The following is a 72,089-nucleotide window of genomic DNA, read 5'->3' on the forward strand; positions in this document are numbered from 1 at the left end:
TACGAGACCAATGTCCTGGAGTGCCGCATCTGAAACAAGAACTTTCAAATCTTTTCGAGTGATTTTCATTAACACTCATGTTCTCATGATGCCTTTTATGTGGGTGGTTCGTGACGTCCTTTTGAGATGAGTTATAAAAATAACTATCTCTATTGTTTTCAAACCACGGCCTCGACCACGACCACGACCAATTCCACGTCCACGTCCACGTCCACGACCTCGACCTCGACCTCGACCAAAACCTTGTCTTTGAATTTGATTTTGGTTTCCAGGTTTAAATTCATTTTTACTTACATCATTTACTTCTGGAAATGCTGTTGATCCAGTGGGTCGGACTGATGATTTCTCATTAGCAGCTCGTTGTTCTTTTCCGCCACAAGAAGACAGGCGATGAGTTCAGAATATCTCGCAAATCCACGCACTCTATATTGTTGCTGTAAAGTTATATTTGATGCGTGAAACGTGGAAAATATTTTTTCAAGCATTTCCGATTCTGTAACCTCATGTCCACAAAAATTTTAGCTGCGAGATTATTCGATACATCGCTGAATTATAATCACTGACTATCTTAAAATCTTGGAATCTTAACATATTCCATTCATCACGGCGGTCGGAAGTATAAATTCCCTTATATTTTCAAATCTTTCTTTCAATCCTTTCCACAGAGCCATGAGATCTTTTTCGATGAGATATCACATTTAAACCTTCATCGAGATGTCGACGCAAAAATATTATAGCTTTTGCTTTTTCTTGTGATGAAGATATACCATTTTCTTTAATGGTCTCGCTTAGACCCAATGACTCAATGCATTTCTACATCGAGAGTCCATGGCATATAATTTTTTCCCGTGATGTCGAGCGCAACAAATTCGAGCTTTGTCAAATTTGACATGGTGGTACTAAAAAAATTACGATGCATTTTATTAGTTAATGAATATTGCAATACAAAGTAATGGATAAACAACAGGTACAAGCATTTTTAAAAATAAAGAAAACACACGAGGAGGATATTCTCCGATAAATAAAAGACTCGTGAGTATGATAACCAAAATAATTAAAAATACCTTGAGAAAGTCATCTTCTTTTTTCTTCGAAAAATTTGATGAAGAATAATTTTTAGAGAATATGAGAAAGTTGGAGTGATTGAAAGAGTTTGTGAGATCATATTTATAGGGCAAAAACTAGTCGTTTTGTTACCGTTTATGACCGTTGGTGTACAAAAAAATAATGTATGTAGTATAATTTTATGGTAATAATATGGTGTATATAATAGTCATGTTTAAATAATTATTTATATCATATCACATTATATAATGATATGTCATAAGTTATTTTGTTTAAAAATCTTATAGGCTTTTATACTTGTCGTATCCCTTACCGGGAGTGTGGGATGTCGTCTTAACATCCTCCCAGGATTTATAACAAGTTTTTGAAAAATTTATTTTTATTATTTCTAATAATACATTATATTATATATTAATATACACAATAAATAATAACAGTAAAATAATATTATTACTTTTGTTACTTTTTTCTTCTGTTTGGAGCTTGGAAAAGTACGGAGAACTTTTAGAACTTCGTGCTGATAACGTGTTGTGAAAGTAAAAATTTATGATAAAAAGTAAAAATCTCAAACTCTCAAAATTTACCAAACTACACACTTTATAATTTTTTCTCTCTACTCAATTGTGAATTTCTTACAAATGGTGAGGCTATTTATAGAATTTCTTTACAAATAATCCAAAAATAAAATACATCATTACCTACATCATCACACACTAATTTTCAATATTTACAACTCTTATTTTCAACATTCAAATTCAACGTTCAAATATTCAATACACACATTTTAATATTATTTTTCAATATTTAAATATATTTTCAACAAAATATAAAATAAAATTTTGTAGACCTAATTTATAATATGATTATTACCTATCAATTACATAGTTTTCAACCTAATTTAAATACTCCCGTTTTATCGTTCCTCGGACTCCAAAGCTTGCTCGGCGAGTGTGAGAGAGCTACGGTTTACGTAAGTGTGTGTGCGCGTGTGTGTGAGAGATATATAGAGGGAGAAGCGGCTGCAGTTTGGTTTTCCGATAACCGGAGTAAGTGTTCTTTTGCTTTGATTTCTCCGCTTTTTCGTTCTGGTATGGGGATTTTTTTAGCTGATTTTGCTTGGAAATGACTGTGATGTGATTTTACGTGTGATTTGTGTGTTTACTCCTGTTTGAATGGAGATTTTGCGTATTTTTGTATCTGTCGTGATTTTTTCTCGTAGATCTGACTCCAGTAGTTTTTTTACCCTTTCTGTTTATTATTGATGTCTCTTTTTTGGGGAGTGGATATATTTAATTGATTTGTGTGTTTTTTTTTTTGTTCGATTTGGATAAGGTCTTCATATATTTATGTATTTTACCACGTTTAAAAGTGAGATATTTATACTTATAAATAAATAAATTTCTAGATAGTACAAGTTTGGCACTTTTTTACTTTTTCTTTGAAAAAATGTGGTAGTGCGAACCTTCATTCTTACAGATCCACAAAATTTGGGAAAATATGCAATATTTTTCTTTACGATGAGTAAAAAATATTGAAGAAATGGAAATTGAGGTCTGAGTGCAGAGTATTTATGTAGTTGATGGAGGAAGAGGGGACAAATTCACTCGGCTTTACTTATTCGTGTTTTAAATTTGTGTTTTAGAGTTTTTTTTTTTTTTTTTTTTTTTTTTTTTTTGTCTTCTGCAGCTTGTTAGCTTGTTGTATCTTCATTTTCAGATTAGTTGTATCTTCATTTTCAGATTAGTTGTATCTTCATTTTCAGAAAAAAGAGACTCGTGGAACTTAAGCTTAGATGTTCCCGAGTTTCCAAGATTTCAATGGGCCGGAGAATAGCGAATATTATAGGTATTTATGAGTGGATAAATTATGAATAACCAATAACATGTTTAATTTAATTTATTAGTTTGTTATTGAAATTATGATTAAATGATGAATTACAAATTTACTTTCTAAAAATAATAAATGAAATAGATTAAACAGGACCAGTAATCTATTTATATCTTGAAATCCTTCGAATATATATTTAATTTATTTATTTATTTTTATTTTGAACTTTAAATCTTTAATTCCCAGAAAAAATTATTCTGAATAAATATAAATATTATATATTTTGAGCTTTTTATTTAATGAAATAGATTAAACTTGACCAATAAATTATGGGCTTGAGGGCTTCATTATTGGAATTTCATTGGCCTTATTATATACCTAACTATTGAGCATAGTGTGGATTAAAAATTCACATATTGAATTTCAAACCCATTTTTTTCCTCGTATAAGCTTTAGCAGTATCAAAGGTTTAAAGGGTTCTTCCGCGTACATGTCTGCATCTCAATCCACCTTGTTAGTTCTCGGATGAATATGAACTAATATGATCACGACCTTAACCTTTGAAAGATTTAATGAAGGTTCTACGTGAGAGCAGAGTGCAATTGAAATTGATCGAAGAGTTATGACTATGTATTGGTTTATTTTTGCTTTTTTTTTTTTTTTTTTTTGAATAGGCCTAGAATTTGTTTTATTTCATTGTATGTGCAGTGTGCTGATTTTTGGATTATTGCAAGGTGTGCCAAGAAAAGAGGTGTTATGAGCTTGTTTTGGGCTCATATGGTGTAGGTAAACTAACAAGTGCTAGCTATATTTTGTATGTATCTCTCGATTTTCTCAAATTGATGAGGGCTGATCTTATGAGAACAATACAATAATGATGAACACGAAAATACATACATTTAGGTTGTGCTTACTTGCTATGATAAAGATAAAATTATTCCAATAATCATATCAATAACATGTTTACTTCTTGTTTATGTTAATGGTTTGTACTAACTCATACAAACTTACCTAAACTAAACTTTAAAACTCGATGATTTATCATAATTGAAAGATGCGATAAATAATCATTTTTTAACTAAAACTTTTTCCAATGAAAAAAATTGTATTAATATCATTTATTCTCCAAAATAACATATGAAAAACACATTTAAAAAAAATTATGAAACATGAATAAAAAATCAAATAATTTAAGATATTATTTAATACATTTCATTTGATGAATCATACATCAAATTATCCTTACTCATAGAAAAAATATTTTAACTCAATTTATTAATATATTTTTTTTGAAAAATAAATAATATTGATACCCAAAAGTTTTGGTGAATGAAAATAACTTGTATGTGAATTAATAATAATTTACATTATTCAATAAAAATAACAATCTCAATTTTACAAATTCAAACTAAAAATAAGATCGTTTATCATTTTCAGAGGGTAAATTTGTAATTTGTCAATTAATCGTAATTTCAATCACAAAACTAATAAATTAAATAAACATGTTATTGCTTATTCATATTTGATTCCACTTCCTAAACAAATTATTTTAACAGTTCAAAGATGATTTACTCACATATAATTTCAGACAAGATTCTAAAATTCGTTAGGCTCCAGTCGGGCATCGGACCATCGTCTAGGCCGCCTAAGCGATGACTAAGCGTCCGTCTAGGTGCTGCTAGGGATAACAAAAAATAGGAGTAATTTTTGAAATTTAAGTTATTAGGCAGATCGTTTTAATCAAGAGGCTCATTTTAGTCAAGAGACTTTTTTTAAGGATTATGCCCATTTTTTTTACCAGTTTTAAGTCAATGGGCTTGTCGCTATTTTCCAGCCCGTTGAAATCTTGGAAACTCCTCAATACCGTAGAAATAAGAAATAGAAAAGAAGAACCCGATCCCCAACCCTTTTCCAGTCGCCTCTCGATTCCAGCCATATCCTTCATTTTTTCTCGTCGTGGCCGCAGGTTTTGTCGGAAAGTGGGCGCCGACCGTAGCCCAATGTGCTTGGCCGACACTCGCTTGTGTGTATTTGAGTTATTTTTATATAAATTGTTGTCTGAGTTTTTAGGTATATTTTAAATCTTTTTACGTTGCTTTTGATAATAAATTTTTAATTGCATGTTAATTAAATGTGATTGGAGTAAGTGGCCTCACAAAGAGGAATCTAAATCTACGAGGGTTCTTATTGAGTTGTATCTTAAGTTTGACACTTATGCTTTTGCGCGAAGGTGGATCGTCATGGTGGGGTTTAAGAATAGATACATGTTGATGGAGGTGCTTCTTGATCCTAATAAAGATCTTATGTTGGATGAACCCATTATAATCACTCAATTCAATCTATCAAAAGCAATCAAAAATAGCATTCAAGCGAACTTTGGCGAATGTGGTCTAGCATTGTCTCAGAATTCTTTTCAAGGTGTCTGCTCTTTTGTTTTTTTTAGTTCTTGAATGAACAGTAGTTGTGATTATTATATCTTTAGTTTACGTGCTTGTGACTTGCCATCTTCAAGCCTGATATGTTTTTGTTATTCTGCAGTGAAGTATGTGAATCCAATTACAAAAGTCTGCATTTTTAGAACTTCCAGAGAGGAGTACCAGAAGGTTTGGGCTGCGACGACGATGGTTAAGAGTATAGGAAACTGTCCGGTGGTTTTCAACTTGCTTGATTTAAGTGGTAAGTTGTGAATCCATGTCTTTTGAATCTAACGGTGTCCTATAATGTCTGGTGGTATTCAAAATATGTTAATTTTGTGATTAGAAGAGTACGGTCGATCTGAATGCACCATATCGTACTCGCATAAACCTTAATTCAATTTTCGTCTCCATTAGGAAGCATCAGGGCCTGCAAAAACATTGCTTTAAAGTGCGATGAATTGAAGTTTGAACAATATAAATTATCTGCCGGTGATCGCTTGACTGCTGATGTCCACCAACATATGCGAAACTGCCTGGAGAAAATCAGAGTTTTGGAGCACTGACACTGAGTGTTGGCAACTGAAGATTCTCTTTATTTTGTTTCTTCCGTGGAGGTTCTTCCATAGCCTTTGATTTTAATGCAAGGCAAGTTATGATGTTTATTTAGCCCTTATTTGGTGAATTTAGGGACTGGCATCAATTTTGAATTTTGTAATCACCTGGAAAGAGCTAAACTTCATTGATTGTTTAATGCTGCAGAGATCACAAACTAAATCGAGTCGAATTGATTATGCCAAACATTCTCCCAAAAATTACGTTCACAACGCTATGCCAGGGAATTCAAGCTTATTCACACTTGAACCGATGAACATGTAGGTGCATTTTTCCAGTATATAAGTGGATTGCAGTATTAAGAAAACAATATCAAAATGGCCCCCTTCACAAATACAGGAGTCTAGACATATTAATAATCAGTCTGCCATTTACACCACCTTTTTTCTTCTCATTCAAATTTCAAGCTCAAAATTACATTTGAATCATCATTTACAAAGAGAATACATTCAAAGGACCTTTGTACTCATATCAAACTAGAACGTAAAACAATCAATACAACTAACAAATTAGAAATTACACATACACCACATCGGAGTTGCACAAAGCAGTCTCCGACATTAATTCACTGAAGAACACTGCATCGGAAAATTCCAACACCGTGTATTGGTAACATGGCTGCAATTAGAAAATGATGTTACTCTCGAGGGCGAGCAAGCCAAGAGAGCTAAGAGCTCCAAGCCGAGAGAAATAGTCGCTAATAGCAAGGAGGGCACGAGCTGACTGGCGAGTTGTCAGTATAGGATGCATTTGTTGGAGAGCCTGTTGCCACAATTTGTCATCCTGAAACCAACAATCACGTTGCTTAAACGCTAAGTTGTTGAAGACTATCACCCTACAAGAATATTTGCACAAAGACTACAGCTAAATAACTAACTTATTTTGCTGGTCATTTAAATAATTTCGTGCTCATTCTCCATGCATTAAGTGCGATAAACTTTATGTTTGGTAAACAGATAGATAAATAGATCCAAAGATAGGTTTTATAAAACTATACTGTATTTTTGTCCTACACATTCCCCTATTTACCTAAATAAGATTGCAAAAGCAATTGCCATGCATGCAGCATGATAAAGGTTTAATGTTCTCAGTAGAAGTATATAACAAGTCAAACCTGACGAATGGAAGCCCTCGAGAGTTCCCAACTTTCCCATGGACATGGCCATTTGACCCATGTAGTTGGCATCATTTCCGGATGAACTCGATGGGCAGAGAGAAGCGGCTAACGTCTCTGCCAAGGACTGTTGCAATGCCTCCATTCCCTGTGACAATGCATCTTCTGCCTGCTGAGAAGACTGTTGCAAATTGTTCATGGCCAATAACTGCTGCTCAGTTAATGGTTCCAAATGATTTATAAGAAGCTGCAACCAGGAATACACATTATCACGCGGTGATAGAATACACATTATCACGCGGTTCACATACAAGAAAAAAACAGCATATAAAAAATAAAGGTAACATATATTCAAGAAAATTATAACCTCCTGATTTGAGTCAATTGTGCTACATTGATTTAGAAAAATTTAGAATCTTATGGAGGAAAACGAGTTCTGTGTTCTGACTTAATTTGTCTCATTTCTATTCAGACATACTTTATCTTCTTATTAGTTGACACTCTTCTTCTCATGTTCTTAAACTTGTGCTTTGAAGTAAATTTATATTCGTCTTTTTTTAATTTTAATCATTTTTTTCGATGTGACGCTGATTTGACACCAATGCCATGCTCACTTGTACAATTCCACATCAATACTCCTAATGAAAAAGAAAAATATAGGATTAAGACTGAAATTTGACAACTTAGATGACCAAAACCACAAATAACAAACATAGGTGATTAAAATTTCATTTTTCCTGATAAAGCACGATAATCTACATAGTTATGATATAGAACCAATGCTTGTCACTTTAATTAAAGATACAGCAGATGTCTACACAGTTATGGTATAGAACCAAATATTTGTCATTTTAATCGAAGTAGCAGATGGTAGCTTGCAAACTAAATCTTCTAAACCAGACAGTGGTCCAGCGACTCTTCTTAATTGATGTTCCACATAGTCAATATGATAGGAGAAGAGGGCAATTTTTTCTCCCTGAACAGATATCCTACCAACCAGGTATTATGCAAATACTGAATGGAGATGTATTTATATATTTTTCGGAAAACACACCAAAATGAATTAAAGCTCCAGGCATTTACAAGGAGGGATTCAGTACAAATGAAATTCATCTTAATGATGAAACTAGGGGGATACGCAAAAAACTAAAATAAACCAATGTGACACCTTAAGAAGTTCAGATGAACGGAAACCACCAAGCCAAAGGAAACACCTTTCAGCAGGTGTCTTCCATATGCCTGACAAAATATGAAAGACGTCGGTTGTTGCAGCATCCCCTTTTAACCTAAAAATGTCATCATATTATGTAGTGATTCCCTCCACTATTACGCGAAGTTCACCATCGCCAACATGTGAATTGACAGCACCTCTAAGCTCACTATCCGCCAGTTGTGGTCCTCCAGCCACCGTGCATATTCAACATCAAAGGTCAAACGCACCTAGAAACATGACTTTAATATTTTCACGAAACTAAAAGTTGCTCAAAGAATGAGACAGAAAAAACATAGAACAAAGATTCAATCTAATATGTTCCGAATCCAGCCTCTGAGCAAGCAATCACATTTTTTTCACACCATCTATATGTTAAAGCAAAAGGTGGTAGAATTCCATATTTTGGTTGCTTTGGTTAAATTGCTTTTCTTTTGGTATTTATAATCTCAAACCTTTTGACCATTCTCCTATGTCGATACTCATTTTCCACATTTTTAGTGATGATATACCCACTTCCCCTTTCAAAAAAATGATGCAGCCCTCTTGAGTTATTTCCTTTTTCTTCTTCAGCAACATGAAAACATTTAGCAGAAAACACTTCGATAGATTTGAATGAAACACCTCCCTAAGCATCAGAGATCAATATGAGATGATCACACCATTTCCTCCAATTGATTGAGCTTGATCTCCTGAACTTGAAATATATACCCCCTTCAACAAACGAAAACTCATTCACTAAGTAAAAAAAAGGGCGTCTTAGAAAAAACTGAGAACGTTTATAAAATGAACAAAAGAAGACAGGAAAAACCTGCTGCGTAGCTCGCTGGAGCTCTTGCTCAAGTTGCGTCAAATTCTTTTGCTGCTCTCTAGTTGTTGAACAAAGGCCTATATGCCAATAGAAAGAAAAAAGAGACATACAGATGTAAGATAATGTTAAAGTCGACATGTGAAACATATCGATCATATTACATCAGCAGAGGATGGCATTCATATGCTAATACGAAGAACAAATCTTTAACTTTTTAATACTTCAACTGCTGTATCAAAATGCAACAAAAGGATGCTAAACAGACAAAATATTGGTTCATTAATATGTACAAACTGACCACCAAATCTGGAAATTACATACCAAAATGCCACGGGAATCCAACTAATTACATCCGACCACGCTACAGGGGGAGGAGTCGTTTACCACTTGTAATTTAAAATTTTATAAGAAGACAACCCAGTTATGCAGCTTATGACAATTTTAGAGATAAGGAGATAATTGAAGGAGATATTTTGTTGTATATTTCTTATCAAAATAACTTCAAAAATTAAGCCAACAAAAAGTAACATCTAACAGTTTCTAAAAAAACTGGTCACCATTTCCCTTAAGATATCTGTTGTTGCAAAAACAAACATAATTGATGCATAGTTTATTTATGAACATCAAGAATTGTGAGTCGAGTAATGGCACATCTGTTGTTGACATTATATTATATGGTACCATTATTTGATAATAAAATACGCATAAAACCGTCATCAATATTATGTATAATAATAGTTAATTCACACATATTTCAGTTGTTAGCATATATTCCAAAAAGGGCTAAATGAAGCAAAGTATTTGTGAGCCATAAGTCCGACGAAAATCATTTTTGGAACAAGAAAAACATCCTCCAACCGTAATAACTACCTTCTAAAACAAGGACTCCCACTTTCCAAACAATATACCAGCCGAAAAGATCGTCCAAAAACTGGCTCCCATGTACCAACATCTTCACACTTATATAAACTCCACCCTCTCCTTTTTCAAGATTCAGCCTCAATATCGAAAAACAAGGAAAAAGAAGTGCATTAAAGTAAGCAAAAGCTTTTTGTGCACCACCCTCTTTGCTCGTTTAGCTCAATCGTCCCACCAAACCCGATAATAATAATGGGAGGCTGCGCGAGCAAACCCAAGGACTTGGATACCAAGGAGGCACCCGCCCCTGTTGAAGCACCTGCCTCTGCTGAGGCCCCAGCTATTGCTGAGACCCCGGCTGTCCCAGAAAAGGCTGAGGCCGAGGCTGTTCCAGAGGTAAACATTCTTAATCTACATGGATCATGTCACTTACTTTTAAGAGTATCTCATGGCTAGTTTCTTATTTTGCTTTGCGTTACCGAGCAGAGATTTGCTTTTGGAGGGAAGCTAGAATTCTATATCAGGCTCGAAACACATTTGTACATTGTGTATCATAAAATCATTCAAATGCCAAAGAAAATATATGGAGGGTGCTACCACCTCCACCTCTGTTGATCACAGACATAAGAGATATTCTGTACCTTCCTCTTTATCATTAAATTACTGACTCTTAGTCCTCCTGTTTTTTCGCGTTGATTTACGTGGGAAAACAAAGATGGAGATGAGAAAAAGTAAGAAACTTTGGTAGATCTGTCTGAACCAGCTCCAGAAGCCACCAAGGAGGAGACAGCAGCAACCGAGGCTGTCGCCGTGGAGGAAAAGAAAGAGGAAGCAACCATTGAGGAAGCAACCATTGAGGAAGCTGCCCCAGAATCTGAGAACTAAAGTGATGAAAAACCAGTTGTTAAAGCTTAAATATATCGATTAAATAATAAATAATAATAATGAGGGTTAGGAATGATTCTGTATTGCGTTATTTATCATTAGGTGAAATACATTCATAGAGGCTCAAGGAATAAAGCTGTACCGGCAGAAGAATTATGGTAGTTATCTGAATTCATTTGAGAGTTTTTTTTTGGGTCTTCTACAGCTTGTTAGCTTAGTTGTATCTTCGTTGAAACGTCTCACTCATTTTTTTATTTCTACAGGACATTTTTTTTTAAATAAAAACTCGCATTTTCGAAATAACATTAAAGCTCACATTTTTCAAATATCATTTAAAATAATCATCTTTATTTTACAATAAAAATATCACAGTTTAAAATGACCAACATCAAACGTAAACGTAAAAGAGTAAAATCGTAATAGAAAAATATAACATTTAAAAAAATGATCTTAAATATTTGTCAGTAAAAATAGCGCAGTTTAAAATAACTCAACTCGTCTAAAATCATACGTAAACATAAACGTATAAAATTCTTAAAATCATCAACGTATGAAAATATCCATCTCCTCTCAATCTCATAAATCGTAATGCGGAAAACGTGCGGTCCTCGGGTCGTGTCACCTTACCAGGTCTGTCTACTCAGAGTTCGACACCTCCAGTCTCCTCATCACTAAGCTCACCTGCATCACACACGCCTAGTGAGTCTAAAGACTCAACACACCTGCACCCTTAATAACAAGTACATATACCTAGCACACAGCAGTGAAAAATATCATACTCAACATATCTTTCATGAAATTAAAAGCATAATGTAAACGTGTTGTGTAAAATCATGATGTCATGTCAAATCATGTCATCTCATATCATCATATACGTAAACATATCTTTCATGAACTTTAAAAGCATGAACATCAATGTCTCGTGTAAAATCATGTCGTGACAAAGCATGTCATCTCATATCATCGTATAAGTAAACATTTTCTTTTTTATTGAATTCAGTTCATTAGCTGAGACTTTCGTATCATCATGTCATCATGCAAGTCGATGGATCCATCTACGTGTAACCACAGTACTGGGCGGCGGGGACACCAGCGACACTCTCACCCGTCAACTGGGCCTTGGCCTATCATATCATCATATCATGTCAATGAAAATACGATCGTCGGGCTCCCTCTGGGGCCTTCTCCTGTAAACGGGCTCCCTCTTGGCCTTTTCCTCACGATATCTCCAATCATATCATCATGTCATCGTGTCATCGTATTGGTCACAACTAAATCACTTCCTTCAAAACGTGTCATCATATTCATCACTTAATAAAATCATGCATATACGTAAAATGACCATTTTGCCCCTGGAAACCAAAAAATTACCATTTTGCCCCTAGACGTAAAATTTCACGTTTTTGACATTTTCATAATTCCATTGACTCTAACATGTCCCAAATAATTATTTAAGCCTAAAAAAATTTTCCCATATTTTTATTTGGCTTAAATCGATGACTTTTAAATTAATCTTTAAATATAACATATTAATGCGCTTTAATCCCGAATTAAACCACACCTCAGCATAAAATTTCCAAATTAAAAACGTAGACTTCTAATAATTATTTGAGCTTAAATATAATTTTTCATAATTTTATTAAGCTTAAATCAAGGCGTTTCAATTAATTCTTTAATTAACCTTTCGTGAGGCGACTAAATCCTGGATAAATCTAAAGCTTATTATTTTGATCCGAAACTTACCAAACTCCTTAAAATATCCCAAAATATTTTTAAAAGCATCTCTAGACGTAAAATCGAGTCCATTTCATAACTTAATCGAATTGTTTTAAAACTTAAATCGGGGTCCCGATTTTAACCCGAATCAATCCGAAACTCAACCAAATTTTTCCCAAATTTTTACCACCCACTATAAACACTAAAAAGGTCCTAAAACCATCAAGACTCAGCCCTTAAACATCTCTGAAAGTACATAAAAGTTGCTGGTCTGTTTCAGCTATCCTCTTATCAAGTCCTCAAAGCACCAACCGAACTCCACCAGCCCCATGCTCGCACCAGCTCGCACCAGCCTTGAACTAGCCTACAATGGACCTAGACTAGACCCTAAAGAACCTACCTGACCCACGGACCCGCCTCCATGCAAGCTGGAAATCGCGATCGATCGCTCATCCTCAAGAAGCACAAAGAGCGACTCTTTCTCCTAAGCTCGCTCGATTGGTTTCATGGGTGGCTCCAGCAGTGTTCGAGCCATCCTCAGCCATGACTCATACCCCACATGGCCTGGTTTAAGCCTTGGATCGCCCCTTGTACCGCCGGCTCTAACCATTCACGCGATATCCTCAAAATTTAAGACAACCTAAAGCCAAACTCCTATCGGCTCTCTCTAAGACCAGCACTCCAAGTATTCCAACCTGTTGACAGTATGCTCAACGAAACTAACCCACCAGCAACAACACATCACAGCCATCCCTTTGCACAAAACGTGGAAATGTGAGTGGTAGAAACAAGAAATGCATATACTTGTAGCAAAACCGAAAAATCTCCTTGTAACTCGTTGGATCGAGACTTTCAGACCAAATAAAAACATAACAGCATGTATATGACGTAAATGATGCAGAAATAAAAGTACGGGGCGTGCCTTTGATGATTCCTACGGAAAAATGATGAAGAAAAGAGCAACGAGGAGGCGCCGGAAACTTTCTTTTGCAAGAACAACCATGGCCGAAGCTTTCTCTGATATAACCATGAAAATGGCTGCTGGAACCCATGAAATAATGAAGGGGAGAGGGGTTGTCGGTAGGTGAAAGCAGTTGTTATGGTTGTAGGGTCAATTATATAATAATTAAGTAGTTAACAATTAAGTTAATTATCTTTTATTTTAAATCAAAAGAGTCTAACTCCAATAAACTTCAAAGTAGCCCATTAAATCCAAACACACTACCGAAAAATATTTCGTGTTGAAAAGTTTTTGAAAACATTAGCTGAACCCTCAAAAAGTCCTCTGATTCGATAAAAAATACGTATCATTAAAAATTAAAATCTTGCTTCTTGAAAAATAAATTTAAAACATCTTATATTAATTAATAAAAATTAATCGTGTAATAAAATAATTTTTTCTGATAATTCCCCGACCTCTGTTTCTCGTTCGAGCGCGAAATTCAAGTTAAAAATTTATAATGCATAAACCTTTAAAATTTCATAAAATAAATTCTATCATGCATGAATTATGCATAAAATGCATAAAAATATTTAAACACAAATTAATGAAATAAAAATGCATTTAAGGCTTTAAAACAATTTAATAAAATACCAAAGAAATTTAATAATTTGCATGCATGTGGTTCACGTGGACTTTTCGATTTTTGGGACGTTACAATCTCCCACCCTTAAATTGAATTTCGTCCCCGAAATTCGCTTATCCTTGATAATCACAAAATTTAGTCTTAGTTCTAGTATCCCAATGGTCCACCCTTCCGCGGCGATATTCTGATAAAATAATAAATTTTAAGATCTCCTTATGTCTCTTTGATCCTAGTTATTTTGCCTGTAAAAATCCTCGTCCGTGAATCACAACTTAAGACGATTTATAGTGACTTAGTTTTATTCTACTATGTCCTCGAATTTTGATTTTGATTTTTTTTTCTCGCAATTCCCAATATTAGAAATGACAGTCCAAACTTATCGCATCTTACTTTCCTTATAATATACCAAAGATGTTTATTGACCTATTATATTCCAATATTGAAATCTTAACATCATCCTTTCTTAAATTTATTGAACTCAAGATATGTTAAAGCTTCAAATCCAAGCATTGGCATCCATGCAGTTTAACTTAGGAGATCTTAACACCAAAATTTTCTAATCGACTTCTATCATGGGTAAAACACTTAAAAGTTAAACTTTATCTCAACCCCATAATAATATTAGACTAAGATCCTTGAATCGAATATTTATCTTACTGCACCAAACCTACATAACCTAACTATTTAAAAATACATCCCAATACAACGCTGTTACAAATCTTAAGTTCGAGTAGTGTTAATCCATAAAACCCAAAATATACGATACCGATCTTCTACCTAAATAATAAAATCCTTCTAGCCTCAATTACATGCTTAAACTAATTTTTTTTCCAATTACAATATAGTTGAGGCCTAAGGCCTTTGGACTTTCCTCATTGAAACGAATGTCGCATTCTTACGTATCCTCAATGCTTAATACATACTAGCGTATAAAACTTATTAAGTCATCCCATGGTAGCCTTAGAATAATTTTAATAAATCAACTTCACTTATAACCCGTAGAGTTCTAGAATCCCCATATCAAGGTTTTAGATTCCTTACTCGATAAAAATCTTAGCATTCGTCCATTGATAACTTATGTTGAACACAACTAATTCCCTTTTGTTTTTATTTCACCCAAAATTTTCGTATGAACACATATCCCCTAAATTTGAAATTCAAACTTACGCAACCCAAATAGTGTTGGATAACATTATTCCAACACACATATTCACTTATTCCCAAGTTTCTTCATGACTTACAAAAATTCCTCAAGACAAGGTATCTACCTCAATTCTTACATGCGTCTATCAAATAACCTAACCATCAATCATATCCAACTTTCTAGAAAAAATTTAAATTCCCTCAAGGTATAATCTTAACTGATAAGATCATGAGTAAAACTTATGATACATCAAACTTTAAGCTCCCAAAAATAAGTTAACTTACTGTCTAATCTTTTAACTTAACTAATTGATCAACTTTACCTTAAATCGTCATCACTTTAAATTCTTAATTTGCCACAACATTAATTCACCAACGCTTAAATTTTCAAGCCCAAGATTGATTCATCCTACAATGTCCTTGATTAACATTCCATATAACATTATAACTCAGATATCTAAAAGTTCTAAATTCACTTCAAGCCTAAATCACCGAAAATTCCTATCATTTAAACCATTCAATTCTCACTTACGGCTAACTAAGTCCCAAAATTTCTCAAAAATGGTAAAATTAATTCTTACTTTCCTCGAATATTATACAATTTGTCTTTAATATCGAAAATTCAACAATTATCCATAAGTCCTTGGTGTTTCTAATTTCATTTTATAGGTTTTCCGTATCATAAAGCTCGAAAATTTTAAACTTATTCAACCCAAAATCAACTCCCGTATCTTCGAAAAATTACTGATTTGACCCAGGAGTTCTTCAAAAGTTCGAATTTAATCCTCAAAAACTCAGAATTTGCAATTTGGCCCTTAAAGTACTCGAAAATTACATTTTTGGCCCTATGATATGACTCTTCGATTTTCATTTTTGTCGCCATAAAAATTTTCAATTTCAGTCTCATTAAACCTTAAAATTACCGAAACTCAGAATTTAATCCCAAAATTTGGTTAATTCAAAAATAGCCCCTTAGAATTTTATTTTTGTACTTAAGTCCTCAATTATTGATTATTACAATTAGGTCCTTAAATATCTCAATTCATGCAATTCAATCCTTAAATCTCACTATATAGAGCATGCATCCTAAATAAATTCATGTTTTAATACTTCCAAAAATCGTCATAGTCTTCGATTCTTTATTCCTTACATGAAATCCTAAAAATTAATTCAACTAGTAACCATGAACCATCAATATTTTTCTTAGAAAACATACATGCCCCAAAAGCATCCATAATCTTCGAGATTAACTTATGATCCAAAAAGTAGAACATCAGTACTAGTAACCAAAAATCAATATAGACAATCTATTTCTAACCTTTCCTAATGCCTAAAAGCAAAAATTCTTATTCATGTCCAATTCCACCAAAAAGCCAGCATGCATGAAAATTATATAATTTCTCATTTCATGTCGGAACATGCATAAAAATTTTAAAGTATCTAATCTCAAAACATAACGACAAATAAACATATACTGTAAAGCATATATCATGTAAACTGCAAGTGATAGCATTAAAACATTTAAATCATAAAAGCTTACGGACTTGAGGCTTGAAGACTGAGCGGCAGAAGCTGGCGGTGGCACAACCCTATACAGGACCCTTGCTCTGATACCAACTGAAACGTCTCACTCATTTTTAAATTTCTACTGGACTTTTTTTTTAAATAAAAGCTCGCATTTTCGAAATAACATTAAAGCTCACATTTTTCAAATATCATTTAAAATAATCGTCTTTATTTTACAATAAAAATATCACAGTTTAAAATGACCAACATCAAACGTAAACGTAAAGGAGTAAAAATCGTAATAGAAAAATATAACATTTAAAAAATGATCTTAAATATTTGTCAGTAAAAATAGCGCAGTTTAAAATAACTCAACTCGTCTAAAATCATACGTAAACATAAACGTATAAAATTCTTAAAATCAGCAACGTATGAAAATATTCATCTCCTCTCAATCTCATAAATCGTAATGCGGAAAACGTGCGGTCCTCGAGTCGTGTCACCTTACCAGATCTGTCTACTCAGAGTTCGACACCTCCAGTCTCCTCATCACTAAGCTCACCTGCATCACACACGCCTAGTGAGTATAAAGACTCAACACACCTGCACCCTTAATAACAAGTACATATACCTAGCACACAGCAGTGAAAAATATCATACTCAACATATCTTTCATGAAATTAAAAGCATAATGTAAACGTGTTGTGTAAAATCATGTCATGTCAAATCATGTCATCTCATATCATCATATACGTAAACATATCTTTCATGAACTTTAAAAGCATGAACATCAACGTCTCGTGTAAAATCATGTCGTGACAAAGCATGTCATCTCATATCATCGTATAAGTAAACATTTTCATTTTTATTGAATTCAGTTCATTAGCTGAGACTTTCGTATCATCATGTCATCATGCAAGTCGATGGATCCATCTACGTGTAACCACAGTACTGGGCGGCGGGGACACCAGCGACACTCTCACCCGTCAACTGGGCCTTGGCCTATCATATCATCATATCATGTCAATGGAAATACGATCGTCGGGCTCCCTCTGGGGCCTTCTCCTGTAAACGGGCTCCCTCTTGGCCTTTTCCTCACGATATCTCCAATCATATCATCATGTCATCGTGTCATCGTATTGGTCACAACTAAATCACTTCCTTCAAAACGTGTCATCATATTCATCACTTAATAAAATCATGCATATACGTAATTTTTCCTTTAAACCAAACATGCAACGTATTTATCGTAATTACATAAAAATCCTGAACGTGATGCATAAACATTTAAATCATGATATAATGTGCTCAGGACGCTGCCAGGACCAAAATCTCACCCCGGGTGTAAAATGACCATTTTGCCCCTGGAAACCCAAAAATTACCATTTTGCCCCTAGACGTAAAATTTCACGTTTTTGACATTTTCATAATTCCATTGACTCTAACATGTCTCAAATAATTATTTAAGCCTAAAAAAATTTTCCCATATTTTTATTTGGCTTAAATCGATGACTTTTAAATTAATCTTTAAATATAACATATTAATGCGCTTTAATCCCGAATTAAACCACACCTCAGCATAAAATTTCCAAATTAAAAACGTAGACTTCTAATAATTATTTGAGCTTAAATATAATTTTCCATAATTTTATTAAGCTTAAATCAAGGCGTTTCAATTAATTCTTTAATTAACCTTTCGTGAGGCGACTAAATCCTGGATAAATCTAAAGCTTATTATTTTGATCCGAAACTTACCAAACTCCTTAAAATGTCCCAAAACATTTTTAAAAGCATCCCTAGACGTAAAATCGAGTCCATTTCATAACTTAATCGAATTGTTTTAAAACTTAAACCGGGGTCCCGATTTTAACCCGAATCGATCCGAAACTCAACCAAATTTTTCCCAAATTTTTACCACCCACTATAAACACTAAAAAGGTCCTAAAACCATCAAGACTCAGCCCTTAAACATCTCTGAAAGTACATAAAAGTTGCTGGTCTGTTTCAACTATCCTCTTATCAAGTCCTCAAAGCACCAACCGAACTCCACCAGCCCCATGCTCGCACCAGCTCGCACCAGCCTTGAACTAGCCTACAATGGACCTAGACTAGACCCTAAAGAACCTACCTGACCCACGGACCCGCCTCCATGCAAGCTGGAAATCGCGATCGATCGCTCATCCTCAAGAAGCACAAAGAGCGACTCTTTCTCCTAAGCTCGCTCGATTGGTTTCATGGGTGGCTCCAGCAGTGTTCGAGCCATCCTCAGCCATGACTCATACCCCACATGGCCTGGTTTAAGCCTTGGATCGCCCCTTGTACCGCCGGCTCTAACCATTCACGCGATATCCTCAAAATTTAAGACAACCTAAAGCCAAACTCCTATCGGCTCTCTCTAAGACCAGCACTCCAAGTATTCCAACCTGTTGACAGTATGCTCAACGAAACTAACCCACCAGCAACAACACATCACAGCCATCCCTTTGCACAAAACGTGGAAATGTGAGTGGTAGAAACAAGAAATGCATATACTTGTAGCAAAACCGAAAAATCTCCTTGTAACTCGTTGGATCGAGACTTTCAGACCAAATAAAAACATAACAGCATGTATATGACGTAAATGATGCAGAAATAAAAGTACGGGGCGTGCCTTTGATGATTCCTACGCAAAAACGATGAAGAAAAGAGCAACGAGGAGGCGCCGGAAACTTTCTTTTGCAAGAACAACCATGGCCGAAGCTTTCTCTGATATAACCATGAAAATGGATGCTGGAACCCATGTAATAATGAAGGGGAGAGGGGTTGTCGGTAGGTGAAAGCAGTTGTTATGGTTGTAGGGTCAATTATATAATAATTAAGTAGTTAACAATTAAGTTAATTATCTTTTATTTTAAATCAAAAGAGTTTAAGCCCAATAAACTTAAAAGTAGGCCCATTAAATCCAAACACACTACCGAAAAATATTTCGTGTTGGAAAGTTTTTGAAAACATTAGCCGAACCCTCAAAAAGTCCTCCGATTCGATAAAAAATACGTATCATTAAAAATTAAAATCTTGCGGGTAAAAATACCCAATAAATCTCAATTCTTGAAAAATACATTTAAAACATCTTATATTAATTAATAAAAATTAATCGTGTAATAAAATAATTTTTTCTGATAATTCCCCGACCTCCGTTCCTCGTTCGAGCGCGAAAATTCAAGTTAAAAATTTATAATGCATAAACCTATAAAATTTCATAAAATAAATTCTACTATGCATGAATTATGCATAAAATGCATAAAAATATTTAAACACAAATTAATGAAATAAAAATGCATTTAAGGCTTTAAAACAATTTGATAAAATACCAAAGAAATTTAACAATTTACATGCATGTGGTTCAAGTGGACTTTTCGATTTTTGGGACGTTACAATCTCCCACCCTTAAATTGAATTTCGTCCCCGAAATTCGCTTATCCTTGATAATCACAAAATTTAGTCTTAGTTCTAGTATCCCAATGGTCCACCCTTCCGCGGCGATATTCTGATAAAATAATAAATTTTAAGATCTCCTTATGTCTCTTTGATCCTAGTTATTTTGCCTGTAAAAATCCTCGTCCGTGAATCACAACTTAAGACAATTTATAGTGACTTAGTTTTATTCTACTATGTCCTCGAATTTTGATTTTGATTTTTTTTTCTCGCAATTCCCAATATTAGAAATGACAGTCCAAACTTATCGCATCTTACTTTCCTTATAATATACCAAAGATGTTTATTGACCTATTATATTTCAATATTGAAATCTTAACATCATCCTTTCTTAAATTTATTGAACTCAAGATATGTTAAAGCTTCAAATCCAAGCATTGGCATCCATGCAGTTTGACTTAGGAGATCTTAGCACCAAAATTTTCTAATCGACTTCTATCATGGGTAAAACACTGAAAAGTTAAACCTTATCTCAACCCCATAATAATATTAGACTAAGATCCTTGAATCGAATATTTATCTTACTGCACCAAACCTACATAACCTAACTATTTAAAAGTACATCCCAATACAACGCTGTTGCAAATCTTAAGTTCGAGTAGTGTTAATCCATAAAACCCAAAATATACGATACCGATCTTCTACCTAAATAATAAAATCTTTCTAGCCTCAATTACATGCTTAAACTAATTTTTTTTCCAATTACAATATAGTTGAGGCCTAAGGGCTTTGGACTTTCCTCATTGAAACGAATGTCGCATTCTTACGTATCCTCAATGCTTAATACATACTAGCGTATAAAACTTATCAAGTCATCCCATGGTAGCCTTAGAATAATTTTAATAAATCAACTTCACTTATAACCAGTAGAGTTCTAGAATCCCCATATCAAGGTTTTAGATTTCTTACTCGATAAAAATCTTAACATTCGTCCATTGATAACTTATGTTGAACACAACTAATTCCCTTTTGTTTTTATTTCACCCGAAATTTTCGTATGAGCACATATCCCCTAAATTTGAAATTCAAACTTACGCAACCCAAATAGTGTTGGATAACATAATTCCAACACACATATTTACTTATTCCCAAGTTTCTTCAGGACTTACAAAAATTCCTCAAGACAAGGTATCTACCTCAATTCTTACATGCGTCTATCAAATAACCTAACCATCAATTATATCCAACTTTCTAGAAAAAATTTAAATTCCCTCACGGTATAATCTTAACTGATAAGATCATGAGTAAAACTTATGATACATCAAACTTTAAGCTCCGAAAAATAAGTTAACTTAATGTCTAATCTTTTAACTTAACTAATTGATCAACTTTACCTTAAATCGTCATCACTTTAAATTCTTAATTTGCCACAACATTAATTCACCAACGCTTAAATTTTCAAGCTCAATATTGATTCATCCTACAATGTCCTTGATTAACATTCCCTATAACTTTATAACTCAGATATCTAAAAGTTCTAAATTCACTTCAAGCCTAAAGCACCGAAAATTCCTATCATTTAAACCATTCAATTCTCACTTATGGCTAACTAAGTCCCAAAAGTTCTCAAAAATTGTAAAATTAATTCTTACTTTCCTCGAATATTATCCAATTTGTCTTTAATATCGAAAATTCAACAATTATCCATAATTCCTTGGTGTTTCTAATTTCATTTTATAGGTTTTCCGTATCATAAAGCTCGAAAATTTTAAACTTATTCAACCCAAAATCAACTCCCGTATCTTCGAAAAATTACTGATTTGACCCAGGAGTTCTTCAAAAGTTCGAATTTAATCCTCAAAAACTCAGAATTTGCAATTTGGCCCTTAAAGTACTCGAAAATTACATTTTTGGCCCTATGATATGACTCTTCGATTTCCATTTTTGTCGCCATAAAAATTTTCAATTTCAGTCTCATTAAACCTTAAAATTACCGAAACTCAGAATTTAATCCCAAAATTTGGTTAATTCAAAAATAGCCCCTTAGAATTTTATTTTTGTACTTAAGTCCTCAATTATTGATTATTACAATTAGGTCCTTAAATATCTCAATTCATGCAATTCAATCCTTAAATCTCACTATATAGAGCATGCATCCTAAATAAATTTCACGTTTTAATACTTTCAAAAATCGTCATAGTCTTCGATTCTTTATTCCTTACATGAAATCCTAAAAATTAATTCAACTAGTAACCATGAACCATCAATATTTTTCTTAGAAAACATACATGCCCCAAAAGCATCCATAATCTTCGAGATTAACTTATGATCCAAAAAGTAGAACATCAGTACTAGTAACCAAAAATCAATATAGACAATCTATTTCTAACCTTTCCTAATGCCTAAAAGCAAAAATTCTTATTCATGTCCAATTCCACCAAAAAGCCAGCATGCATGAAAATTATATAATTTCTCATTTCATGTCGGAACATGCATAAAAATTTTAAAGTATCTAATCTCAAAACATAACGACAAATAAACATATACTGTAAAGCATATATCATGTAAAATGCAAGTGATAGCATTAAAACATTTAAATCATAAAAGCTTACGGACTTGAGGCTTGAAGACTGAGCGACAGAAGCTGGCGGTGGCACAACCCTATACAGGACCCTTGCTCTGATACCAACTGAAACGTCTCACTCATTTTTAAATTTCTACTGGACTTTTTTTTTAAATAAAAGCTCGCATTTTCGAAATAACATTAAAGCTCACATTTTTCAAATATCATTTAAAATAATCGTCTTTATTTTACAATAAAAATATCACAGTTTAAAATGAACAACATCAAACGTAAACGTAAAGGAGTAAAAATCGTAATAGAAAAATATAACATTTAAAAAAATGATCTTAAATATTTGTCAGTAAAAATAGCGCAGTTTAAAATAACTCAACTCGTCTAAAATCATACGTAAACATAAACGTATAAAATTCTTAAAATCAGCAACGTATGAAAATATTCATCTCCTCTCAATCTCATAAATCGTAATGCGGAAAACGTGCGGTCCTCGGGTCATGTCACCTTACCAGATCTGTCTACTCAGAGTTCGACACCTCCAGTTTCCTCATCACTAAGCTCACCTGCATCACACACGCCTAGTGAGTCTAAAGACTCAACACACCTGCACCGTTAATAACAAGTACATATACCTAGCACACAGCAGTGAAAAATATCATACTCAACATATCTTTCATGAAATTAAAAGCATAATGTAAATGTGTTGTGTAAAATCATGTCATGTCAAATCATGTCATCTCATATCATAATATATGTAAACATATCTTTCATGAACTTTAAAAACATGAACATCAACGTCTTGTGTAAAATCATGTCGTGTCAATGCATGTCATCTCATATCATCATATACGTAAACATATCTTTCATGAACTTTAAAAACATGAACATCAACGTCTCGTGTAAAATCATGTCGTGACAAAGCATGTCATCTCATATCATCGTATAAGTAAACATTTTCATTTTTATTGAATTCAGTTCATTAGCTGTGACTTTCGTATCATCATTTCACCATGCAAGTCGATGGATCCATCTACGTGTAACCACAGTACTGGGCGGCGGGGACACCAGCGACACTCTCACCCGTCAACTGGGCCTTGGCCTATCATATCATCATATCATGTCAATGAAAATACGATCGTCGGGCTCCCTCTTGGGCCTTCTCCCATAAACGGGCTCCCCCTGGGCCTTTTTTCTCACGATATCTCCAATCATATCATCATGTCATCGTGTCATCGTATTAGTCACAACTAAATCACTTCCTTCAAAACGTGTCATCATATTCATCACTTAATAAAATCATGCATATACGTAATTTTTCCTTTAAACCAGCATGCAACGTATTTATCGTAATTACATAAAAATCCTGAACGTGATGCATAAACATTTAAATCATGATAAAATGTGCTCAGGGCGTTGCCAGGACCAAAATCTCACCCCGGGTGTAAAATGATCATTTTGCCCCGGGAAACCCAAAAATTACCATTTTGTCCCTAGACGTAAAATTTCACGTTTTTGACATTTTCATAATTCCATTGACTCTAACATGTCTCAAATAATTATTTAAGCCTAAATAAATTTTCTCATATTTTTATTTGGCTTAAATCGATGACTTTTAAATTAATCTTTAAATATAACATATTAATGCGCTTTAATCCCGTATTAAACCAAACCTTAGCATAAAATTCTCAAATTAAAAACTTAGACTTCTAATAATTATTTGAGCTTAAATATAATTTTCCATAATTTTATTAAGCTTAAATCTAGGCGTTTCAATTAATTCTTTAATTAACATTTCGTGAGGCGACTAAATCCTGGATAAATCCAAAACTTATTATTTTGATCCGAAACTTACCAAACTCCTTAAAATGTCCCAAAACATTTTTAAAAGCATCCCTAGACGTAAAATCGAGTCCATTTCATAACTTAACCGAATTGTTTTAAAACTTAAACCGTGGTCCCGATTTTAACTCGAATCGATCCGAAACTCAACCAAATTTTTCCCAACTTTTTACCACCCATTATAAACACTAAAAAGGTCCTAAAACCATCAAGACAGCCCTTAAACATCTCTGAAAGTACATAAAAGTTGCTGGTCTGTTTCAGCTATCCTCTTATCAAGTCCTCAAAGCACCAACCGAACTCCACCAGCCCCATGCTCGCACCAGCTCGCACCAGCCTTGAACTAGCCTACCATGGACCTAGACCCTAAAGAACCTACCTGACCCACGGACCCGCCTCCATGCAAGCTGGAAATCGCGATCGACCGCTCATCCTCAAGAAGCACAAAGAGCGACTCTTTCTCCTAAGCTCGCTCGATCGGTTTCATGGGTGGCTCCAGCAGTGTTCGAGCCATCCTCAGCCATGACTCAGACCCCACATGGCCTGGTTTAAGCCTTGGATCGCCCCTTGTACCGCCGGCTCCAACCATTCACGCGATATCCTCAAAATTTAAGACAACCTAAAGCCAAACTCCTATCGGCTCTCTCTAAGACCAGCACTCCAAGTATTCCAACCTGTTGACAGTATGCTCAACGAAACTAACCCACCAGCAACAACACATCACAGCCATCCCTTTGCAGAAAACGTGGAAATGTGAGTGGTAGAAACAAGAAATGCATATACTTGTAGCAAAACCGAAAAATCTCCTTGTAACTCGTTGGATCGAGACTTTCAGACCAAATAAAAACATAACAGCATGTATATGACGTAAATGATGCAGAAATAAAAGTACGGGGCGTGCCTTTGATGATTCCTACGCAAAAACGATGAAGAAAAGAGTAACGAGGAGGCGCCGGAAACTTTCTTTTGCAAAAACAACCATGGCCGAAGCTTTCTCTTATATAACCATGAAAATAGCTGCTGGAACCCATGAAATAATGAAGGGGAGAGGGGTTGTCGGTAGGTGAAAGCAGTTGTTATGGTTGTGGGTCAATTATATAATAATTAAGTTGTTAACAATTAAGTTAATTATCTTTTATTTTAAATCAAAAGAGTTTAAACCCAATAAACTTAAAAGTAGGCCCATTAAATCCAAACACACTACCGAAAAATATTTCGTGTTGGAAAGTTTTCAAAACATTAGCCGAACCCTCAAAAAGTCCCCCGATTCGATAAAAAATACGTATCGTTAAAAATTAAAATCTTGCGGCTAAAAATATCCAATAAATCTCAATTCTTGAAAAATACATTTAAAACATCTTATATTAATTAATAAAAATTAATCGTGTAATAAAATAATTTTTTCTGATAATTCTCCGACCTCCGTTCCTCGTTCGAGCGCGAAATTCAAGTTAAATATTTATAATCCATAAACCTTTAAAATTTCATAAAGTAAATTCTACCATGAATGAATTATGCATAAAATGCATAAAAATATTTAAACACAAATTAATGAAATAAAAATGCATTTAAGTCTTTAAAACAATTTAATAAAATACCAAAGAAATTTAATAATTTGCATGCATGTAGTTCACGTGGACTTTTCGATTCGTGGGACGCTTAAAGTTCATTCTCTGAAAAAGAGACTCGTGGAATTTGAGCTCCATCCAATTTGACAAGTCATCTTGTTTTGGATGTGCAGAACTCTTTTATAAATCGGGGTTCGGAGGAACTAACATTTAACTAAAGCAATGGAGGTATTTGGCAAATCTATGGTTGCTGTTCCTACAAATGTTATTTATTTGTCGAGTATTCTTGGCCAAGATGGGCCAAATCCTGTTCACAAGTGTGACTGGAAATGTGAAAATGAACATGTTTGTGGGAAGATTTACCGCTGCAGAATAACTGGGCTGACACATATTTGTGACAAAAACTGTAACCAAAGAATTTTGTATGATAACCATAGCTCCCTCTGCAGAGTGAGCAAGCAGATTTTTCCTTTGACTCCAGTTGAGCAACAGGCTGTGAAAGGTGTTCGGAGGAAGCTCGATGCTGAGAATGATCCCACAGAGAGCTGCACTTTTAAGCGCAGAAGGGATGCACAGTGTCATCCCTCCCCTTTTGAGAGATCATTTTCTGCTGTTAGCCCCATCTGCAGCCAGATTGGTGATGGCATGGATATGAGCTAGATGTTATAACTTATAGTTTGAATCAGTCGTCGTCATTTTTACACTTCAAGTTTAGTTCCACTAGGACAAGTTATGAACCAAGGAACTCATTGAGTACTTCAGTGGCAGAACTTACTATCTGTCCTCCTTTATGTTGGAAAACTTTAATGTTTATTTCCTCATTTGAGTTGTAGCTGTTCCAATTTCATAAGACTCGGTATCCTAGGAAATTATTGATCCTATATCCATATGGACTTAGTTTGGCGTTTGAGCTGCATATATTGTGTATCACAGCTTGCGGTTTGACGAGAATGATTTCTATCAGTCTTCTTAGCATTTCTATTTGATCCTGCACCGCTAACTGTGATTATAATTGCTCATCTTTCTTTATCTTACTTGTGCCGCGTTGTAAGTATTGTGTTTGTGGATCATTTCTTTTGTTTCTTCCTTTCCCAGTTCATTTATTTCCTTAATAATATTCAGATGCATATTCTTATATATGTTTTATCTGGTGTTTGTTTCTATATTGTTTTGCATTTTAGCTTTACGAAGAACTTATTATTTCGAATTCACTGTGGATCATTGATATTTTCTACACAGGTTGATTTCATTTCAGTTTAGGAGGAAGGGATTTTATTTTTATTTTTCACGGGAAGGACATCTGATTTACCTTTTTTTGGTTTTCCCTTGTATTGCAGGTCAAGGAGGAACCAAATAATCTATTTCTGTTTTAGTTTTATTTATTTCTTTAATTATTTATAATTTTTCTCCAGTTGCTCTACACTTGTATTCTTAAATTTATGTTGTTTTTGCAGGAGCTAAAACATGTACCACACAGGAGAGTTTCATATATAATTTCCGTCTTGATGAAATATGAGTAATGTGTTTCATATCTTGAAAAGGTTCTAATTCATTTCCCTTTCTTCTGTCGTGCAGGAGAAACAATATTTCTCTTCCATGAATTGCGGTTCAGGAGCATGTGGGGTTTTACCGGTCAATCTATTACTCCAATCAAGAGCTGGCTTTTTAGCTTGTGGTTCATACATTCCAGCACGATGGCAAGTACTCCCATTATATGATGATGTTCATATGTCCGAGCTATGCCATTCACCTGTGACAAACATTCCAACATGGCAAGTACATGTGCTCCCCAATATATGATGAAGATGTTCATCTGTCCGAGCCATGCCACTCATGACTCATCACCTGTCACAAACATTCCAACATGGCAAGTACGTGTGCTCCCCATTGTATGATGCTGTTCATCTGGCCAAGCTATGTCATTCACCTGTCATAAACATTCCAACAACATGGCAAGTACATGTGCTCTCCCATTATATGATGAAGATGTTCATTTGACAGAGCTATGACATCACCTGTCACAAAACTGTGAAAGGAATTTGAGCTCCAGAGTCATATGCTTCTGTTTGCCTTGAAGCCATCCTTTAGCTTAGCAATGTGACTGATTTGGTTGCTATCCTGTTACCACCTCTTTCTTTGTGAACTCCTATCGGGCCTACGGACACTGGATTTTTTATGGCTCTGGAAATTAAATGGGGATGATGCTTCGATCACGTCTCAGGAAGCAAATGCGATAACAACTTTGTAGCTCTAGAATGGTCTAGGATTACATGTGATGACTGATACTGCTTACCTTGATTACATTTTTAAACTTCGTAAATTTAAAAATTGTATCTTTATCCGAATCCATTGGACATTTCTCAAGTTGGCTTAATTTTAGTACGTTGTGTTCTGCACCGGTCTTCTGCACTCGTTGTTAGTTTAGTAGGCTGACGTTATTTGTTACATTTTAATATGGGGTATCCCGTAGTGTGTCATATATTATTGTTCAACAAATTTACTAATTTCATACTGGGGAAGTGGAGTTGCTGGGAGCCAACCTCTCTGCCCTATTGAAAACGAGTACTTCTAAATGATGGGTTCAATTTTCTACCTACGTAGAAGTTGTTTTGTGTCTTTAAATGCGTGGAGCAATAATTCATGTAGTTGTAGAAACCGTTGGCACCTACATATTTTATGTTCGTAAATTTGCGGTACTGGCGATTTTCTGTATACAGAGAGTGGTTTTTCGATATAGCGAGGATTTTTGTCCCACTGCATTAATGGGGACAAAACTGTTCCGAGTTTGTTGAATGTCTACAAAAGTTCATCTGTATTTATGATGTAACAGGGAATCTTAGGGTAGCCTTTTCAACGGGTATTCCCTATGCATTTTAACCAAGATGGTCCAAGTATATTCCTATCTCCATTCTTATTTCTTATTTCAGAGGTAGCTTCCCACACAGTCCATTCAAGACAAAAGAAAAGAAATGCTAAACCCAAATTCTGAATATTGCGGCTGATTAAGTCTGCAAAGCAACGTAATGATTTATGATTTTGCTTGTCGAAGTTCCTCCGTTGAATTCTTGATCATGGTACGATACAAATATGTAGCCGGCCTGTTTTCCACTACTCATGGCATCTTGCGAGCTTCTCACTTCTTTCATCATCTTTTCCTTCTTCATTGACTCTTTCTCTTGCATCTTTACACTTGTTAACAATTGCCCTTTCACGATTTGGCCAGGGACTCTAGCCGGTTCAGGTACCCCACAGCTTCCAGCCACAGGGTTCAGTTGGATTCAGGCCAGGGTATCGCCATTCCAAGCGTTCCGGGATGGTCTGGTCGGATCTGGGCTAGGACTGGCTGCATATTTGATGAAACAGGTACTGGGTCCTGCGAGACTGGAGACTGTGGAGGAAGACTGGAATGTGATGGCCTTGGAGCCACACCACCGGCTTCATTATTTGAGATAACCCTCGGAGTCGGAGAAGACAGAGATTTCTACGATGTTAGCATCGTTGATGGATACAACCTGCCATTAGTTGCTGCACCAAGAGGGTTTCAAATCGGATGCAACGCCACAGGCTGTCTAGCAGATATAAATATGGGTAATTATGAATTTAGCTATCTGATTTGCCTGAAAGGAACTTTTGGTTTATTGGTTGAAGTATGAAAACCATTAGTGGCCCACTTCCCAGATGTTAAACTTTGTGCAACAAATGTTTTCTATCATTTATCTTGGTTAAAAACTCTACAATGGAATGAACTGATCATCAGGTTGTCCTAAAGAACTTCAAGTGATTGGCAGTAATGAAGATGGAGGGATTGTGGCTTGTAGGAGCGCATGTGACGCGTTCAGGCTAGACGAGTATTGTTGCAGTGGAGAGTATGCAAATCCGTCAACATGCAGGCCATCTTTCTATTCGGGGATATTCAAGAGAGCCTGTCCTAGAGCTTATAGCTATGCTTTCGATGATGGAACCAGCACCTTCACATGCAAAGCTTTGGAATATGCCATCATATTCTGCCCTAATAATGGGTAATGGATACTTACGTTAAATCGACCCCCTTGGTTTTTTTATTCTTGTGGGTTCAAAATTTTAGTGGATGCTATATATATATATATATATCTTGGAGAATACAGAACCTAGCATTTGCTAAAGAATGTATTGTCTTTTTGATGCAGGATGAGGAGGATCGATGGCGAATCGACGGCTCCACGAATTGGAGAAGGAGATCATGGCAAGATTTCAAGAATGGCTTCATCTTCAACCAAGCTATTACCCTTCCAAATCTTAACAATATCTGTTCTTGTCTCTGCTTTTTATATGTAATAGCATGTCATACCTCTGTACTGAAACAGTAAAAAAATTACATGAAAAATATATGTACTTTCACATGTAATTTGTTAAAAAATATCATAAAATCAATGAGAGACAGTTGAATATCCAGATCGAAAAAAGAAGAAGAAAAATTATGTTTTAAACCCAAACAAGAAAGGTTTGGATTTCTCAATCCGTGAATTTAAGAAATAACTAACCATATGTTCCTTTTACAAATATTAATAGGAACCTCTGAGTTAAGTACTAAAGGATGTGAGGCAGAAAGGTTCAATGGTCATATAAGCAATATAATGAAATCCAGCAGATGGAGCTGATCGTCCCAATCCGGTTGCATTTTTAATTATCCATAGCTGGGCTAGCTTACCACATTTATTTTAAAAATTAATATTTTTATTAATTATTAAACAATCAATTTTTTCCTTTTATCCCCTGGTTCCCACCCCATGTAACGTTGATGGTAATTTAATATACAAATTATTGAGATATGTTTTTTACACATTTTTTACAAAAAAAAAAATTATATATTATTTGACAGGATCGTTGTAGCAGATTGCTAGTGCTTCTTATTTGGGTTAGCAAGTGAAGAAACGATTTTTTTTTTTTTTTTTCAATATCGATTAGTTGAACGACTTGGAAATATTCCAAGTGTGGTAGATGCTGAAACAGGTGAATAGTTTCAAGTCTCGTGCCCAGGCATGCACTCGCACGATTGTACAATAATTTTTATAACAACTACTTTGTGTTCGTCCTTATTTTACAAAAATTATTTACTCAATTTCCTATAAAAAAATCAATTGTATCTCATTATAAACTTATTTTAAATCTTGAACTCTACAATGTGGGACAAAAATATTACAATTACTCTCCTTCATAAGGCGATGGTCTGTCGCGGTCTGACCCTCGATCCACCAACACTGAGAATTTAAAGATGACTTCTACAAGTTCAAGAGGTGGATTTCGAACCACCAGTGCTGAGAATTTTTTAAAATGGCTCCTAAAAGTTAAAAAGATGACTTCAGTGGGGAGAACTTTGCCCCACATGTTCAATATGTGGCTATCACAATGTAACATTTTATCATGTATGATAATTATTTTTCGATGTTTCTGCTGGTGATTAATCGTCTATGATACCATTTTGTCAATCATTGGTTCCAGTTCTACACTTCTGCAACTATACAATCAACATCTATAACAACTATTTTGTATTTGTGCTCGCTTTACTAAAATGTTAATACAAGTTATTATACAAGTCAATTATATCTCATTATAAACTCATTTTAAATCTTTAATTTTTCTCAAGTGGAACAAAGATATCATAAATTACACGAACATGTGTGAACTCACAATTATACAAAAAAAATTGGTGATTGATGAATGATATAGCAAATAAGACAACTATGGAACTGGGAGCATACATGATAAGTAATTAAATTGTGTTCAAAGCATATATTAAAAATTAGAGTATGTCTCTTATGAGACAGTCTTACAAATCTATAATCGTGAATCGAGTCGATCTAGTCCATATTTGTAATAAAAATAATAGTTTTGACGTAAAAATTAATATTTTTTCATGAGTCAAATCGGGCCGTAGATCCATATTATAAAATTGATCCGTGAGATTATCTCATAAGATATTTTGTGATAAAACTTAAAATAAAGTGAACAAATAATTTGTTTAAGGGAATTCGAATACTTAAATTATTCTGCCTCTCCCCAATGAATTTTTTTTTTGTTTATTATATGATTCGTTCTAATTTTGTTTTTTCTTATGTTTATTCATTAAATGTTTTAGGATTGATTAGTGAAATGGCTTTTCTCAAGGTAACAATGTACATAATTGCCAAAAATGTACCTGAAAGCCTTCTGATTAATATTATTTTCAGTTGTTATTGTTTGCTCGTAATTAGGAGACTAATTATTGAATAAATGCTATTTATCCATATTTTTTGGCATTAACAGAATTACAGATTTATGATGTTTGTATTTGAATGGTTTGATTTATTTGGATTCTTTTTGAATGTAAATTTCTTATGTTGACTTGTTTTGGACAGACTCTATCATTTTGTATTTTTATATTATAAAATTGTTCACTTTTGTATAAATAATTTGGATATATTTTTCAAATAAATGTTTTTGGATCAAGCATCAATCACTTCATCAAAAATTATAATTGACTTATGGTGTTAATACATAATGAAATACTTTGCTCCAATTTCAAATATATTTACTCCTTAATTTTCATTATCAAGCAACTAAATTTTCACATAATTAAAATTGTTATAAAACATATGTTTATACTAGTAAAAGATACACACGTATTGCATATGTTATTATTATTATTAGTATTATTTAATTTTATCAAATAATATTAAATAATTAACACGAAATTATTTTCAATTTAGAAGAGTTGTTCGATCTAAAAGGAATATTTTGTTTTAAATTTTTTCTATGTAAAATATAGGATAACTTGAGGAAGTTTTTAATATATTAAGAAGATAATTATAAAATTAAATATTTTAATATCTTCTAAAATAATTATTTTAAAAATCTCAAATTTAATAATATAATATAAATACAAGAAAATAAAACACTCATAGAATTTCATTACACAAAAATAATTTACTCGAATTTTTTAAACAATACGACAATCAAAATTTGATTGTTTTTCTTTCTCAGATAATAATTGCTCTCAAACCACGTGTTACGGTCATAAATTTGAAAACCCTAATTGTGGGTTTTTTTCGTGTTATCCGATTGCCGTCCAGTCTCTTCTCATTGATTCGTAGAATATGGGCGAAAGTAAGCAAGGAGTTATGGTGTTGGGAATTCCGACCAGAGCCGGCGGTTTCACGGGGCAAGCGGAGCAGAATCCAATAGCTTTGGCGCAGGCCAAATTTAGGGAGGTGGAGACGAGATTCAAAGATTGGCTAGCGAAGCAGTCGTTGGCGGTGGAAGCCGCAGTCGTAACCACCACAAGCGGTGTCCAAGGAGCCGCCATCGGTGGTTTCATGGGAACGCTCACTGGTGATGTTTCCTCCTTGGTTGCGCCGCCGAACGCTGCCGGCCTCAATCCAGAAGCTATGGCGTCTCTCAAACAAGCTCAGGTTCCTTTACCGTTTTTTTTAAAAAAAAAATTCAATCCTCTCCTCTCCCAATCGCTTTACTTTGCTTTTTTATGCGTATATACTCTTTTATTGGTTTGTCTGCTTCAAATTATTTTTTTGTGGGTGTATCTTGGGTTATTAAATTTTCTTCAAGACTAACTTTTTCCGCACCTTTTGCGACTCATTCTTGATTTTCTACGAACCTTCTGCATCCATGTATGGCATGGCGAACATATCCTTTCTACAGTGCTGAGATTTCTTGCTATTCTTGATTACTTAGGGTCGATGCGGTTGCTTTATATATCTAATCCTTCCTGTCTTCAACTAATTTTTTAAAATGGATTTTATTCAGTGTTTGATAAAGCTTTCCAAATTTTGTGGATTTCTGATGTAGGACTCGAGCTTTTAAACTAAATATTTACTCCAAAGATTTTGAGTTGATAGGTTTGGATACTGCATTTTGGTGAAGGTCATAATGAGGAAACCTTTTATTCGTTATAAAGAAGAATTTCATGATGGAAATTTAAGGTCATAATTTTGATTTGATAGGTTTGGATACTGCATTTTGTTTTATGGCATTTGGTTTACTTTTATCAAAATTTAACTGATCGTGGAGTTCTTTTGCTTAACATGCTCGTGTGCATGATAGATTTTGTGACACGTGTAAGGTTACATGTCATGTTTGTGTTCAGGCTTTTGCAGGAGGTCCTTTGGTACAAGCACGCAATTTTGCTGTCATGACAGGCACCAATGCTGGCATTTCTTGCGTCTTGAAAAGATTGAGAGGCAAGGAGGATGTTCAATCTAGGTCTGGCTATGTTTGAATAAAGACATATTTCTTTATGTCTATACATGTGATGTATTATGGTAACTGGCATTTGATGTGCCTCAAGCCCCTGTTTGTTTGTGATTGTGCCTGATCACGGATATTAGAAAGCGCCTCACACATTTTTTTCTTGAAAGTCAGTCAAGCATTTTTTTCCTGTTTTTGGGAATGAGTATCAAAATTGGTTACTTAACTGTCCCGTATTTCCAGAACATTACCTTTTTATGTAGTTTCAGCTAATTATAAGTTGTTTTTAGAAAATAAAAAGGTTGTGTTAAATAACTAATGAATTTGAGTAGAGTTCATTGAAGCTGTATTCTTTTTCATTGGTTCCCGACAGTGAGGGGTCAAAGTATCATGGTAGCTTATGTAGTGGATTTCTTATTCGATTACAGTATGCTAACCAATCAATAACAACTGCTCTTGCATCACAATGGAGAACAATTCAAAATGTGATCTATTTTATTTTTTTCTTGTCACATCTCAATCATGAGATATTTAGCTTATACTCTAAATCTCCCGTTTACCTGCAATATGGTTTTAGATGGTTTGTCCTTTTGGATGTAAATGAAATTATCTCCAGTCAAACATACTGTATTGAGGTGAATCATTGAAGAACTTGTGAAGATAGAGGGCACATAATCAAACTATCATATTAAGGCCCGAGCTTGCCTACGAGATTAAAAGTGTAGGCTCAAGCACAAACTCTGAGGATTCTGACTTTTGAGCCTCAGGTTTTGGACCTCAACCCTGGATTCAAGTAGGATGTTTTATGGGATTCCGTACTAGAACCGATTTTTGTTACTCATTGATCATTCCTTATTCGGCAGGTTCCATGACATACACATGCTTGGATGGATGTTTGAATTTTCATAATTTTTTCTGTGTATTTAGCTTGTTGGTTGGTGATTGCAGTATGGTTGCAGCTTTTGGTTCTGGTGCCATGTTTACATTAATAAGCGGTATGGGTGGGCCGAATCTGGCAGCAAATGCTGTTACCTCTGGCCTTTTCTTTGCACTTGTGCAAGGTGGAATTTACCAGGTGATCCAATTTGCTACTGAATAACATCCAGCTTTTTTCAGATATTCATAATATCGATATCTCTGTTATTGCTCATAGGCAATAAATAGTCAATGTCCCTATCCTGAGAATTTTTGTATCGATTAATGCAGCTGGGACAGAAGTTTTCGCAATCACCAACTGAAGATGTGAACTACGTGAAAACAAGAACCATTCTGAGTAATCTTGGCCTGCAGAACTACGAGAAGAATTTCAAGAAAGGGTTATTAACAGACAACACTTTACCATTACTAACTGATAGGTAAGTCGTTCATTGTAAGATTTGATATGTCCAACTTAAACTCAGCGCTCAATATTCATCGTTACAATTTCAGTGCTCTCAGAGATGTGAAAATACCACCGGGACCAAGATTGCTTATTCTCGACCACATAGAGAGGTATCATCCATTCTTAATCTGCAGAACTCTGTTGCAATATCATAAAGAAAACTCGTCTTCAAATCAAGATTCTCCTTTTCTTCACAGGGACCCAGAGTTGAAAGAAAGTCGAAAGGCCAATCGCTAAGTACCCTTTGCTCTAAAAGAGTTGATTCTTCTTCCAGATGAAAAAAGCATCAACAATTTTGTTATATCGTAATGTCCTGTGGTTGTGTTATGCTACACGTATTCAACATCTGTTCGATAATATTTGATTCCCATTATCTATAGATGTCTATGTTATCTGTTTGATACTTATAAAGTATAGCTGGTTGGTTAGAATGTTAAACAAGTACATGTTTGCAAAATTGAACAGAATATGAAACAGGTACACGTTTGCAAAATTGAGCAGATTTTTCATGTTAAAAAGAAAAGGAAAAAAAATAATCAGACTTATGTATACAAAAAAAGGAAAATAAAAGTTGGATCTTAATTTAAGATATGGTCAATTATTGGAGGAGTTCTTTAGCGTAAGAAGGCTGTCTCATCAACTCCAAAATCCGAGTCTTGTATTCCTTTGCTTGTTCAACAAGGGCACAGCCTCCGCCTTGAGCTGGTGGCACAACCTCCTCCGCCACCGTCACTCGCTTCAACACGTTGATCAACTCCTTCCCTAAACTCTTTTTCAGTTACATTTCCAACTCATTCCTCAACCGCAGTCCGCAGCCGTGTGCTGGTGACCTGCCTTCGCCTGTGCTGGGGAAGCAATCACAACACTCGAAGCCATAGAATCTAAGTTTTTTTCAATATGATCAGAAATTACTTATAATATTTGTAATAAAAAAATTTAAAAACAAAAAATTATATTTTTTCAACTGAAAAATATTGGTTAAGTTTTTAAAATTATATCTAAATTTGACCCACCTTCAATAATTTAAACACAAAATAATATTTGAGTTGATTCGATTTAGTTAATTCTTATAGAAAATTTAATCTTATATTATTACTGAAGACAATACAAATATAAACATTTATAAAGAGCCGAATAACTCTTGATAGCTATTCATTAATATTTACACAGAAAAATCCTACAAGATATTTTTTTTTCTACGAAAATTATTATACCACTTTTAATTTTAAAAATCCAGTTTGTGCAAATCAAAAATAATTTTCCCAAATTGACATTGATTAACTTGATTTTACAAAAAAATGATTAAGGAAAACATAGTTGTTCATATAGTTTTAAACTAAGCAAACCAACTATAATTTTTTTAAAATAAAATAGGACTAAGCAAACCAACTATAATTTTTTTAAAATAAAATAGGAGGTATGTATAAAAGGATGCTTCTTAATTATATTAAATAAAAATATATTTAAATTTTAAAACATACCTTCATCTATATTGATATTCACGGAAAATTTAAGGTCTAATTCCAGCAAGTGTCACTAGTCCAGACGCAGGTTTTGAAATTATCCTGAGCCTGAAATCACGAAAAAGACCGTTAAGAGGAGGGGGCCAGGAGGGGGTCCTGGCGTAGCCCCTCCGACGCTCAAGTCAGTGACTGAGGATATATAGAGGAGCAGCTAAGGGTGCTGCTGAAAACAATATAGTGAATAGGCCTAACTGAACAATCAAACCTGGTATTTATAGGAGGATAATTGGGCTCTTGATGGTCTTGTCTTCCATTTGAACTAGGGATGAGCCAAAAGTAGTGAGCTCATCCATGTCTTCTATTTGGGCTAGGCCCATCCATGGGGTATCATGTATATTGAATAGTATATAAAAACAATCTTATATATATAATTTAGTTTTCTGAACTTTATAAAAATGATTTATTTAGGAGTTCTAAAGATTATTAATTAATTTACTTTATAAAAAGATTTATTTAACGATTGATGCTTGATGACATGTGTTGTTCTTCTTTATTAAACAAAGTATTATTCCTTTTCTTTTTCTAAAACACGTCATTTATGGCCTCCTCCAAATTTTCAATTGCGAGGGAGGGCATTTTTGTATTTGCATACGATTAGGTCTCTCGTGAAAATGTATCACAAATTTATATCTATGAAACGAGTCGATCTCGGTCGATACTTGCAGTAAAAAGTAATATTTTAATATAAAAAACAATTTTTTTATAATTGAACTGTATAATAAAATTGATATGCAAAACAGCATCATGTAAATTTTTGTTTTTACGTATTGTCAACCCAACCCAACACGTTAGTAGGAAGAAATTATATTTAGTTCCATTTATTTTTTAAAATTGTGTTTGGAGTTATATGTGGGGCATCATTTTCTAACAAGTGGTTGGACTAATTTAAAAATGAGAAGATATTAAAACAAGTCACACAATGAATTGGTTTAAAATGATTTTTTTTTTTTAAAAATATTTTCAAATAGTCTTGCAGAATAATTTTGTTAGACATATCTGTAGTCCGACTTGATTTATAAAAAATAATACATTTATGTCAAAAATATTATTTTTAATCACATATATATATCGAATTAACCCGTCTCATGAATATAAATTTATAATAACGTCTCAAACAAGACATCCTCTTGAATTTGATCTTCGTAAAGTTATTGTACGGAAGACATATTTTAACTAATTATTGGACCCAAATTCAATCCAGGCTAATTTACTCTTTTTTTTTTAATCTTCAATAATTCTCAATTTTAGATGCCTTTTTTTATGGAAAGGAAAAAAAGTCTATTGTTTGGGTCCTGCAAATAAAAGTATTTCATAGGGAACAAATAGGAAGAAAAAAAATGATAAAATATGACTCATTCATAGTCATTTGATTAATATTGACGAGGTATTAATAGTAAAAGTAGCATCGCTAAGAGTTGTATTTTTGATTAAATGAAAATTTAATAAGGAGTTAATGTGTCGCATATTATTTCTTCCGTAAGATTTGAGCAAAAAATCTATTGTCCAATCAATTGGAATCTCTAAACCGCATCACGTCTCTTTGAATGCTGCACCTGCACCTGCACCTGCACCTGCACCACAAGGAGATCGCTCATAGCATGTATCTCTCGTTTTCACAAATAAATCTTTATTATAAACCTAATAATTTGTTCTTACAAGAAAATCAGCTTCGTTCGTTATCCAAAAGTGTCTTTAAACGACAAATAATCGGTCTCAATCTACCACTTTGAACCCCTTCTTTTTTCTTTTCTTTTTTGTCCTGACTTTTGTAATTATAATACGTCTTTTCTCCACATGCAATTAATTTTTAGTTCCATCTTTTGCTAAATTTAAGCCGTCTCTATCCTTGCCAGCCACGCATATCATAAACTCGACGTAACGTTGTTCACATAATATCATGTCTACAAAGTCAAATTCACCTTCCATTCCCACGTAAAAAAATTGAAATGTCTATAATAATAAAACCACCCCAAATTTAATAATTGCTTAATAAAAATAGCTATAATTACAAACTTTCAAAATTTTAATTAGATTGCAAAATTACGAAATGTTCCGATTCAAACATGAAAAATAGAAACTAATACAAAATCAAAGAAGAAAAAGATTTGATAACCCTAATCGAGCGAGGGAGATGGTGAATTATTGGAGTTGTTTAATTAGCGTAAGAAAGCTTTCTCATCAACTCCAAGATCTGAGTCCTGTATTCCCTGGCTTGTTCCACGGCCTCCGCCTCAAGCTCGCCGAGTTGGCGGCACAGCCTCTCCTCCGCCTCCTCCGCCACCGTCACCCGCTTCCACACCCTCATCAACTCCTCCCTCATTATCTCTTCCCTCTCCGAGCTCCTCTTCAGCTCCATCTCCAACTCCTCATTCCTCCGCCGCAGTTCCACCTCCGCCGCCGTGTTCTGTTTCGTCTGCGCGGTGGAGGCAATCGCAATGCTGGGAGCCATAGGTAGAATCGAAGTCAACTGTTTTGTTTATGAAACAATGTATCTGGATACGTTCACCTGATACATAGGAGGGGATTTTATAGGCCAAAAGATGGAGTGTCCAGGTTCAATGTATCTCTAGATTGTTCTGTAAAATAAGACGATTCTGTCGCCAGAGGGCGTTTTCGTATTTGCACAAACATAGCGTCAGCCAACACGTTAGTAGGAGTATTTGGTACAATTTCGTTTTTTTTCTTTTTTTAGATATTTTGGAAAATAATACAATTTCTTGGGTTAACCAATTGCCGATATTGAACTTAGAGTTGGCGTAATCGGGGGTGAATTCGATGCTAGCCGGGTAACGTCTCATGTGTTGATCAACAATAATAAAGTCCATGTGACCATCATTTTACATGTACACCGTGGATTTACTCTCCACATAATATCCAAAAAATATATGTCTTATTATATGATCTTTCGTATCTTTATTCATGAAAGTAGTCAATCATACTCATATTTACGATAAAAAGTAATTTTTTGGAATAAAAAATAATATTTTTTATACGTGATAGAAATAAAATATGTCTCACAAAATTAACATGTAAAACCGTCTCACATGAATTTTTGTGATATTCAAATCACTTGCTCAAATTTATTATTATCTTCTCAAGTGTTGGGACCAATATCTAACAAGTAATTTATAATCCTCCCAGAATGGGCTAGCACGGTGAGCGGGTTGATCGACATCCTGCCAGTAAGTTGGGTGAGGCAAGTTGGCTTGCTATGGTTATAGTAGATGTCCATCAAGTCAATTTGTGACTTTGAATTAATCAACTCTTATATAATAAACAATCTTAATTTTATTAGTATTTTACGTTTTAACAAATTATAATATTTACTTTATCTGTATACTCATTTAAGTTGTATAGATAAAAACCTTGATTATACTATAATACAATGAGGTCTTACATATCACGTCGATCATGAAACTCATTTTAGTTACAATATATTCTAAAATTGTTCCGAGTCGATTTAACATACTAAAATAAGGATAAATGTTGCTCGAGCTCGAGACTAACATATGTGATATGAACACCACATTTCAATTGTACGAGCATCAAGATGTCCAATCATGCAGATGAATGATCATATGATGAGTCCTTGAACAACTTTCACTTGAACTTTCCAAGTGTTTATCATGAGTGGATTAGTCAATAATTATGGTTGTACACTATTAGTCTTTCAACCCGAGACAAAATAAAGATTCTACGTACTAGTCATGTGTGGGGCCCTTAGCTCCTAATCATTATTACAATGCAATCTGATTAGGGTTAATTAATTACAGCGGAAAACGAGTTTAAATTTTCTTTACGATGAGCCCAAAACATCTTATTTGAATACTAAAATAGTATTTCATCTAACCTCATAACATATGCCCACACATAATCAAATCCAACCACATACAAAAAACTCATATCATCGGGACATGCCCCGATATATAGATACATACACATACATACATATATATATATATATGTATATATATATATATACTGGAAAAATAGAAAACCTCATCGCATACTGTGACTTCCTACAGAAGTACTCTCTCCGGCCTCCTGATATCCTGGAGTACCTACCATTGTCCACACATAAAGACAACAACAGCCACCCTTGGGGGTGAGCAAAGCTTCGTGTGGAACAACCATCATATATACCACAAGTATCTAAACAATGATACATGATATGCAATGCATGTATGTCGTGGAGGTATCAGGTCAAATGCCCATCCACTTAGCACATGTCAAAATCAATCGAATCGCTATCAAATCAATGCTCGAGCTAGCACACCGACCTCAATCAGGGATACTCGTATGATAGCGTCGACAAAGCGCCATCAAATCCCAAATCTCAATCAATCATCGAGGCCACAAATGACTATGCTTTAAGGGTCATATAATACCAAACATAGCATTGTGTTCACAAACCCCAGAATCAAATCAAATCATATCAGGGTATCCAAGGATCATAGCTCAACGTGCATGTCATGTATCGATGTATGCATCAAACGATGTGTGTTAACAAAATATTTATTTTATACATCGATATTCCAATCACAATATCATGTATGCCACATCAAGTCATCACATAAGGCATATAGACACATATTCTCAATCAAATCAATCAAACATATATCATATAATACAGATACCTGTCGTATGTTACCTGGTCGCAACATACCTCAATTCTTCGTTTCCAATTGATGTAGCTTGAAGATATCAGTATAATAATCTATCTACATCAATAACAAATTTATTTCAATCAATAACATCAGTCAAATTCAACAATATGAGTTTCAAATATCTTTTGAAATTTCAAAAATTCATATCAAATCAAAATCATAACATAATTCAATTCCGACTTCGAATACGAGTTTCTTGTCGGTTATTCTATCGCATATATTGAAATCAACTTCAAATACATGCTATTCCAGAACTTTAATATTTAGAGCTGCTGAAACTAGAAGAAATTTACCTCAAAAGGAAGCTCTCGACACGAAGATTCCGAATATATAATTTGTTTCGCGTTTAGATAACGTTTCGAAGTCGATTCGGACGAAAAAAATTGAAATCTCTCGTATTCCCTCGAAGTTGCTGAAAGAAAAGTGAAGAAAGAAAGAAGAAAAAACTTATTCTTATCTCCACCGCATTCGCGCTCGGGCGGTAGAATTCTCGCGCCCGAGCGCGAGACATTATGTCCCCGAGTGTCACTTGCACCGCGCTCGGGCGGTCAAAAACTACCGCTCGGGCGCGGAACGTTCTGTCCGAGCACTAGTTTGTTCTACACTGGCGCTCGAGCGGTCATTTTCTACCGCTCGGGCGCCAGAGGTTCTGTCCAAACTGTGAGAGCCCAGCCCACGTTATAACACCCAAGCCCAGCCCATTTGTTTTATTAATTAATTAAATAATATAAAATAATGTACAGAAGGTAAAAGAAAGAATCAGAAGCGCTTTTCTCTCTCCCGTAACTTCTGTCCGTAAAAGTCAAACGATTTCTTCTGCCTTTGACTGCCCGTAATTCCACCAACTTTCAACGATTTTCGAAAGTAAGCATATTTTCGGAATCCTCTCGACGAGAGCTATCCATTGATACCAAAATTTCGCAGAAAACTTGCGACTCCCGGAAACCCGTCGGAGACCGCCGCCTGTTTTCGCCGGAAAAGTTGGAAGAAAGCTTGTGTTAAGTTGTTTGAAGCTTAAATTCGAAACTTTGAGCAATTGTTAAAATTTTAGAGGTATAATTCAGATTTTAGGGTTTCGAATTTTGGGCAATTTAATTCAATTGAGTTCCAATAATTAATATATATTGGATTATTGATTGTAGGTGCTATATCGGAGTCGATTGGAGGTATTAAGCTAATTTTCGAAATTTATTTAGATAATATTTCGAATTTAGCTTATTAGTTTGAGAATTTATGATTTGTGAAATGTTAAATCGTTATTGGGATGTGTTTAAAGCATTAGAAATAAAAATGAACATTTTGGAAATTCCTAGTAAATATCGAAAAATTTCAGATTCGATATGATCAAATTTTCAAAATTTCAAGTTGTATATTATTGAGGAAATTAGGTTTATTAAGTTAAATAAATCATTATATTTGACTTTGCGATGAGTTTTAGAAATATTAAAGCCTAAATTATGGATTTTAGAAATTTAGGCTAAATTAGTGAATATTGGAAAAACAAATGGAACTTGATATGGAATGTATTATTTGCCACAGGATCGGATTCTGCGAGAAATATTTAAGAGATTTTGTGGTAAATTAAGGATTCAGTTGAGGTACGTATGAACTGTTTTATTATGACGTCTATAGTGATGTGGAATGACGTTAAGTACTTTGTAATGAGTTGTGGCATGCATTATGTGCTTCTGTGAATACGTGATTGCATTCATGTATTTATTTGAGTTGATACATAGCATTTCGAGCCTTGACTCCGTTGATTGCTAGCATTACTGATCTTTTGAGCTGTTGCGTCATCTATGGAGCGAGTGATAGGATTAGATCACTCCTGACATCTCATCGATGGAATGAGTGATAGGATTAGCACACTCCTGATGACTGCTCGAGGACTGACCGGGTCGCTACCGGACCCTCGATGCTACGTGCATGGATGAGCGGCGGCATGATATTACGTTGCTGCATTCCTGGCACGGGTGGCCACTGTTCCTGTTGCTGATGTGTTTTATTGGACTCCGTTTTGGTATCCGTTATTTCATTGTTACCGACATGCATTGCATTGCATATCATTGCATTTTACTTGATTTTATTTCACGTCAGTTATAATTGTCATAATTTTACTGGTTCGTCGTACTGGGGCCTGACCCCTCTTTTCTGTTTATGCTGTGGTTGTTTTTGATGCCATAGCAGATTATCCAGGAGGATTTGACGCGTCTGGTGGAGCGTCAGGTAGCGGTGCCCAGTAGTTGGATTGTTGTTGCGAGTTCCCAGATATTCTATCATTGAGTCATACTTTTGCCAGGGAATGCCCTGTGTAGCTGTACTGTTATTTTACGATGTTTTGGATTACTAGTTGTGTGATTGAGCCTTGTCGGCTATGTATGTATTAGTCATGGCCAGTGCGGCTATAGGTTTGTGAATTGCTGTTATGACTTTCTTTCGAGTATATAAATGTTGTTTGTGTTGCTTGGAAATTTTTGGGATGTCCTACTTACGGGGAGGTCATGCCGAAATTTCTATTGGGCCAAAAGCAAAATTTTTAATCGCTTTCGCTATTTACATTAAAGAATCCTGGTTGTTTGGTCATTAAACGTTAATCAGGAGCACGGGCCCCCACAGTTGGTATCAGAGCGTAACTGGGATATGCTCGAATTAGAGTCTAGGGCACTTGAGTCTAGACACAAATAAAATGATTGCGTATGTGTTTGACTATTTGCTCTTGTTTGAACTATGTGCTGTGATTTATTTGAATTAGCCTGAGTTAGCACTGTTGATTAGATTTTGAACTTAGTTTAATAACTAGCTACGAGACTAAGTTTCAGCTTTCCTTTGGTTCTTTTGTGCTTATTAAGTTATTTTGCCTTGGTCTTAAATCCTTGTGTCTTATAGAATGGCACCTGGAGGAAGAGGTAAAAAGGGAAAAGAAGTTGTCCTGGAGTCAGAAGCCCAGAATGTCCGAGGACTTGAAGACATTGTCAGGGGTAGACGTGGTCGTTCTGCAGCCCAGGTTGCTTGAAACATGGAGGAAGAAGTGAATCAAGAAGTCGAGCAGTTGACTCAGAAAGTTGGTGGGATGCAGTTAATAATTTCTCAATTTCAAGAATTACGTCCTCTCAAATTCTTTGGCACTGAAAATGGCGAAAAAGCATCTGGATGGTTGAAAAGTATAAACCATCTATTTAATTTGCTCGAATATACCGAAAGTGTCAGACTGAAGCTGGCAATCTATCAGTTAAAAGATCGAGCACAACTCTGGTGGGAAGCTGCAGAGGAAGCGCTGAAAGCATCTGGAGAAATCATTACTTGGGAAGTATTCCGTGCTCAGTTTACCCAAGAATATGCACCTTCTTCTTATTATTATGCCAATGAAGAAGAGTTCAACCAATTGGTGCAGGGAAATAAAACGGTTGTTGAATATGCTTCTCAATTTTCTGTTCTTTTGCCATATGTGTCACATGTTGCAAGAAATGATCAGTCCAAACTTTCCCGTTTCCTTCATGGGCTACAAGGGACTATTCATACTTTGGTGATGACTGGATCGCCTAATACATATGTTCAAGCTGTAGAAATGGCGAAGAAGATAGAGGCTAGTCTGCTCAGAGGAGAATCACGGCCAGTTCTAGTTCCAGCTTCGACTTCTCAAGGATCTGGAAGTCATATGCCGATGCCAGCGGGTTTATCTCCTTATCAGCCTCAACAGTCATCCCAGCAACCGAAGCAACAACGATTTAGGGCAAGAGGAAAACAATTTAAAAAGAAATCTCAATCCAGCTCCTCCAGTTCAGGCAGTACTAGAGGGAGCAGTGTTGTTGGGTCTACGAATGCTGTGTACTGTGACCGCTGTGGTGGAAGACATTTTAGTTCACACTGTATAGGAGTCCAGGGGTCTTGCTATATATGTGCTCAAGTTGGGCATTTTGCTAAAGTGTGCCCCAATGCTCAAATACAGCAATTTCAGCCACAACAGTCTGGACAGGTTCCCCGAGGACCAGCTTTCAGGCCGTATGCTCCTGCACATTCATTTCAGCAGTCTGGTTATCCACCACCTCGAGGTCCTCCTCAGCAGCAATATCCGGTGCCGCAGCAGGCTCGAGTACATGCATTGACTCAGGACCAGGCTCAGGATGCACCAGGCGGAGTGATTGCAGGTATTTTCTATGTTTTTGATTATCCTGCGCGTATATTGATAGACACTGGAGCATCTCATTCATTTTTATCTGCTGCATTTGTTGATGAGCATGAGATTGCTACTATTCCGTTGTTGGATACTGTGTCTGTGGCTACTCCTGCCGGTGTATACTTGATGTCTCGTGAGATAGTCATAAATTGTGTAATTAGATTTGAGGATAATATTATGATAACTAATCTAATCAAGTTAGCCATGTCTGATTTCGATTGTATCCTCGGTATGGATATATTGACGAATTATCGAGCTACTGTGGACTGTTTCCATGGAATTGTCAGATTTAGACCGTATTATGGCAGCAAATGGAACTTTTACGGTTATGATTCACAATCTCGCATTCCGTTAGTATCAGCAATGGAAATGTTCAGGTTGTTGTCAATCGGCAATGAAGGATTTTTTATCTATGCTCTTGACGCAACACAAGAAGAACGATTGAAAGTTTCTGATATTCCTATTGTCAAGGATTTTCCAGATGTATTTCCTGATGAGATTCTGGGTTTTCCGCCTCAAAGGGAAATAGATCTTAGCATTGAATTGATGCTAGGGACAAATCCTATTTCTAGAGCACCATATCGTTTAGCTCCGACAGAGTTGAAAGAACTCAAAGAACAGCTTCAGGATTTACTGGAGAAAGGCTATATCAGACCAAGTATGTCGCCCTGGGGAGCTCCAGTATTGTTTGTAAAGAAGAAAGACGGAACGACGAGAATGTGCATCGATTATCGGCAGCTGAACCGGGCTACTGTGAAGAATAAGTATCCTTTTCCGCGTATTGACGACTTGTTTGATCAGTTGCAGGGTACTTCTATGTATTCCAAGATTGATCTTCGTTCCGGCTATCATCAGCTCAGAGTCCGAGAGGAAGATGTTCCTAAGACAGCATTTCGTACACGTTATGAACACTATGAATTCCTAGTCGTACCGTTTGGTTTGACTAATGGTCCAGCGGTTTTTATGGATCTAATGAATCGTGTATTCCGGGAATTCATAGATAAATTCGTTATCGTTTTTATTGATGACATCTTGATTTATTCCAAGTCAAAGAAAGAGCACGAAAAACCTTTGAAATTAGTTCTCCAAACACTCAGAGAAGCACAGTTGTATGCCAAATTTTCGAAGTGTGAGTTATGGATGGACAAAGTTTTATTTTTAGGCCATGTTATATCAACACAAGGAGTATCTGTTGATCCTAGTAAAGTTGAAGCTGTTATCAATTGGCCTAAGCCAACAAATGTTTCCGAAATTCGCAGCTTTTTGGGATTAGCTGGGTATTATAGGCGTTTTATTGAGGGATTTTCTAAAATATCTAGGCCTATAACCCAGTTAACGCAGAAATATCGACGTTTTGTGTGGACTGCAGAATGTGAGTCTAGTTTCCGGACTTTGAAAGAAAATTTAACCACAGCTCCAGTGCTAGCCTTGCCTTCAGGCTCAGGTGGATTTGTTGTTTGTATAGATGCTTCTCTAAATGGACTGGGTTGTGTTTTGATGCAAAATGGGCGAGTGATTGCATATGCATCTCGTCAATTGAAGCCACATGAGACTCGATATCCTGTTCATGATTTGGAGTTAGCTGCCATTGTGTTTGCATTGAAGATATGGCGTCATTATCTGTACGGAGAACAGTTTGTGATTTTTTCTGATCACAAGAGTCTGAAGTATCTTTTCACACAGTCTGACTTGAATATGAGACAACGTCGATGGTTGGAATTGCTTAAGGACTTTGATTGTGAGATTCAGTACCAGCCAGGGCGAATGAATCAAGTTGCAGATGCTCTGAGTAGAAAGGTTCAGCCTAAAATGTTGACATCTTTAACTATTTCAAAAGTTCATGAGCATTTGGGAACTTCAGGATGGACTTACCAGTCTAGGGGCGACTACTTTATAGTTTCATCTATTCAAGTTGAGCCACAGATTGTTTTTAAAATCAAAGCAGCACAGAGAACTGATCCGCATGTTCATAGATTGAAAGAACTGACTCAGACAGGTCAATCAGACAAGTTCAGTGTTGCTTCAGATGGATGTCTGCGCTATAATAGTAGACTTGTGGTTCCGAATTTGATAGATTTGAAAGAATCTATACTTCGAGAAGCTCATTGTAGTCGACATAGTGTTCATCCTGGAATCAGAAAGATGTATCATATTTTGAAATCTCATTACTGGTGGGAAGGTATGAAGAAAGAGATTTCTGACTTTGTAGCTAGATGTTTGACGTGTCAACAGGTTAAAGCTGAGAGAATGAGACCTGGTGGTATGTTACATAGTCTTGAAGTGCCACAGTGGAATTGGGAGTACATTGTTATGGATTTTGTGACACACATACCTCGTTCTACTCGTGGTTGTGATGCGATTTGAGTGATTGTGGATAGATTATCTAAATCAGCTCATTTTATTTCTTATGATCGTACTACTACTTATAAGAAAATGGCAAAAATGTACATCGATCATGTAGTGAGATTGCATGGTGTGCCTGTAACCATAGTATCGGATCGTGATCCCAGGTTTGCTTCAAAGTTTTGGGGTAGTTTGCAATCAGCATTGGGTTCAAAGTTGGCAATGGGCACTGCATATCACCCACAGACAGATGATCAGTCAGAGAGGACCATTCAGACACTCAAGGATATGTTGCGAGCAGTCGTGATGGATTTTAGTGGTGGTTGGCAGGAATCATTGTCACTTGTTGAATTCTCTTACAATAATAGCTTCCAAGCAACCATCGGAATGGCGTCATTTGAATCCTTGTATGGTAGAAAGTGTAGATCTCCGATATGCTGGGAAAATGTAGGAGAAAGACAGATGTCAATGCCAGAATTTATACAAGAAATGAAAGAAATGGTTGAAATGATCAGGAAAAGAATGAAAGCAGCTCAGGATCGTCAAACCAGTTATGCTAATAAAAGGCGTAGGCCTTTAGAATTTCAGGTTGGTGATCAGGTTTTCTTGAAAGTATCACCGTTTCGTGGTACTATGAGATTTGGGCGCAAAGGGAAGCTAGCTTCGCGTTATATTGGTCTATATGCGATTGTTGAGAGGATTGGAACTTTGGCTTATCGTTTGGACTTGCCGCAGAGTCTGTCTGCGATACATGATGTGTTTCATGTATCTATGCTATGAAAATACGAGCCGGATCCTTCTCATATCTTGAGGACTGATGAGGTGGAGTTGGATAGTTTCCTTAGCTATGTTGAGCATCCAGTGCAAATTCTTGATCGTAAAGAAAAGCAACTTAGTAATAAGACGATTCCACTGGTTATGGTGCAATGGAGTAGACATGGGAGAGAAGAAGCTACATGGGAATTAGAGGCTAAGATGCGTCAGGAATGGCCTCATTTGTTTGAAAATTTAATAAATTATTCCATGTATTCTGATTTCCCTATGTACTATCAGTGATAAATGTTTGTAAACCACTTTTGTATAAATGTTGTGTATGCTAGATTTCGAGGACGAAATCTTTTATTAGTAGGGGAGAATGTGAGAGCCCAGCCCAAGTTATAACACCCAAGCCCAGCCCATTTGTTTTATTAATTAATTAAATAATATAAAAACAATGTACAGAAGGTAAAAGAAAGAATCAGAAGCGCTTTTCTCTCTCCCGTAACTTCTGTCCGTAAAAGTCAAACGATTTCTTCTGCCTTTGACTGCCCGTAATTCCACCAACTTTCAACGATTTTCGAAAGTAAGCATATTTTCGGAATCCTCTCGACGAGAGCTATCCATTGATACCAAAATTTCGCAGAAAACTTGCGACTCCCAGAAACCCGTCTTAGACCGCCGCCTGTTTTCGCCGGAAAAGTTGGAAGAAAGCTTGTGTTAAGTTGTTTGAAGCTTAAATTCGAAACTTTGAGCAATTGTTGAAATTTTAGAGGTATAATTCAGATTTTAGGGTTTCGAATTTTGGGCAATTTAATTCAATTGAGTTCCAATAATTAATATATATTGGATTATTGATTGTAGGAGCTATATCGGAGCCGATTGGAGGTATTAAGCTAATTTTCGAAATTTATTTAGATAATATTTCGAATTTAGCTTATTAATTTGAAAATTTATGATTTGTGAAATGTTAAATCGTTATTGGGATGTGTTTATAACATTAGAAATAAAAATGAACATTTTGGAAATTCCTAGTAAATATCGAAAAATTTCAGATTCAATATGATCAAATTTTCAAAATTTCAAGTTGTATATTATTGAGGAAATTAGGTTTATTAAGTTAAATAAATCATTATATTTGACTTTGCGATGAGTTTTAGAAATATTAAAGCCTAAATTATGGATTTTAGAAATTTAGGCTAAATTAGTGAATATTGGAAAAACAAATGGAACTTGATATGGAATGTATTATTTGCCACAGGATCGGATTCTGCGAGAAATATTTAAGAGATTTTGTGGTAAATTAAGGATTCAGTTGAGGTACGTATGAACTGTTTTATTATGACGTCTATAGTGATGTGGAATAACGTTAAGTACTTTGTAATGAGTTGTGACATGCATTATGTGCTTCTGTGAATACGTGATTGCATTCATGTATTTATTTGAGTTGATACATAGCATTTCGAGCCTTGACTCCGTTGATTGCTAGCATTACTGATCTTTTGAGCTGTTGCGTCATCTATGGAGCGAGTGATAGGATTAGATCACTCCTGACATCTCATCGATGGAATGAGTGATAGGATTAGCACACTCCTGATGACTGCTCGAGGACTGACCGGGTCGCTACCGGACCCTCGATGCTACGTGCATGGATGAGCGGCGGCATGATATTACGTTGCTGCATTCCTGGCACGGGTGGCCACTGTTCCTGTTGCTGATGTGTTTTATTGGACTCCGTTTTGGTATCCGTTATTTCATTGTTACCGACACGCATTGCATTGCATATCATTGCATTTTACTTGATTTTATTTCACGTCAATTATAATTGTCATAATTTTACTGGTTCGTCGTACTGGGGCCTGACCCCTCTTTTCTGTTTATGCTGTGGTTGTTTTTGATGCCATAGCAGATTATCCAGGAGGATTTGACGCATCTGGTGGAGCGTCAGGTAGCGGTGCCCAGTAGTTGGATTGTTGTTGCGAGTTCCCAGATATTCTATCATTGAGTCATACTTTTGCCAGGGAATGCTCTGTGTAGCTGTACTGTTATTTTACGATGTTTTGGATTACTAGTTGTGTGATTGAGCCTTGTCGGCTATGTATGCATTAGTCCTGGCCAGTGCGGCTATAGGTTTGTGAATTGCTGTTATGACTTTCTTTCGAGTATATAAATATTGTTTGTGTTGCTTGGAAATTTTTGGGATGTCCTACTTACGGGGAGGTCATACCGAAATTTCTATTGGGCCAAAAGCAAAATTTTTAATCGCTTTCGCTATTTACATTAAAGAATCCTGATTGTTTGGTCATTAAGCGTTAATAAGGAGCACGGGCCCCCACACAAACTATTGGTCTTGTATTGTATCGGCGTCCGGCTTCTCCACTTGAGCTCTTACAACTTCAATTCTGTTAATTAATCAATATCTAGTATAATATTTCATTATCACACTTATTTTCTCACTTTGATTGTCATGATATACATCATATACATAATCACATGACAATTTCATGAATTTTCGATAATCAACATAGGATTTACGATAATACGATACACGGTCCTTACATACTGTACTTTGACTCATTTACTGACTCTGTGAGGGTCATCAGGTGGCAAGATTGAGTGTATTTTGACATACGTAGGATGTGATGCTGTGTAGTCGGGGATTCACCGCTCACCTACGGGTGTTGATATACTATGTGATCTAATGAGTTAATAGTTCAAGGAATTTTTGGCAAAGTATAAGTTGTAATTTACGGAAAAGTATTTTCCTAGTTACACAAACGACGTCACTATAATTACTCAAAGATACATCACATTGTTATCGAATTCATATGCATCTTTGGATGTATCAATGTTTGCATATTCGATCGAGATATATGAGTTGAAGGGACATTATTGTACCCTAATAATAACCTATTTATTTTTCCAGGCACTATCAGTGATACATTGGAGATCATATGCCGATATTACTAGAAGCCTTTACCATGCTCCGATGGTGCAATCAGAACTGAGTTATGATGTTCTTGTGATCAAGGGGTAGATGTATAGAATGAGGCTAACAAAGGTAAGCTCGTATAATAGATAAATACTAATTCGAATCACATGAGCTGTGAACTCACGACTAGCTATATCCATGAACAATTGAGGTTCACACAAATATTGATTGTATGTTCTCATTAAGATAGTCAAATTTAAGGAGTTGAATTTGGTGATTATAGTTTGATGGATATCAAACACATGACTTATAAAGGTATTTATAAGAAAATTTAATATTTGAAAGTTGTGAGAGATACCACGACTGCTTAATTTGTAAGGAAAATGCAACTGTTTTAATTTTTTGAAGGAGTTTAAAAAATACACCTGTTAAAAATGAATCAGTCACACTTTGCATCATAATAACGAGTTTTGTACTCATCGATGATGTCTGATCGTTGATTGACATTATGATAAAACCACAATCATAAATTATTTGATTAATTGGGTTGGAGATTCCTAATACAACTCTAACTAATAGGAGTCCAAGTTTGGCAAAAACTCCGGTAAAGGTTTTAACAAAGTAGAAATTACTAGTTAGAGTTTTAACCAAGTAACATGTCAAATTTACAAATTCATCTCTCCTTTACAATACATACATTAGGCCACATCTTGATTATTTAACCAAGTCTGGGTTGAGACCCCCTCACAACTGTCGATCACCGCCATTCATCGTCGCACGCCGTGGTGGTTCTGCCGCCTTCCGGCCATTGATCTCAACGCATTATTCCTTCTAGTTTTCTAATGCAACTTAAAAGAGGACCACAAGCGATCAATCGTTGACTTGATCAAGAATGGTGTTTGATCCGGTTGGATTTACAACAAAAACTATCTCCATTTAAAATTTGGAATAATTGGAGTCAAGCGTTAATAGCTTAATGTAACAATCTACAAACATCTTATGAATTGATTTAGAATTATATGTCACTCAAGCGTGATTTGATTGTCAAAACCTAAATTTTTTTAAAAAAATTAAACTTTTGTTGCGTATTGAGTGCAAAAAAAACGATACATCAACATCTATTTTATCTGCCAGAGAAATTATAAATCCAACTTGACCCATCTATTTTATGTGACTGGACATAGCAGCCCGATAGATCTGTGAGATTCGGCGAGGCTCGATGAACTTAGCTATTTTTACCGCTCTCACAATTTGTGCCGATTTTTTTGCTTTTGTTTTTTGATACTTAATTTTTTTGCCAGTTTAAAAATGCTATAATTTATACAATTTTTATTTTTTTTATTGAAGAGAGTTACCAGTAATAAGGTACCGGCAATTTTGGGTACTACCCAAAAGGACAGGATAGAATTTTCCGAAATCCTCCTCTTATGTGATGGGACTTGGGACAAATTTCTAACAAGTAACTAAAAATGCTAGACCCCGAATAATTTTTTATTGCAAAAAATCTAATGCAAGGTGGCAGCAAATTTGGGGTTTTTTTTAAAAAAATAATATTAATTTAAAAAGTATGCATTAAAATATAACAAAATAGAGATGTTTATGAAAATATTACAATCCGGAAGAAAGATTTCCGGATTCAATTAAATTTTTTTAAAAAATTAACCCGTAGCCACGGATTATTAGAATCCGAGTCACGGATTCTAATAATCCGTGGCTACTCTCTTCTTTAAAATGAGTGCACACCTCCGAACTCCTCACATTCATTCAACAATTTCTCTTGCTATTTCTTTTTCTTTCGGTCGTACACTCCTCCTCACTTTATTTATTTCGGTCATTCTCCTTCTCAATTTTTTTTTCTTTCGGTCATACTCCTCTCCTCAGCAAGTTCCCTTATTTTTTTTCTTTCGGTAATCTTCCTCCTCACATTCATTCAGCAAGTTCTAAGAGGTAATGTTATTATTTTTGTTTATTATATTTATTATTGTTAGTTAATTATAGTAGTTTTAAGTAATCACAATAGTTTTATTATTAATTGTCTTATTGGAATTATAATACTATAATTTAGAATTTTTGTGATACCGAGAACTTTATGACCGCATGTTAGTAGTTTAAAATAATAATAACAACTATATTTAATTTTATTACAAAAATTATAAATTGTATTATTGGAATTACATGTTATAAATAAGTATTATTCCACGTAGATCATATATAATTAGAGGTAAGTTAATTAGATTATGTTATATATTTATACCAAAAAATTTAAGCAAAGAAGGGATATATTGCTAAATTTCACAACCTAGAACTTAGAAGCACAATATTTGGGGAAAAAAAGACTGTCAATCTTTCTATTCTAATTATTAGCTAGAAGAAAAAAATCATTGAAAATTAAACTTTGACAACACTTGAATAATACCAATTTAGTACCAATAAATTTTTCGGTAAAATATGTAAATATTGCTATGGTTTTGTCGAGGGAAAAACCTTACTGCTTTGGTATTGTTGTTGGTCAAATTATAGTTTTATTTAACTAAGTTGCAATTTTAGTTTTAAGTAATAATAATAACTATATAAGAGTTGAAGATGGTATATAGGCTGGAAACCAATAACCTCCATGTGTGCGAAAGCCACTAAGGAAAAGTTTGGTGTAACAACGCCACGTATCATATTCCTCATCTTGATCCCAAGCCCCAGATGGTATCAGAGCCATGGAAATAGTCTGGATAATAATTTAGCACTTTTTATTCAAATGAATATTTTCGGTTTTAAAGAAACTGTTCAAAACAGTTTGAATGAAGAATATGATTTACCTGATAATTTAGATTTATTGAATAAATGGACTATTCCTAAGATAGAATCTAAAATGATCTATAAGTTAGGAACCTTTGAAAAAATTGGTTTTAAACAAGTGGTTAAAACTACAGAATCATCGGTACCACTTCATAATAATGAAATGGTTATTAGATTGTTAAATAATAAAGATATTTTGCCTTATAGGAAAAATTACAGATTCATGCATATAGGTTTAATTCAAATAGCTTTTAGACCTTTAACATTAGAAGGACTACCAGAAAGCTTCATAGCAGCTTTAAGAGATGGTAGAAATTTGAATTGGAAACAATCCCTTATGGGAATAATTCAATCTAGTCTGGCTCATGGTCCAGTATATTTTGATGTTTATCCGAATTTATCTTTATCTTTGTCTGATATTAATATATTAGATTCTTTAACATTAAATGTTAAAACTCATGGTTATAATTATACTCCTGGCACAGAAGTCATATGTATTTGTTATCGTATTTATTATAAGCCATTATTTACACTGAATCCTATGTGTAAAAGAATAGATAAAAAATTAAATGAAACTATTCTTATAGAAACTAATTTTAATAGATCTAATATTACAACCCGTAGATCTATAAAATGGGAAGAAATTGAATTTCCAGAAAACTGGATAATTGAACAAGCTGTTCCTAGAAATCCTATAATAAATAGGGATTTACAACAAGTTATTCAGAATAATGAATGATCTGTTCAAATACAGTTTAATAATGAACAAATAAGATTATTGCCATCTTCTATCTATACTAGATCAAGATCTAGTCATTCTTTTATTTCGCCTTTAGATTATTTGGTGGATATTCCTCAAACTTCTAGACCTTCTACTTCTCAGATAAGAGAAGATGTTGAGTCTCCTTTACAAGATACAGTAGATGAATTAATTATTAATCAGAATAATATTGTGCATAAAAGTAACTTTCAAAAAGTTAGAGAAACTGATACAGTTTCAGAAATGAATTTTAGTATTTAATGGATAGTAAAACTAAAATTGATTTTACTAAAGGATCTCTTGCTAGGGCAAGGATCAATGCAGAATTTTATTTACCCAAATGGGAATCTTTCAGAAATTGGTACTTTAAAAGTTTTTCTGAAGATGAGTTTAATTATATTGTTGTGGAATTTTATAAATATTGTGAAAACCAGAATAAATTGATTCATTTTGTTCCTTGGTTTTTTAAAACATTTATTATAGATTATATTTCTATTCTTGAAAGAAATTATAAACTTTCTACAGGACAGATTCAAAAATCTGTCTATCCTCCTCAACAATCTTTTATTATAGAAAAGAATAATAAAATTTTAAATTTTACTGCTTTTTCAAAATTATTTGAAAATGATATGTTACAGATAACTGTTAAACATATTAATCAGATAATTGAAAAACAGAATTATACAAATTTGTATCTTACGATAATAGGAGAAGAGATAGTTTCTCTTAAGGACCGTATTGATAAAATAATTCTGGCTATTAATCAAATTAAACCAGATGTTCATATTCAAACTAAAGAAGAAGAAACTAATATTGTTTCTATTGCTACTTCTTCTATTCAATCCCCTCCAGATATCAAGGATTTTAAATTTAAATCTTCTGTTTCTGATATAGAAAAATTATTAGAAGAAAAATTTAAAAATCTGAATTTGAATACTCTTAATGAAGAGTTTGATAATGATAATGATCATTCTGAAGAAGAAATTAATAAAATTAAATGGGCAGATAGACCTACCCAAACTAAATATTATTATAATAGACCTACTCCCATGAACGTTCTTATTGAAGAACAAGAATATATATTTTCTAATAGTTATAATGGGAAAAGTATTTATGAATGGAATATTGATGGTTTTAGTGATAAACAAATTTATAATACTGCTCACAGAATGCTTATGTATAGTACTGTGTGTAAAACTTCAGGCAATACTGATAAAAATATTGCTAAGATGATTATATCAGGTTTTACTGGCCAACTTAAAGGTTGGTGGGATAACTATTTAAATCAATTCCAAAAGGAAGATATTATTAATTCTATTAAGATAGAGAATAATATTCAATCAGAAAATGTTGTTTATTCATTAATAATGACTATGATTGAACATTTTACTGAAAAATTCACTGATGATAGTGAAAAGATTCGTACTTTATTAATTAATCTAAAATGTAAAACACTTGCTGATTTTAGATGGTATAAAGATACCTTTTTATCTCGTATATATTAGATACCAGATTGTAATAATAGTTTCTGGAAAGCTAAATTTATAGATGGTTTACCTTTTCTATTTGCTGAAAGAATTAAAAAAGTATTAAGAAAAGATGAGATTAATATTCCATATGATAATTATACTTATGGAAATTTAATTAATATTTGCATTAAAGAGGGTTTAGCTCTCTGTAATGAATTAAAATTAAATAATCAAATTAAAAGACATAATTTACTTGAGAAAAAACAATTAGGTAAATTTTGTGATCAATTTGGTATGGACTTACCTAATACAGGTAATAAGAAAATTAAAGAAAAAAATGAAAAACTTTATAGAAAGAAAAGATATTTGTCTGATAGACAAAGAGATAAAAAGAAGAAAAGAAAAGAAAGCCGTGATTTACGGAAAGAAGAAAAATACAAAAACAAATTAATAATTTGTAGAAAATGTAAAAAGTCAGGTCATTATGCTAATCAATGTTGGGATAAAAACAAAATTAATAATTTAGATATAGATAATAATCTAAAAGAAACATTATTTAAAATAATAATGGATTCGAATAATAATTCTGACAGTGAAACTGAGAATTCTTCAGAATATTATATTTCAGAAGAAATAATAGATAGTGAATCAGATATTTCTAATGATTTAAATGAATGTAATAATTGTATACAAGGAAAATCTTGTTTAAATCATATAGAAGATAAAAATGATAAATTTTATAAACTCATGTCTCAATTTCAGGATTTAAATATTAATGTGTTAACTAACAATGATATTTTAGAATTCCTTAAAATGATTAAGGATCCAGTTTTAAAATCCACAATTATTGATCAAATGGAGAATACTGCTTCAACTAGCCATAATAATAATAATATTCTTGTTAAACAAGAACAAGCTTACTCTATGAAAGAAGTTAAAAATCTTCTTCAACAGAAATATAGTAAACAGAATCCAATTACTATACAGGATTTAGTTAAAGAAATAGAAAATCTTAAAGAACAAGTAAAAATTTTACAACACAATAATAATAGTTTAAATTATCGTGTTTCAATCATTGAAACTAATAATAATAATTCAGTTAATAATTCTGATAGTTTTGATAATCTACAAGATATTTCTTTTCCTGATCCAGATAAAAAACATTTATCTGTTTTGAGCATGATCATATCTCAAAAATGGTACATTAATATAACATTATTAATTGAAAATTCTTATAAAAAGAATTTCATTGCTATAATTGATAGTGGTGCAGACTTAAATGTTATACAGGAAGGATTAATTCCTACGAAATATTTTCATAAAACCACTCATTCTCTCTCTCATGCAGGAGGAGAACCATTAGAAATAAATTATAAAATACCAAAAGTTTATATTTGCAAAGATAAAAACTGTATTCAAACCAGTTTTTTATTAGCAAAAGATATTTCTAGCCAACTTATACTTGGTCTTCCTTTTATTTATCTAATTTATCCTTTAACTTATGTTGATGAAACATGTATTATAGGTACTTTTAAAGGTAATCTTATTTCCTTTAAGTTCATAACTAAACCTGTTCATAGAATTCTTAATGAATTACAAGAGAAGATTAATAGGAAAACTTTTCAGATTAATTCTTTAAAAGAAGAAGTTAATATATTAACTATAGATGATAAATTACAGAATCCTAAATTACAGGAGAAAATCAAAATTATTTATAATAAGTTCTCATTAGAAATATGTAATGATCTTCCAAATGCTTTTTGGAATAGAAAGAAGCATATTATCTCTCTCCCATATGAAGAGAATTTTGATGAAAAGAATATTCCTACCAAGGCTCGTCCTTGTCAAATGAATTCTCAATATTTAGAATTATGTAAGAATGAAATTTATTCTTTATTAGAAAAAGGATTGATAAAGCCTTCTCAATCTCCTTGGTCATGTACTGCTTTTTATGTTAATAAACATTCTGAACAGGAAAGAGGTGTTCCAAGTTTAGTCATAAATTATAAACCTCTTAATAAGGTTTTAAAATGGATTAGGCATCCTATTCCTAATAAAAAAGATTTATTAGATAGACTTGTTAATGCTATCATATTTTCAAATTTTGATTTAAAATCAGGATTTTGGCAGATTCAGGTAAAAGAATCAGATAGATATAAAACTGCTTTTAATGTTCCAATAGGACATTATGAATGGACAGTAATGCCATTTGGCCTTAAAAATGCCCCTTCTGAATTTCAACAAATTATGAATGATATTTTTTATAATTACAGCAATTTTATAATTGTTTATATTGATGATATCTTAGTATTTTCTAATGATATTGAAATACATTTTAAACATTTAGATATATTTAAAAATATTGTTATTCAAAATGGACTTGTTATCTCAAAATCTAAAATGATTTTATTTCAAACTAATATTAGATTTCTTGGTCATATGATTGAGAAAGGAAAAATAATTCCTATACAGAGAAGTATAGAATTTGGTTCAAAATTTCCTGATATTATAACTGATAAAACTCAGTTACAAAGATTTTTAGGAAGTTTAAATTATATTTCTCCTTATATTAAAGATCTTACTAAAGATTCTGCTATCTTATATGATAGATTAAAGAAAAATCCTTTACCTTGGTCTGAAAGACATACAATAGCTGTTAGAAATATTAAGGAAAAGGTTAAAAACCTTCCTTGTCTTATGCTTGCTAATCCCCAATGGGATAAAATTGTGGAAACAGATGCTTCAGATATAGGTTTTGGAGGAATCTTAAAACAAAAAGATCCCCAAAATAAACAAGAATATCTTATTAGATTTTATTCTGGTAAATGGAATAATGCCCAGAAAAATTATTCCACAGTAGCAAAAGAAATCTTAGCTATTGTCAGATGTATTTTAAAATTTCAAGATGATTTATATAATCAAAAGTTTATTATAAAAACTGATTGCAAATCTGCAAAATTTATGTTTAATAAAGATTTTAAACATGATGTTTCTAAACAAATGTTTGCAAGATGGCAAGCTCATTTAGCTCCTTTTGATTTTGAAATCATTTATAAGAAAGGTGAAGATAATCACTTGCCAGATTTCTTAACTCGAGAATATTTATCCTAATGTTTTCATCTACAGATATGTATTCCCGAGGAAGAGGAGAGTCCTCTTATAGAGGGCGAGGAGGTAGGGGAAAACCCCCTAATATCATTGCACAGCATGGAAAACAGAGGTTTATAGCCCAAAACTTATCCAGTTCATCAGCCAGTAATACTGAGCAAAATAATGAGTTATACAATGAATTTCAAGAATTCTTGAAACAAAAGAGAAGTAATACAGATTCTCAATCTTCAGCATCATATGCTAATATCATAAAAGATGATGATAATGATTCAGCTCTATATACAGAGACAAAACATCGAGAATTGATTCTTCTTATAGAAGAAAAAGATACCCAATGGGAAAAAACTCCATGGACTATCATGGAAAGATATCTAACCAATACATCATATGTATATGGTTCCTACAAGCAAAGAGGATTTTATGAAAATCTTTTGATATCTACAAAAAGTGTTGACATAACTCACTTTTTCAGTAATACTCAGCAGAAAGGAAGTTATAACTTCTCAAAGTTTATAATTAAGAAGATTATATCTATTGAAGAATGGGGTATATCTCCATTAGTTGAAAAAGAATTTTATTCTGAAAATCATAAAATGAGTTTTAAATTCAATTTTTGGGATTATATTGAAAGTTTTAATAAAACCTTGTTTTATGAAAATGAGAAAAGAAAACATACTTGGTTTTTAAAGATTTGTGAAAATGTTTTTCACTACCCAGTTCCAAATTGGTTTTTAATATGGTGGAAGATTTTTGGTCCATCTGCAAAGATTTTGCCAGAGGTTTTTATAAAACCATGAATACTTGGTTAAATGTTTCTCCAAGTATTAAAAAATCATTTTCTGAACATTGGATCGATGGTAAGACTCTATGTCTATTTTTCATGGAATTTGGTATCCCATGGATCTGGAAATGGCAGCCAGAATTCGGTTACACTGATGAAGGTATCCCTTGCATATGGAGGGTCAGTTCCACAAAATTTTGGGACAAATTATTAAGAGATGATCCAGAAACTGGAAAACCATATGGTTATGAAACCCTTCATCAAATGGAAGAAAAAATATCTTTATATCAACAAGAAATTAATAATCAACAAGAAAAGGAGAAAGCCTCTATGAGTTCTTTCAAGATTCTTACTCAGAAATATTCTGAAATATATTCAAAAGACAAAATGATTGAGATCTATATTGAAGAAATGAAAAAAGATCTTTTCCAGAATATTGGAGGTTCTGATTCCAAAACAAATAAATCTATGGCGTCCGAATCTAGTGAAAATCAATTTATTCATCTAATGAAGATGCAAGATGCTCAAGACCCTGAGGATGATATTCCTCAATTTTCTCAAATAGATGACATTTTTGAGAAATTGAAAAATTCTTTAAAAGACAATATTAAAGATGATTAAAATCATCAGGAGAAGAATCTGCAGTTGGTGGAATATCACATCTTATCATGACATATCGTGACAAAAAGTGGGTGGCATATCACTTTTACTTTTTGAATTTTGTAACCATGTTACTATTTGCTTTAATAAAGCATTTACTGTTTTTATTTTAAGATGGAATCCGGGGTTTGATGTCCGGCTCTTCTATCTATAAATAAGTTCATTCTGTGTCTTTAGAAGGACACGGTTGAGTTTGCTCCCCTCTATTCTCTCTCTTGTAAAAACCCTTCTGAAGCTTATCAATAAAATTTAAAGTTCTGGTAACAACTTTGTAAGTACTTACTGTTTTTATTTTCTGTTTTTATTTACTGTTTTTTTTTTAATTTCTATTTTCATAAGCTTAGCCTGAATGACAGGCTAAAGTATTTGTGCTAAATTATTACCTTACTATGACATGATCTATATTTATTTGTTCTTGAGATCAGATTGAGATAATAAAAGATCTATTTAAATTTTTGGAATTTAATGTAATATAAGAGTCTTTGGTTAGAACATAAGGTAAAGAGATGAACCAGGAAATGGTAAACACAAGGTTCGAGTTTAACCGGGAAAAATAAATTCATGTTGTAGCCCTTTAGCCTGCTTAGCCGAGAGATGGCGTTTAAGGCGTTCATGGGTGATTTTTTATGAATTTATGATTCTGAGGTGGACCTCGGTAAAATCCTCTGTTGTTTAATTTCTTTGGTATATCTTTTATAAATCCTTTTATGTTTTGTAAAAGTTCCAAATATGAATCTTATACTCATTTTATTCTGGGATTTAAATTCTTCCTTTTCTTAGCTCAATAAGAGTTGAAGGTGGTATATAGGCTGGAAACCAATAACCTCCATGTGTGCGAAAGCCACTAAGGAAAAGTTTGGTGTAACAACGCCACGTATCATATTCCTCATCTTGATCCCAAACTGGTTTGAATACAGTTTTAATCTTTGCAAATATAAACCTTTGGTAATTTATAATTTATTTCTAATGGTTCTCCTCCTGCATGAGAGAGAGAATGAGTGGTTTTATGAAAATATTTCGTAGGAATTAATCCTTCCTGTATAACATTTAAGTCTGCACCACTATCAATCATAGCAATGAAATTCTTTTTATAAGAATTTTCAATTAATAATGTTATATTAATGTACCATTTTTGAGATATGATCATGCTCAAAACAGATAAATGTTTTTTATCTGGATCAGGAAAAGAAATATCTTGTAGATTATCAAAACTATCAGAATTATTAACTGAATTATTATTATTAGTTTCAATGATTGAAACACGATAATTTAAACTATTATTATTGTGTTGTAAAATTTTTACTTGTTCTTTAAGATTTTCTATTTCTTTAACTAAATCCTGTATAGTAACTGGATTCTGTTTATTATATTTCTGTTGAAGAAGATTTTTAACTTCTTTCATAGAGTAAGCTTGTTCTTGTTTAACAAGAATATTATTATTATTATTGCTAGTTGAAGCAGTATTCTCCATTTGATCAATAATTGTGCATTTTAAAACTGGATCCTTAATCATTTTAAGGAATTCTAAAATATTATTGTTAGTTAACACATTAATATTTAAATCCTGAAATTGAGACATGAGTTTATAAAATTCATCATTTTTATCTTCTATATGATTTAAACAAGATTTTCCTTGTATACAATTATTACATTCATTTAAATCATTAGAAATATCTGATTCACTATCTATTATTTCTTCTGAAATATAATATTCTGAAGAATTCTCAGTTTCACTGTCAGAATTATTATTCGAATCCATTATTATTTTAAATAAAGTTTCTTTTAGATTATTATCTATATCTAAATTATTAATTTTGTTTTTAGCCCAACATTGATTAGCATAATGACCTGGCTTTTTACATTTTTTACAAATTATTAATTTGTTTTTGTATTTTTTTTTTCCGTAAATCACGGCTTTCTTTTCTTTTCTTCTTTTTATCTCTTTGTCTATCAGACAAATATCTTTTCTTTCTATAAAGTTTTTCATTTTTTTCTTTAATTTTCTTCTTACCTGTATTAGGTAAGTCCATACCAAATTGATCACAAAATTTACCTAATTGTTTTTTCTCAAGTAAATTATGTCTTTTAATTTGATTATTTAATTTTAATTCATTACAGAGAGCTAAACCCTCTTTAATGCAAATATTAATTAAATTTCCATAAGTATAATTATCATATGGAATATTAATCTCATCTTTTCTTAATACTTTTCTAATTCTTTCAGCAAATAGAAAAGGTAAACCATCTATAAATTTAGCTTTCCAGAAACTATTATTACAATCTGGTATCTCATATATACGAGATAAAAAGGTATCTTTATACCATCTAAAATCAGCAAGTGTTTTACATTTTAGATTAATTAATAAAGTACGAATCTTTTCACTATCATCAGTGAATTTTCCAGTAAAATGTTCAATCATAGTCATTATTAATGAATAAACAATATTTTCTGATTGAATATTATTCTCTATCTTAATAGAATTAATAATATCTTCCTTTTGGAATTGATTTAAATAGTTATCCCACCAACCTTTAAGTTGGCCAGTAAAACCTGATATAATCATCTTAGCAATATTTTTATCAGTATTGCCTGAAGTTTTACACACAGTACTATACATAAGCATTCCGTGAGCAGTATTATAAATTTGTTTATCACTAAAACCATCAATATTCCATTCATAAATACTTTTCCCATTATAACTATTAGAAAATATATATTCTTGTTCTTCAATAAGAACGTTCAAGGGAGTAGGTCTATTATAATAATATTTAGTTTGGGTAGGTCTATCTGCCCATTTAATTTTATTAATTTCTTCTTCAGAATGATCATTATCATTATCAAACTCTTCATTAAAAGTATTCAAATTCAGATTTTTAAATTTTTCTTCTAATAATTTTTCTATATCAGAAACAGAAGATTTAAATTTAAAATCCTTGATATCTGGAGGGGATTGAATAGAAGAAGTAACAATAGAAACAATATTAGTTTCTTCTTCTTTAGTTTGAATATGAACATCTGGTTTAATTTGATTAATAGCCAGAATTATTTTATCAATACGGTCCTTAAGAGAAACTATCTCTTCTCCTATTATCGTAAGATACAAATTTGTATAATTCTGTTTTTCAATTATCTGATTAATTTGTTTAACAGTTATCTGTAACATATCATTTTCAAATAATTTTGAAAAAGCAGTAAAATTTAAAATTTTATTATTCTTTTCTATAATAAAAGATTGTTGAGGAGGATAGACAGATTTTTGAATCTGTCCTGTAGAAAATTTATAATTTCTTTCAAGAATAGAAATATAATCTATAATAAATGTTTTAAAAAACCAAGGAACAAAATGAATCAATTTATTCTGGTTTTCACAATATTTATAAAATTCCACAACAATATAATTAAATTCATCTTCAGAAAACTTTTAAAGTACCAATTTCTGAAAGATTCCCATTTGAGTAAATAAAATTCTGCATTGATCCTTACCCTAGCAAGAGATCCTTTAGTAAAATCAATTTTAGTTTTACTATCCATTAAATACTAAAATTCATTTCTGAAACTGTATCAGTTTCTCTAACTTTTTGAAAGTTACTTTTATGCACAATATTATTCTGATTAATAATTAATTCATCTACTGTATCTTGTACAGGAGACTCAACATCTTCTCTTATCTGAGAAGTAGAAGCTCTAGAAGTTTGAGGAATATCCACCAAATAATCTAAAGGCGAAATAAAAGAATGACTAGATCTTGATCTAGTATAGATAGAAGATGGCAATAATCTTCTTTGTTCATTATTAAACTGTATTTGAATAGATCCTTCATTATTCTGAATAACTTGTTGTAAATCCCTATTTATTATAGGATTTCTAGGAACGGCTTGTTCAATTATCCAGTTTTCTGGAAATTCAATTTCTTCCTATTTTATAGATCTACGGGTTGTAATATTAGATCTATTAAAATTAGTTTCTATAAGAATAGTTTCATTTAATTTTTTATCTATTCTTTTACACATAGGATTCAGTGTAAATAATGGCTTATAATAAATACGATAACAAATACATATGACTTCTGTGCCAGGAGTATAGTTATAACCATGAGTTTTAACATTTAATGTTAAAGAATCTAATATATTAATATCAGACAAAGATAAAGATAAATTCGGATAAACATCAAAATATACTGGACCATGAGCCAGACTAGATTGAATTATTCCCATAAGGGATTGTTTCCAATTCAAATTTCTACCATCTCTTAAAGCTGCTAGGAAGCTTTCTGGTAGTCCTTCTAATGTTAAAGGTCTAAAAGCTATTTGAATTAAACCTATATGCATGAATATGTAATTTTTCCTATAAGGCAAAATATCTTTATTGTTTAACAATCTAATAACCATTTTATTATTATGAAGTGGTACCGTTGATTCTGTAGTTTTAACCACTTGTTTAAAACAAATTTTTTCAAAGGTTCCTAACTTATAGATCATTTTAGATTCTATCTTAGGAATAGTCCATTTATTCAATAAATCTAAATTATCATGTAAATCATATTCTTCATTCAAACTGTTTTGAACAGTTTCTTTAAAACCGAAAATATTCATTTGAATAAAAAGTGCTAAATTATTATCCAGACTATTTCCATGGCTCTGATACCATCTGGGGCTTGGGATCAAGATGAGGAATATGATACGTGGCGTTTTTAAACCAATAACCTCCATGTGTGCGAAAGCCACTAAGGAAAAGTTTGGTGTAACAACGCCACGTATCATATTCCTCATCTTGATCCCAAGCCCCAGATAAAACCAATTTTTTCAAAGGTTCCTAACTTATAGATCATTTTAGATTCTATCTTAGGAATAGTCCATTTATTCAATAAATCTAAATTATCAGGTAAATCATATTCTTCATTCAAACTGTTTTGAACAGTTTCTTTAAAATCGAAAATATTCATTTGAATAAAAAGTGCTAAATTATTATCCAGACTATTTCCATGGCTCTGATACCATCTGGGGCTTGGGATCAAGATGAGGAATATGATACTTGGCGTTGTTAAACCAATAACCTCCATGTGTGCGAAAGCCACTAAGGAAAAGTTTGGTGTAAAACGCCACGTATCATATTCCTCATCTTGATCCCAAGCCCCATATGGTATCAGAGCCATGGAAATAGTCTGGATAATAATTTAGCACTTTTTATTCAAATGAATATTTTCGGTTTTAAAGAAACTGTTCAAAACAGTTTGAATGAAGAATATGATTTACCTGATAATTTAGATTTATTGAATAAATGGACTATTCCTAAGATAGAATCTAAAATGATCTATAAGTTAGGAACCTTTGAAAAAATTGGTTTTAAACAAGTCGTTAAAACTACAGAATCATTGGTACCACTTCATAATAATGAAATGGTTATTAGATTGTTAAACAATAAAGATATTTTGCCTTATAGGAAAAATTACAGATTCATGCATATAGTTTTAATTCAAATAGCTTTTAGACCTTTAACATTAGAAGGACTACCAGAAAGCTTCGTAGCAGCTTTAAGAGATGGTAGAAATTTTAATTGGAAACAATCCCTTATGGGAATAATTCAATCTAGTCTGGCTCATGGTCCAGTATATTTTGATGTTTATCCGAATTTATCTTTATCTTTGTCTGATATTAATATATTAGATTCTTTAACATTAAATGTTAAAACTCATGGTTATAATTATACTCCTGGCACAGAAGTCATATGTATTTGTTATCGTATTTATTATAAGCCATTATTTACACTGAATCCTATGTGTAAAAGAATAGATAAAAAATTAAATGAAACTATTCTTATAGAAACTAATTTTAATAGATCTAATATTACAACCCGTAGATCTATAAAATGGGAAGAAATTGAATTTCCAGAAAACTGGATAATTGAACAAGCTGTTCCTAGAAATCCTATAATAAATAGGAATTTACAACAAGTTATTCAGAATAATGAAGGATCTGTTCAAATACAGTTTAATAATGAACAAAGAAGATTATTGCCATCTTCTATCTATACTAGATCAAGATCTAGTCATTCTTTTATTTCGCCTTTAGATTATTTGGTGGATATTCCTCAAACTTCTAGAGCTTCTACTTCTCAGATAAGAGAAGATGTTGAGTCTCCTGTACAAGATACATGAGAAACTGATTCTGAATTAACTATTAATTAGAATAATTAATCCTGATTAATTATGTTGAGTCTTCTAGAGCTTCTACTTCTCAGAATAATTAATTCTGAATTAATTATTAATCAGAATAATATTGTGCATAAAAGTAACTTTCAAAAAGTTAGAGAAACTGATACAGTTTCAGAAATGAATTTTAGTATTTAATGGATAGTAAAACTAAAATTGATTTTACTAAAGGATCTCTTGCTAGGGCAAGGATCAATGCAGAATTTTATTTACCCAAATGGGAATCTTTCAGAAATTGGTACTTTAAAAGTTTTTCTGAAGATGAGTTTAATTATATTGTTGTGGAATTTTATAAATATTGTGAAAACCAGAATAAATTGATTCATTTTGTTCCTTGGTTTTTTAAAACATTTATTATAGATTATATTTCTATTCTTGAAAGAAATTATAAACTTTCTACAGGACAGATTCAAAAATCTGTCTATCCTCCTCAACAATCTTTTATTATAGAAAAGAATAATAAAATTTTAAATTTTACTGCTTTTTCAAAATTATTTGAAAATGATATGTTACAGATAACTGTTAAACATATTAATCAGATAATTGAAAAACAGAATTATACAAATTTGTATCTTACGATAATAGGAGAAGAGATAGTTTCTCTTAAGGACCGTATTGATAAAATAATTCTGGCTATTAATCAAATTAAACCAGATGTTCATATTCAAACTAAAGAAGAAGAAACTAATATTGTTTCTATTGCTACTTCTTCTATTCAATCCCCTCCAGATATCAAGGATTTTAAATTTAAATCTTCTGTTTCTGATATAGAAAAATTATTAGAAGAAAAATTTAAAAATCTGAATTTGAATACTCTTAATGAAGAGTTTGATAATGATAATGATCATTCTGAAGAAGAAATTAATAAAATTAAATGGGCAGATAGACCTACCCAAACTAAATATTATTATAATAGACCTACTTCCATGGACGTTCTTATTGAAGAACAAGAATATATATTTGCTAATAGTTATAATGGGAAAAGTATTTATGAATGGAATATTGATGGTTTTAGTGATAAACAAATTTATAATACTTCTCACAGAATGCTTATGTATAGTACTGTGTGTAAAGCTTCAGGCAATACTGATAAAAATATTGCTAAGATGATTATATCAGGTTTTACTGGCCAACTTAAAGGTTGGTGGGATAACTATTTAAATCAATTCCAAAAGGAAGATATTATTAATTCTATTAAGATAGAGAATAATATTCAATCAGAAAATGTTGTTTATTCATTAATAATGACTATGATTGAACATTTTACTGGAAAATTCACTGATGATAGTGAAAAGATTCGTACTTTATTAATTAATCTAAAATGTAAAACACTTACTGATTTTAGATGGTATAAAGATACCTTTTTATCTCGTATATATGAGATACCAGATTGTAATAATAGTTTCTGGAAAGCTACATTTATAGATGGTTTACCTTTTTTATTTGCTGAAAGAATTAGAAAAGTATTAAGAAAAGTTTGGTGTAACAACGCCACGTATCATATTCCTCATCTTGATCCCAAGCCCCAGATGGTATCAGAGCCATGGAAATAGTCTGGATAATAATTTAGCACTTTTTATTCAAATGAATATTTTCGATTTTAAAGAAACTGTTCAAAACAGTTTGAATGAAGAATATGATTTACCTGATAATTTAGATTTATTGAATAAATGGACTATTCCTAAGATAGAATCTGAAATGATCTATAAGTTAGGAACCTTTGAAAAAATTGGTTTTATCTGGGGCTTGGGATCAAGATGAGGAATATGATATGTGGCGTTGTTACACCAAACTTTTCCTTAGTGGCTTTCGCACACATGGAGGTTATTGGTTTAACAACGCCACGTATCATATTCCTCATCTTGATCCCAAGCCCCAGATGGTATCAGAGCCATGGAAATAGTCTGGATAATAATTTAGCACTTTTTATTCAAATGAATATTTTCGGTTTTAAAAAAACTGTTCAAAACAGTTTGAATGAAGAATATGATTTACCTGATAATTTAGATTTATTGAATAAATGGACTATTCCTAAGATAGAATCTAAAATGATCTATAAGTTAGGAACCTTTGAAAAAATTAGTTTTAAACAAGTGGTTAAAACTACAGAATCATCGGTACCACTTCATAATAATAAAATGGTTATTAGATTGTTAAACAATAAAGAAATTTTGCCTTATAGAAAAAATTACAGATTCATGCATATAGGTTTAATTCAAATAGCTTTTAGACCTTTAACATTAGAAGGACTACCAGAAAGCTTCATAGCAGCTTTAAGAGATGGTAAAAATTTGAATTGGAAACAATCTCTTATGGGAATAATTCAATCTAGTCTGGCTCATGGTCCAATATATTTTGATGTTTATCCGAATTTATCTTTATCTTTGTCTGATATTAATATATTAGATTCTTTAACATTAAATGTTAAAACTCATGGTTATAATTATACTCCTGGCACAGAAGTCATATGTATTTGTTATCGTATTTATTATAAGCCATTATTTACACTGAATCCTATGTGTAAAAGAATAGATAAAAAATTAAATGAAACTATTCTTATAGAAACTAATTTTAATAGATCTAATATTACAGCCCGTAGATCTATAAAATGGGAAGAAATTGAATTTCCAGAAAACTGGATAATTGAACAAGCTGTTCCTAGAAATCCTATAATAAATAGGGATTTACAACAAGTTATTCAGAATAATGAAGGATCTGTTCAAATACAGTTTAATAATGAACAAAGAAGATTATTGCCATCTTCTATCTATACTAGATCAAGATCTAGTCATTCTTTTATTTCGCCTTTAGATTATTTGGTGGATATTCCTCAAACTTCTAGAGCTTCTACTTCTCAGATAAGAGAAGATGTTGAGTCTCCTGTACAAGATACAGTAGATGAATTAATTATTAATCAGAATAATATTGTGCATAAAAGTAACTTTTTTTTCAAAAAATTAGAGAAACTGATACAGTTTCATAAATGAATTTTAGTATTTAATGGATAGTAAAACTAAAATTGATTTTACTAAAGGATCTCTTGCTAGGGCAAGGATCAATGCAGAATTTTATTTACCCAAATGGGAATCTTTCAGAAATTGGTACTTTAAAAGTTTTTCTGAAGATGAGTTTAATTATATTGTTGTGGAATTTTATAAATATTGTGAAAACCAGAATAAATTGATTCATTTTGTTCCTTGGTTTTTTAAAACATTTATTATAGATTATATTTCTATTCTTGAAAGAAATTATAAACTTTCTACAGGACAGATTCAAAAATCTGTCTATCCTCCTCAACAATCTTTTATTATAGAAAAGAATAATAAAATTTTAAATTTTACTGCTTTTTCAAAATTATTTGAAAATGATATGTTACAGATAACTGTTAAACATATTAATCAGATAATTGAAAAACAGAATTATACAAATTTGTATCTTACGATAATAGGAGAAGAGATAGTTTCTCTTAAGGACCGTATTGATAAAATAATTCTGGCTATTAATCAAATTAAATCAGATGTTCATATTCAAACTAAAGAAGAAGAAACTAATATTGTTTCTATTGCTACTTCTTCTATTCAATCCCCTCCAGATATCAAGGATTTTAAATTTAAATCTTCTGTTTCTGATATAGAAAAATTATTAGAAGAAAAATTTAAAAATCTGAATTTGAATACTCTTAATGAAGAGTTTGATAATGATAATGATCATTCTGAAGAAGAAATTAATAAAATTAAATGGGCATATAGACCTACCCAAACTAAATATTATTATAATAGACCTACTCCCATGAACGTTCTTATTGAAGAACAAGAATATATATTTTCTAATAGTTATAATGGGAAAAGTATTTATGAATGGAATATTGATGGTTTTAGTGATAAACAAATTTATAATACTGCTCACAGAATGCTTATGTATAGTACTGTGTGTAAAACTTCAGGCAATACTGATAAAAATATTGCTAAGATGATTATATCAGGTTTTACTGGCCAACTTAAAGGTTGGTGGGATAACTATTTAAATCAATTCCAAAAGAAAGATATTATTAATTCTATTAAGATAGAGAATAATATTCAATCAGAAAATATTGTTTATTCATTAATAATGACTATGATTGAACATTTTACTGGAAAATTCACTGATGATAGTGAAAAGATTCGT

General features: G+C 33.0%; 4 protein-coding genes, 2 long non-coding RNA genes and 2 pseudogenes across 8 annotated transcripts; 4 read left to right on the top strand and 4 right to left on the bottom strand.

Annotated features, from left to right (window-relative positions):
- Positions 1–1,947: 1,947 nt before the first annotated feature.
- On the top strand, positions 1,948–5,876 carry LOC142534455 (putative ribonuclease P/MRP protein subunit POP5). Of its 3 annotated transcripts, none has more exons than XM_075641328.1 (4): positions 1,948–2,111; positions 5,123–5,310; positions 5,431–5,568; positions 5,724–5,876. In XM_075641328.1, the coding sequence occupies exons 2-4, from the start codon at positions 5,133–5,135 to the stop codon at positions 5,870–5,872; spliced, it is 465 nt and encodes a 154-aa protein (XP_075497443.1). In that variant the 5' UTR covers positions 1,948–2,111; positions 5,123–5,132; the 3' UTR covers positions 5,873–5,876. The 3 variants fall into 3 exon arrangements, with proteins under 3 accessions (XP_075497443.1, XP_075497444.1, XP_075497445.1); XM_075641329.1 differs by lacking the exon at positions 1,948–2,111 and adding an exon at positions 4,895–4,915; XM_075641330.1 differs by lacking the exon at positions 1,948–2,111 and adding an exon at positions 4,904–4,927.
- Positions 1,973–27,100, top strand: LOC142534456 (uncharacterized). The gene is made up of 2 exons (XM_075641331.1): positions 1,973–2,111; positions 26,323–27,100. The coding sequence occupies exon 2, from the start codon at positions 26,372–26,374 to the stop codon at positions 26,807–26,809; it is 438 nt and encodes a 145-aa protein (XP_075497446.1). The 5' UTR covers positions 1,973–2,111; positions 26,323–26,371; the 3' UTR covers positions 26,810–27,100.
- LOC142534453 (transcription factor TGA2.2-like) lies at positions 6,283–10,318 on the bottom strand (annotated as a pseudogene).
- On the bottom strand, positions 10,401–13,585 carry LOC142534458 (uncharacterized). Its single transcript, XR_012817067.1, has 3 exons — positions 13,429–13,585; positions 11,427–11,480; positions 10,401–10,795 (listed from the first exon to the last, which is right to left on the bottom strand). It is a non-coding gene; the product is annotated as an uncharacterized LOC142534458 (long non-coding RNA).
- A 416-nt stretch (positions 27,101–27,516) lies between the features above and the next one.
- On the bottom strand, positions 27,517–28,539 carry LOC142534457 (uncharacterized). Its single transcript, XR_012817066.1, has 2 exons — positions 28,165–28,539; positions 27,517–27,899 (listed from the first exon to the last, which is right to left on the bottom strand). It is a non-coding gene; the product is annotated as an uncharacterized LOC142534457 (long non-coding RNA).
- A 348-nt stretch (positions 28,540–28,887) lies between these two features.
- LOC142534454 (pathogenesis-related thaumatin-like protein 3.5) lies at positions 28,888–30,542 on the top strand (annotated as a pseudogene).
- Positions 30,543–33,174: 2,632 nt separating this feature from the next.
- On the top strand, positions 33,175–36,123 carry LOC142534452 (chloroplastic import inner membrane translocase subunit HP30-2-like). Its single transcript, XM_075641325.1, has 6 exons — positions 33,175–33,576; positions 34,269–34,384; positions 35,318–35,444; positions 35,576–35,724; positions 35,798–35,860; positions 35,948–36,123. Exons 1-6 carry the CDS (start codon positions 33,262–33,264, stop codon positions 35,985–35,987), a joined length of 810 nt encoding a protein of 269 aa, XP_075497440.1. The 5' UTR covers positions 33,175–33,261; the 3' UTR covers positions 35,988–36,123.
- Positions 36,124–39,226: 3,103 nt separating this feature from the next.
- Positions 39,227–39,874, bottom strand: LOC142534451 (protein RESPONSE TO LOW SULFUR 2-like). Its single transcript, XM_075641324.1, has one exon. The coding sequence runs from the start codon at positions 39,720–39,722 to the stop codon at positions 39,426–39,428; it is 297 nt and encodes a 98-aa protein (XP_075497439.1). The 5' UTR covers positions 39,723–39,874; the 3' UTR covers positions 39,227–39,425.
- Between the last annotated feature and the right edge of the window lie 32,215 nt (positions 39,875–72,089).

This window comes from Primulina tabacum, unplaced genomic scaffold (genome assembly GCF_025594145.1).
Source record: "Primulina tabacum isolate GXHZ01 unplaced genomic scaffold, ASM2559414v2 Contig526, whole genome shotgun sequence".
Lineage (NCBI taxonomy): Eukaryota > Viridiplantae > Streptophyta > Magnoliopsida > Lamiales > Gesneriaceae > Primulina > Primulina tabacum.

What these genes read in the sequence shown, in the direction of transcription:
- LOC142534455 (XM_075641328.1), top strand. Translation starts at nt 5,133, where the DNA reads ATGGTGGGGTTTAAGAATAGATACATGTTGATGGAGGTGCTTCTTGAT. An exon ending in GTCTCAGAATTCTTTTCAAG is followed by an intron (nt 5,311 to 5,430) that starts GTGTCTGCTCTT and finishes GTTATTCTGCAG; the next exon opens with TGAAGTATGTGAATCCAATT. An exon ending in CAACTTGCTTGATTTAAGTG is followed by an intron (nt 5,569 to 5,723) that starts GTAAGTTGTGAA and finishes CGTCTCCATTAG; the next exon opens with GAAGCATCAGGGCCTGCAAA.
- LOC142534456 (XM_075641331.1), top strand. Translation starts at nt 26,372, where the DNA reads ATGGAGGTATTTGGCAAATCTATGGTTGCTGTTCCTACAAATGTTATT.
- LOC142534452 (XM_075641325.1), top strand. Translation starts at nt 33,262, where the DNA reads ATGGGCGAAAGTAAGCAAGGAGTTATGGTGTTGGGAATTCCGACCAGA. An exon ending in TGCAAGGTGGAATTTACCAG is followed by an intron (nt 35,445 to 35,575) that starts GTGATCCAATTT and finishes CGATTAATGCAG; the next exon opens with CTGGGACAGAAGTTTTCGCA. An exon ending in ATTCTCGACCACATAGAGAG is followed by an intron (nt 35,861 to 35,947) that starts GTATCATCCATT and finishes TTTTCTTCACAG; the next exon opens with GGACCCAGAGTTGAAAGAAA.
- LOC142534451 (XM_075641324.1), bottom strand. Translation starts at nt 39,722, where the DNA reads ATGGCTCCCAGCATTGCGATTGCCTCCACCGCGCAGACGAAACAGAAC.